Source organism: Lolium rigidum, chromosome 3 (assembly GCF_022539505.1).
Source record: "Lolium rigidum isolate FL_2022 chromosome 3, APGP_CSIRO_Lrig_0.1, whole genome shotgun sequence".
Lineage (NCBI taxonomy): Eukaryota > Viridiplantae > Streptophyta > Magnoliopsida > Poales > Poaceae > Lolium > Lolium rigidum.
Window position 1 is genome coordinate 285,312,826 of NC_061510.1, and position 70,387 is coordinate 285,383,212.

Consider the following 70,387-nt stretch of genomic DNA (forward strand, 5'->3'; position numbering starts at 1 on the left):
CGGCATCATAATGAACTTCCGCCATGCACAACCAAGGAGGAAGGTTGTAGATGCATGAGTCACGGAGCCGGGTACTATGGCTGGGCTACGCTCGCCAAGGATTCATGCCATCCGTACTTAGACCAAATCTTATGTTCCTTGCGTCATTTCACCAAAATCTTTCGTTCCATCTCGCGGGGTGTCTCAACTCCCCGTCCGACTTACGGTCCTCTTTGTGCCATCGCAACAACTTGGCATGCTCTTTGTTCCTGAACAGTACGTTTCAACCGTGGTATTATAGGAGCATACCACATCACCTTGGCGGGAACCCTCTTCCTGGGTTTCTCGCCCTCAACATCGTCACCAGGGTCATCGCCTCTGATCTTATAACGCAATGCAGTGCATACCGGACATTCATTCAAATTCTCGTATTCACCGCGGTAGAGGATGCAGTCGTTGATGCATGCATGTATCTTCAGAACCTCTAAACCTAGAGGGCAGACAACCTTGTTTGCTTCGTACGTACTGGCGGGCAACTCGTTATTCTTTGGAAACATATTTTTCAACATTTTCAGCAAGTTTTCAAATGCCGAGTCAGCTACACCTGCCTGTGCCTTCCATTTCGAAGCAAATCCGAGCAGTGCAGCCCAGCTTTTTCGGACCATTATCGCATCCGGGGTACAGCGACTTTCCGTGATCATCTAACATGCGATCCAAATTCTCCCTCTCATTTTCAGTTTCGCAGCCGTCTCCGTGCATCAGCAATGGTCCGACCAAGATCATCAACGGGCTCATCACGTGCCTCTTCTTCACCTTCCCCTTCACCTTCAAGCATCCTCCATGAAAGTATCACCGAAATGAGCAAGATAGTTTTCATCGATGAAATCATCCCCTTCTTCATCTTCTTCCATTATAACCCCTCTTTCTCCATGCTTGGTCCAACAATTATAGCTTGGCATGAAACCGTACCGAAGCAGGTGCAGTGAACTTCTCTTGAGGAAGAGTAACCCTTCCGATTCTTACAATCAACACATGGACAGATAACAAAACCCTTCTCGCTTGTTCGCATTAGCCACTACGAGGAAATCTTTCAAACCCGTAGTGAACTCGCCGGAGAGTCGGTTACCGTACATCCATTGCCGATTCATCCGCATTATTATAATATAAAATATATAATTAACCATCATGCATTTGTTAAACTAACTAGCTATAAACAATAGAAATTAAACAATGAACTACACACATGCATATTTTATCAATGACACACATGAAAGGTTCAAGTTGCTAACCGCGATCGAGGAGGAAAAAATAAATGAGGAAGCTCAAGTGTGGCTCCGACACTTCATATCATGTGAGCTTGTGACATGCTCGTGGGGCATTTTATCAAACACCTTGTGTGCATAAGAGGAACCAAAAGGAAACCTACACCCCCTTGTGAAGCTTGTGAAGAGAAGTGGCACCAAATGGCTAAGTGCTCGTGAGCCGAGGCCCTTTTATAGGATGGGCCTTTAGTCCCGGTTGGCCTCGGCCAACCGCGACTAAAGGCCTTCGGGCCAGGCTCGAGGACCTTTAGTCGCGGTAGGCCCGGCCAACCGCGACTAAAGCCCCTCCCGTCCACCGGCCGGCCACCGAGCGCGCCGGGCCCAGGTCTTTAGTCGCGGTTCGCCACCCGAACCGCGACTAAAGACCCCATTAGTCGCGGTTCCTATATTTTGGCGACTAATGGGGCTGGACGGAAGGCCATTTTTCTACCAGTGGTAGTTCCTTCCCAACCAACAAGATCTTATGTGAACTTCATGTCGAAGTCAGTACTAGCAAGCATATTCTGGCTTGTACGTGCAGTTCTTCCTGCCCTATACGCTGCAACATCTTCTCTCGAAACTCTGACAGTAATGTGAGTACCGTCAACAGCACCAATACAATCTTGCAAGATGAAAAAAATTGTAGTCATATTTTTGGACCATGTTTAGAGCTGTGAAACCATGAAAATAATTGTACAAGTGTTCACGTTAAAATATGGCATCCATCGAAAGTTGTTAAGTATCTTCGGAGGTGTTTGGCTTGATGGGGGTTGATCATCTCGTCTGTGAGCTCCCCAATTGCATATAACACTGGTGAGAGATAAAAAGATATTGTCTCCACAAATATTTTGAATGTGTTGTGGTTGACTCGAAACTTATGGTAATGACCTACCACATGAAGGAACATAGCAACTTGTTCTTCCACGGAGGTTTGGATGCTGTCCTCCAACAATCCACTTCCCCCTTAGCCTTTTAACTAGTGCAAAGAATGGTACTATTTTCATCTAGAGCATTTGGAGAGCCTCTACATCGTTGTAGTTGGAGATGTAATTCAAGTTTGCTACCCTCTCCTTATCTCAGGACAACATAGGGGATAATTAAGCAACGTGCCTAACAACTCTCTTGGTGCAGCATCAAGATCCAAGCATGGATGACAACTACTAGTGCCGCCGCCTAATGGATGCGTGTCATGCTATCGACCAGTTCTAGCATCAGTACCATCTAAAGCAAGACAACATGGAGAAGGGGATAACAAGGAGAATCGTTTACCTCTATCATAGCTGAAGAGGGAGTACAAGCCGAACCGATGGAGTGAGGGTGATCCGTGTATCAGCCGTCAGCCGCCGCCCAAGACCAATGACGGAGTAAGAGAAATCGTTGGGGCAAGAAGATCTGCCTCCAAGGCACCTACCCCTGCCCAAGTCCGTTGCCGGAGTTGGACAAGTCACTGGGGAACGTAGATCCACGATAAGCCGCCTACCACCACCACATGTGTCGAATTAGGAAAAATGGGATTTTTCGGTGAGGTTCCAAGCAGAGAGGTGAGTAACGGGATAAAGTTAGGATACACATGGCAGAACACATGTTGGAAAATGTCACGTTTTGCGTTTTCCGTCTACCCGGCCGCACCTGTCGCGCGCTCGCATGTGCCCAGTTTTGCATTGCCCCAGCATGGTTCGACAAAAACGATCGATTCAGCCGTTGTCAGTTGGGCCTACCTCAGCGCTGCTTTGAGCTTAGAGCTATGCGAGACGGAGGGAACAACCAATCACCTCGAGTTCGTACCGAAGTAGCATGTTTAAGGAATTCGTAGGCTACCAAACACGTTCCTAACAGGTCTTTATGTGCCAGGCCGTGCCAGACACGTCGTGTTGGGCATGTGACGTGCTGAGCCGACCCGTTGGCCAGGTATGCTCAACTATTTTAAAGTGCAATAAACCCTCTTTTATCGAAAAAAAAGTTGCATATCTTTTACTCTCTATTTGTATCCGCACGTAAGACCATCTCCACCGGCGCCCCCGATAGCAGTCCCAATAGCATTTTGGGGGCCGGCAGCGGAAATGGGCTTGCACCGGTGCGCCCTAAACGGCGTCGGCCAATTTTGGAGCCCAATAGAATCGCCGGAAACCCCGTGCCGGCCCCTTCACCAAGGGCGCGAATCAGGTGTGCCGGCACCTTGCGGCACATCTGAAAACGGGCGTGGGCTCCTCCTGGTAGCCAGACACACCGATTTTCCACCTCCTACACACACCCGAGACGACTCCCACCCCTCTAGATCGCCACCGTCGCCGCCGCTCTCCTTGCTTGCAATAGACACTGCCGACTGTCTAGGAACCGCCGTCCATCGACACGGCCGCCACCCCCTCGACCGGCGGCCGCTGTTTCGTTCGGAACAGAGCTCGCTGCCACCGAGATAGTATCGCCCCGCCCGCAAGGTGTTCGTCCGATTGCCGCGATGGACAGCGACGACGAGATGATGGTGCGGCTGTTCACGGAGGAGCAGAACGCTCAGGCTGTTCGGCGGCAACAGCAACAGCTGATTCTGACGAACATGTTGCGCGTTCGCCAGCCTTTCTTCGTCGTGCCTCGGCGCGATGGCTCAAAGCCAGGCAAGAGGAGGAACATCAACCGACATCGTGAAGCCGGCGCAATGCTGCTTGATGCCGACTACGTCAACGACGACGCGACTCATTCGTCAAAGGAATTTTGACGCCGATTTAGGATGAACAAGGAGCTGTTCTTGAAGATTGTCCACGACGTCAAGGAGTACGACAAGTACTTCATGGCCAAGAAAGATTGCACAGATTTGTGGGGCTTCACCTCAATTCAGAAGTGCACTGCTGCAATGCGCTGTCTTGCATACGGAGCTCCTCCAGATACAACCAATGACTACCTACGGATGGCAGAGTCGATATGTACAGAGACTCTCTACAGGTTCCGCCGAGCCGTCATAGCGGTGTTTGCTAAAGACTATTTGAGAGCACCAAGAGAAGATGATACAGCTCGGATCCTGCAAAAGAATGCAGCAAGATGGTTTCCTGGGATGATTGGAAGCATTGACTGTATGCATTGGGGCTGAAAGAATTGCCCTTTTGCTTGGCAGGGGATCTACAAGGGGAATACTGGTGAGTGCAATGTTATTCTTGAGGCTGTGGCAGACCATGAGCTTTGGATTTGGCATGCATTTTTTGGCATGGCAGGAACAAACAATGATATCAACGTGCTGCAGCGCTCTCCGGTGTTTGCCAGGCTAGCTGAGGGACAAGCTCCTGCCGTGAACTTTGAGGTAAACGGCCACGCATACAACAAGGGGTGCTATCTAGCTGATGGTATCTACCCGACGTATGCTACATGTGTGAAGACAATTCCCTCTCCATCAAACGAGATGGAAGCCTATTTTGCAACATGCCAGGAAGCAGCACGCAAGGATGTTAAGCGTGATTTTGGGGTGCTTCAACAGCGTTTCGCCATTGTCAGGTACCCTGCTCTCACTTGGTCCGAGGCACAGATATGAGAGGTGATGAACGCCTGTGTGATCATCCACAAGATGATCATTGAGAGTGAGCGCGACGCACCTGTGCAGGATGATCATCCATTTGATTATCAAGGGCCACTAGCTGAGGTAGAGCATGTATCCAAGAATTTGCTGCTTTTCTTCATATGCACAATGAAATTCGAGATGCAGGTGTCCATGCACAGCCGAAGACGGATCTAGTTGCGCATTTATGGGCGAGGAGAGGAGCAGTCAACAATGCATTATTTTATTTCTATTTATTTGCCTCTATGAATAATTTAAGTACTATTTGTTTGTTGGATTGTATGAATAATTGAAGTACTATTTATTTGATTGATTGTATGAATAATTTAATTATATTTATTTGATTGATTGTATGAATAATTTAAATCTATTTGTGTGACTGTATGAATATGGGATTGATATGCTGTTTCAAAATATTGTGAAAAAAAAATTTTGTGACCGCCGTTTGAAAGGCGTCGGTGTGAAAGCAGTCTTCCCAAATGGAGGATGCACTGCCGGCGTCCCCAAACGGAGGTACCAGCACCCTGCCGGCGTTTATCTGGGGGCTGCCGGTGAAAGATGGTCTAAATTTGCCTGCAGGTTGGCGGGTACCGTGGACTCTGCCGAGTCTTGCACTGCGAAGTTGCCTTTCTTCTTCGTCGGTGCACGACTTGACCTGACGGGCCAAACGAGAGACAGAGCCGGCATGGCATGCCGCTATCGCACACTGATTTCAATTAGCTGCATTTCCTCCCATCTTCTTCCTTCCTATCCTGTTCCCCCCTCCCCCGCTACTGAGTTGAATCATTCCAACTCATAGCTCAGATAAATCAGTTTCACAAGCCGATTTAGTCTGTTCTCGCCTACTACGGAGCAAATCGTTGCTGCCTTCTCGTTCTCGACTCCACCGCAGATCTCATACTTTGCTCCCGCGCGAGAATCCGTCGGGTACGTTTTATCAACTTCAGGGCTTCCTCTGGCAGCACTTTTGTGTAGATTTCTTCCATCTCACCTCACATATACGACTCAACACTGCTGGTCTGAACTAGAGTTTCCGCACACGCAGTGTCCCTGGTAACTGGGAACTGGCAGGCACACCCGGTAGACTATGTCGAGATCTAGGGAACCTCGTGGCTGAGCAGTTTCATGTGGAACTCATTTGCTCCAAACAAGGGCTTTGATAGCTGTTTGCAGGTCTACTAGCTAAAAAGCTGTCGCCTGCTATGTGTTCGACAGAATGTCCCACCGCAACCTAGAGGCTGATGCCTGCAGCCGCAGGTAGTGCCGAGAGAGCAGAGTTGCCTCCACTGTCACCTTGATTCGTGGTGGCAGCGCCGAGATAGACGTTGGGTCTTCCTTAGTCGGGTGTCCTCGGTGTGTTGTGGAGGGTGCGATCTCTCCCCTTTTTTTTTTCTTTATCTTTGTTCCTCTTTTGTAAGAGGGTTTTCTCATCACCTTGTAGCAGTTCGGCCGTGAGATTGTTTTATTTATAAAGTGGGGCAAAAACCTGTTTCGAGGAGATAGACGATCTTATTTATTGTAATAGTGTGTAAACTGCTCGCATCCAGTTCTTTCTTCCCAGTAGTAATTTTTTAAAAAGTTTTAACTCTTAATCGCACCTGCATCTGTGTCCTTGTCTACATAGTCTGATGTTCAGCTTCTCTCTTCTTATGCTGCAGAACTGATCATACTCATCGTTCGATCGGCAGTTCGGCACATACTTGTTGTCCTGCTCCGTAGGCCACCTAGTACAGGTCTCCAGAAGGTGAGCGTTATCGGTTTTTGAACCACCATTATCAAACGTTGCAGTTTCAGAAGAGCTCTATGCCCTGTAGTTCACCAAATGCGATAAGTTCGCTAGACAATTGCAACCATGTTAGATGCATTCCACCAATTCATTTGCTAGAGTACATATTGGTTGTGTTCTATGCACATGCTGCTTCGAAGAGTTATATGCTTAAGTAGTACATGAATCAATTGGTTGCTGGTCCTTATATTGTATCCTGGCCCGTCGAGCCCCCTGCAGTCAAAATCACAGAGTTCCAGTTCTCTAGTGCTCATACATTCAAAAGGGGTGTGACAATCGGATATTCTATCTAGCCTAGTAGGTTTATCCTGTTCTGATCTTTGTGCCACCTGTCATTCTGGTTATTTGTTTATCCATTAATTCATTTTTGTGTTGTCGTTGGTGCTTCCACGTTAGTTTAGAAAAAAATGGATAATGACTTGGACTGAACCTTTGTTTCTGATGCAATTTATTGGGCATTACTGTTCTAGAATATATGAACCAAATTCCTAGTATCTTTTCCATATTCTACTGGGTCAAGATCATTTAGGAATTCCTTCCACTATTACTGTCGTTAACTCTGATCCATTGGAAGATCTCGGTGGACAAAGAGGGATTATCTATGTAGTGATACCTGATATCTTCATGCATGATAAATTTAACTGTAGTCTTATATATTCTATAAGTTGATAAATATGTTGGGGCATAATGAAATGAAATGGGCCAATGCAAAAAAGCTACTCTTTATGTATGAGTGCATGCGTTAATTTGTTACTTATAGTTGTAGATGGACTTATTTATTATATCATGTAATATGCACTATCTTTGATGTTCAGCTCAAATGGCCGAGGCCATACTCATTGCGGTGACGAAGATTGCTTCCACTGTAACAGATGAAGCCGTCAAGGGCATCATAGCTAAGCTGTCCGAAAAAGTTACTAACCTGAAGGAACTTCCGCTAAAGATTGAGCAAATAAGAAAGCAGCTGACTATTATGAGCAACGTAATAGCTAAGATAGGAACGGTATACCTCACGGACGAAGTTGTCAGGAGTTGGATTGGGGAGGTCCGCAATGTGGCCTACCATGTTGAAGATGTAATGGATAAATACTCATACCATGTTCTTCAACTTAAGGAAGAAGGGTTCCTCAAGAAATTCTTCGTCAAAGGAACACATTATGCCAAAGTTTTCTGTGAAATTACGGATGAGGTAGTTCGGGTAGAGAAGGAAATTCAGCTAGTTATACAGATGAAAGATCAGTGGTTGCAGCCATCCCAGCTTGTTGCTAACCCACTTACTGAGATGGAAAGACAGCGGTCCAAAGACAACTTCCCTGGACTTGTCAAAGATGAAGACTTAGTAGGGATTGAGGAAAACAGAGCATTGCTGACTGATTGGTTGTACTCCGAAGAGCTGGATAACACTGTCATAACAGTATCGGGCATGGGTGGGTTGGGAAAATCCACCCTAGTTTCAAATGTTTATGAACGTGAAAAGATCAACTTTTCTGCGCATGCATGGATTGTTGTGTCACAAGTTTACACTCTTGATGCCCTGTTGAGGAAGCTACTGTGGAAGATTGGATATACTGAACAACCGCTGTCAGCGGGTATTGACAAAATGGATGTGCATGACTTGAAAAAGGAAATACAGCAAAGACTTGGAAATAGAAAATATCTGATTGTACTGGATGATGTCTGGGAGCAAGAGGTATACTTCCAAATGCATGATGCTTTCCAGAATCTCCAAGGAAGTCGCATCATCATTACGACCCGGAAGGACCATGTAGCAGGAATTTCTTCTCCAACCCGTCATCTTGAGCTCCTGCCACTGGGTAATCCTGATGCATTTGACCTCTTCTGCAGAAGGGCTTTTTATAACAGGAAGGGTCATATTTGCCCCAAAGATCTTGAGGCAATTGCCATTTCTATCGTTGACAGGTGCCATGGCCTGCCTCTAGCAATTATTACAATTGGCAGCCTGTTGTCATCGAGACAAGGATTAGACTTTTGGAAAAATATGTACAACCAGCTTCGAAGCGAGTTGTCAAACAATGATCATGTCCGAGCTATTTTAAATCTGAGCTACCATGACCTTTCAGGCGACCTCAGAAACTGCTTCTTGTACTGCAGTCTCTTTCCTGAAGATCACCCCATGTCACGTGACAGCCTTGTGCGTCTGTGGGTTGCAGAAGGATTTGTGCTGGGTAAAGACAAGAACACACCAGAGATGGTAGCTGAGGGAAATCTCATGGAATTGATCCACCGCAATATGCTTGAGGTGGTGGAGAATGATGAGCTTGGTAGGGTCAGCACCTGTAAGATGCATGATATTGTGCGTGAACTGGCTATTTCTGTTGCTAAGGAAGAGAGATTTGCTTCAGCAAATGACTACGGCACAATGATACAGATGGGTAAGGATGTTCGTCGGCTCTCATCTTGTGGATGGAAGGACAACACCGCGCTGAAACTTAATCTTCCACATCTTCGAACTGTGGTGGCACTTGGAGTAATTTCACCCTCTCCGAGCATGCTGTCGTCAATTTTGGCTCAATCCAACTACCTTACAGTTCTTGAGTTGGAAGACTCTGCAGTCACTGAAGTTCCAACATCCATAGGGTCTCTATTCAATCTACGTTACATCGGGTTACGACGCACCAGGGTCAAGTCACTTCCAGACTCTATTGAGAATCTGTCTCACCTCCACACCCTGGACATTAAGCAAACCAAAATAGAGAAGCTACCGCGAGGACTTTTCAAGATCAAGAAGCTGCGGCACCTTTTTGCTGATAGATATGCTGATGAGAAGCAGACGGAGTTTCGGTACTTTATTGGAGTGCAAGCACCTAAAGATCTGTCCAGCTTGGAAGAACTTCAAACTCTCGAGACTGTGGAGTCCAGCAATGACTTGGCGGAGCAGCTGAGGAAACTGATGCAACTTAGAAGCGTGTGGATTGATAACATTAGTGCTGCTGACTGTGGAAACCTATTTGCTACCCTGTCAACTATGCCACTTCTTTCGAGCCTGCTTCTTTCTGCAAGGGATGAGAATGAGGTACTTTGCTTCCAGGCTCTCCAGCCAACGTCTACAGATCTACACAGGTTGATTATCAGAGGGCAATGGGCCAAGGGGACACTAAATTGTCCGATCTTTCTCAGCCATGGGAAAAACCTGAAGTATCTAGCTCTAAGCTGGTGTCACCTTGGGGAAGACCCACTGGGGATGCTCGCGCCCCACATGCCGAACCTCACATATCTGAAACTGAACAACATACGTAGCGCAAATACTTTGGTTCTTGCTGAAGATTCCTTTCCCAACCTGAAGACGCTCGCCTTGAAGCTCATGCCTGATGTCAAGGTGATAAACATCAATAATGGCGCTCTTCCATGCATTGAAGGTCTGTTTATTGTGTCGCTGCCGAAACTTGATAAGGTCCCCCAAGGCATTGAATCTCTTCACTCCCTGAAGAAGCTCTGGCTGCTGGCTTTGCACAAGGATTTCAGAAGTAAGTGGCTCAATAACAGAATGCACCAAAATATGCAGCATGTTCCAGAGGTTCGTGTCTAGATGTGGCAAGTCGGTTCTTTCAGCAGTGCCATTCCTGTATGCTAAATCAAGTGCAACTGCTTCCTACTTTTGATCATTCCAATGAGTTCGCAATTATCAACATCACCAGTAGCATTTGGTCAGTACTTGTATGCTGTAACACATTTATTCCTCAAAGACTGGCGTACATTGCCTTCCAGAGGCCTCTGTACCGTTTTTTGGTTTGTAAGTTATGTGTTCTTAGTATGATTTCACACAATGGTATGTATTGTTTCTGCCAAACATCTTCTGTGATGAATCATGGCGAACATTTCATTTTATATCTTGATCTATGTCACTGTATAATCCCATGATCTGTTAATTCCGATTCGCCAAGAGATATGATTCATACATGTTGGGTACACTGTCTTTTCAGTAGCTTCTTTGTGTGTTTTCCTGGTGTCTAGGTACTCAAATTTCAGCCAAGGACGATCCTTAAAGCTTTTTTTGTTTTTCTTGCCTTTGCGGTTGCACTTAGGTTCTCCAATTTCAGTAAAGCTAGATTAGTTATGTTCATTCTGGTCTGTCTGGTATGGTGTACGAGGCACTAGGAAGGACCCAAGTTATATGAATTTTATGAGCATGTGCTTTCTGTTTTGAGTACGGAGTAGAAAACACTTTCCACGGATTTCGATATATTTTGTCGTGTTTTAAGATTGATACTCTTAGGGAATGCAGCCTAGCATGGCAGGAATGTCTCTGCCGTAGTAGGATGTTGTTTCTTGCCCGAGTCCCTGGCTCAACTACAGCCAAGGAGAAAATTATAAAAAACCACAACATTAGAGGCAATGATATAAAAAATCACCGCTTTGCGTTAGGATTTTAAAAAAACAACCACCTAGAGGTAACATGTAACAGGTAGCACTGATTCGTCTGAGACACTCGTTTAATTACAAAATGGAACCGTGGGTCCCAATATTAGGCTGACGTGGCACAACGAAAACGGTTAAAGGACGACATATGTTAGCCCATTCTAAAATTTAGACTTCTTTGTAAAGTTTGAGGACCAGGGCTGTTCCTTTATTTTTATTTTAATCTACTCCACCCTTCCAGCATCTCATGCCACCGCCGCCCAGCCTCGCCGCCGATCAAGGCCCCTCCCTGAGCCACCCCAACTGCTCACGGCTGAGCCAAGCTCGTGGTCAATCTCCTCTCCCCGTGTTGCCCCTGCTCGCGGCCGAACCTGGCCAGCCGCAGCTCACGATGGTAGTAATGCTGAGCTGGCGTCGAAGACGGCGGCTGCGCGCGCGGCTCTGACACCGCACCCACCCCTCTTCCGGTCGAGCCCCGTTACCGCCTCCACCCCCGCCCCATTTCCCTCTGGCTCCCCTGCACTCGCCGCCGCCCCGAAATCTCGCAGTTGGAACAAGGGGATGCGCCGGCGATGTGCGTAGGCCACAAGGACCCGACGCTCAGAGCCTCGGAGCGGAGGAAAAGATCAAAGCGCTAACGAGTAGGAAAGCGGAGGCTACGCCGTATCCATCACGGGCAACCCAGGCAACTGCTTTATGCGGGCATTTCATCTAACCGATCGCGGGCGCTTGAGGCGACGTGGAGATGGAGGAGCAAGCACGGGGAGCGGAGCGCTTAGGCAGAGCAGCCACGGAGCTGCGCGTTAGCGGCATGCAGACGACGAGCGGATGACCGGCGACGAAAGTCTCAAGTCTAATCTTCATTTTTTTAGTGGGAACGCGACCGGCATTCGGAGCGCGGCGTCGTGCTCCTGTGCCGAACTCGCCTGGAACGCCGTCATGCTCCTTACGTGATGCTTCTGCTTCGTCTGCTCACCCCAACGGGCGGACGCGCACTTTCGCCGCTCGCTAATAGCGGGCGATGCAAAAAAATTGGGCTGCATTTTGCAAAATCGCGTGCATCAAACATGGCGCCTCCATTCCAGCGAGGCAAAAGGCACAGCCGACGCCTGCACCCAACGATCTCTGAAATTTCACCGCGCGCACCCATCTCCATTTCCGCTTCCACTCCGGTGCCGCCGCCGCCCTATTCCGCGCCGCTTCCGCCGCCGCTTGCTCCCCGTGGTGATCAGCGTGCGACGGTACTTCACAATTTTTTTTGGCGTGCCGGTGCTGCTCAAATCGACGGGCGAGCAACCGCGCCGCCGCCGCACAGAGTCGATTTCGCGGTCGGCGAGCACCTCCGCCGCGGATTTAGCGCCTCGGCGAGCACCTCTACCCCTCCGCCCGCACGCAGGACGAACCGCTTCCGCCAACCCGCGCGGAGGTATGTGGCGCCCCAAATCGATTTTCCATTGTAGACGTGATTTGGAGGTCAATTAAAATTAGGATTTTAATTTGTAGATGATCTCCTTGTATGATTCGTCCAATGAGAAGATGAATTTAGAAGAGAAGGAGAATATGTTGATGATTTTGGCTATGCGCGCGAAGCAGCCGAAGCATGGTGGTTGATGTTATTTGTGTTGTAATAATAATTGAACAATTTATTGATGATTTTTGTGTGTGTGTTTGATTTTCTATTTTTGAGATGGATGTGAGACTTCTGTTTGTGCGGCCACACGCGCGGTGTAAAATGCAGCGTTCGATGGAGCGTTGCGTTGCCGCGCCATAAAATAGAGCATCCGAGGAGCGTAGAATTTTAGCTCGCGCTGCCAATGGTAAAATGGCAACTTTTTGTGCACACTAAAATAGCGTTTTTGTTGAAGATGCTCTTACTGTTACCTCTAGAGTGGTGGGTTTTTAAATCCCTAATGTGATGCCTTTTTATTTTAATGTAAAGTGATGGCTTTTTGATACCATTAGCTGTATCATGGTGGGTTTTATCTTTTTATTTTCTCGAGCCCAAGCGTCAGAGCTTTGTAGGAATTTAACAAGGGCGTTTTGCTACCATCAGATACAAGGATCGGTCATCTTCCCATGTTAGTTGTGTTACTAAACTATGCAATAAAAAATTATGTGCATCTATTGATGTAGAGGTTGGAGTCATCCCTATATCGAAAAAAAAACTATTTACAGTGTCACAATTACATAAAGGCGTATCTTTAGCTGCTCTATCCTTTATGCTGCAGCAGAAGCAATGCATTTTTTTCCTTTATCTAAAAAACAATTGCGAGAGGCACTTGAGTTTTGTTGTGTTCAGGTGCGAAATACTGCCTGGATAACTAGCATGTACGAACAACGTGAGACAAGACAAGAGATACAAAGGTGGCGATCGCCACAACCCGTCTAGGGTTCTCTACTCCTCGGCGCCGATGTTGCCAATTTGCCCCGCCTCCGGTGGCCTTGTGGTCTTGGAGGTGTGGCGGACCACGACTCCTCGCCGGCGGGAAGTTTCCGTTCTTAATTTAGTTTTCCTTTCAGACTCTGGGCATCCTCAATGATGCAGAAGTAGCCTAGGGAAGACTCCGCTCGTCACCTCCGAAGAAGCAGCTGGACAGGCAACAGGTTCGCTGCCTGCCTAGGCCCAAACATGCCTAGCTCTGGGACGACGTCCGCGTAAAGCCCCCGCCGCTGCCACCAGCCGATGCAGACTCGCCCTGGTCTCCGCCACCCCGCCTCACCGCCGCTTGGAGAGGAGGAGCAGTCGTCGCCACACCTCCCCAAGATCAGTGCTAGAGGAAAACCGCCGCTGCCGCGCCACACGAGATTTGCCCAGTGATGCCCTGGGCGTAGGGATGGCAATGGATACCCATGACCCGCGTACCCACCGGGTAAAAACCCAATAAGACTACGGGTATGGAATAAAATATTACCCATGGGTTTGTAAATGGGAAAAAATATCATACCCATCGGATAGAGCGGGTACGGGTATGGGATGGTAGAACCCATATCCACATACCTATTTACCCATCTAAATTTAACAAGTGAGTCATTTGAATATTCTAAACTACTTAATATTTCCCCTAATCACGTCTTCACGTTGCTAGCCTGAACCTCACGCTTTTCGGTCTGACAATCTCTGGTAGGTTTGTGAGGATTATACCCCTATTTAGGATCGGTTCACCTTCTGTCATATTTTTTAATCAATTTGATGTGTTGTAAGCACGGGTATTTTTTACCCGCGGGTATCCATTTACCCTATCGGATGACGGGTATGAGAAAAACTGGTACCCATTGTGGGTATGGGTACGGGTGACGGGTAAGATTTAAGGCGACGGGTACGTGTATGGGATGACTTTACCCGTCCCATACCCTGCGGTGACATCCAGCAGGAGAGGAGTCATGCAGGGAGTCGAGGGAAGGGACGCCGTGGGCACCCCAATGTGGCGCGGCGCCGCCGCGCGAAGGCGGGGGTTGGAGGGGTCAAGAGTTCTCCAATTCGTCTGATTCCTTCCCCTTTCACGAAACTAACTAGGCAGAGGCATGTCCATACGTGTCACTGTGTTAGGTGCAACAACGTATATAGCGCATGCTTGTATGATTGTACGTTCACAAGGAGGTGTACCCGGATCAATCTTTGAAGGCGGTCCTCGAGGCCGAGCTGGGCACATCAACTCGTCCTCGAGGCCACCAATACTCATCTAGATGGTGTACTGCAACCCTGCTTGTTGCCCAAATTCTGGATCATCTTCGCCGGTGGTCTTCATGGACAAGCGTAGGGTGCTCCTAGATCCCTGGTTCATAGGGGTCCAGTCTTCCGCCAAAGTCGTCTTTCTACCAAATGACGACTTCTTCGACCTAGCCATCGACGAGTTCCAGTCTTTCCCGTCGGATATATACACGAATTGACGTAGTTCTCCCCTAGATATCTAGATCGTAAAGGGTTCGGTCGTGCGCGCGGTGCAGCCATATTATCAGCCAACACTGCTTCAAAGGGCGCGGTGCGAAGCTTCATCGTTCTTCTCCTTTTCGATTTTCATGAAGAAGACAATGGCGGAGAATGTTATGGCAGATGAGGTCTAAGGTATAGTAATGGCGAACCGACTCTTCGTGGCGAAGATGACTTTGCTTGGTGTTTCTTGTCTTGTAGCAGCGACATCGACAAGCGAGGGTGGCATCACATGAGGAGTATAAAGTCTTATCTTTCAGGGTAAAAATCCAAGGTCTAACTTTAATTGGTTGCGTCTGACAATGAACTTGTTAATACATTATTTTGAGAGGACGAACTTGCTCTAGGGTGAAAATTCAAGGTCTAGCCTCAATTGGTTGTGCCTGACAATTTTTTTATGCAATGTTTGGCACTAGAGGGTTTTTGCAATTACTGGGGATAATACTCTAGAGTATTGGATGAATGATAAATCCCTACCGTCGCCCAATCCCCTCAAAACTCCATCCCCAATCCACACTCGGTAGGGGTAGAGTACTGGGGATTGAGAAAAATACACTGAGATTTGGAAAAAGTGGGGATAAGCGGTGATTAAACTCGCGCAATACTCTAGCACCAAACATGCATTTAAAATAAGTGGAGCTTTAAAATTTCGTGTGAATTATCTCCACTAGTCCCCATTAAAACTCTAGAGTCAAACAAGGCCTTAGTAGGGTTATGTGCATCTGAAATACCTTTAGGATACTTTGTTGTTGTAGAGACTTAATGTAATTGGTACCTTCAGTGATATTAATATACTTTTTTATCAAAATAATAATACATGAACACCTGGGCTAGGTCACGGGCACATCTGATAGGTATCAATATGATGCATGCATGATACCTGTTATGAAAATACATGGACTGTGCAACCAACAACCAACAGAGTTGGATAAAATTCTAGACCGATTGACAAAGATACACGCTCCACCCTGGTAAAGCCGAGGAAAGGATAGAGTCTATATTTTGACAAGTAATATTGTTGTGGGTATACTTCATGGGTATACCAACGATGTGCCCTAGATCCGGCAAGCCCTGGTGGCCCATAGATGGTGGTGGTGGCTTATGGCCCACCGGACGACCCAGTTGCTGTTGATAAAAGATGGAGGAAGTCTAGCCCAGGAACAGGAGTCGGATCCCTACCGACCTATGCTAGTAGTCGGATCCATGGAGGCCCATGAAGTATCTGGATCCATGACGGCAATTTAGATCTAGGTGGATTTTTAACGTGCACAACAAGGTATATTCTGTAGTTAGGCATCTTGAATTCCAGCGAGGACTCTCCGTAGAAACCCTAGATCAGCGCGCATTTATAAGCCGGATATTGGAAGCCCTAGAGGCACAACCGCAACTCATTGTAACAACGCGGAAGCGCCCAGATAATTCCAAACAAGCAGCAGTAGGCCATGTTCTGGAGCAGGTGTTCCGAAGCTGGGTAAATCGCGTACCACCGTCCCGAAAGCTCTCCGCCCTATGGCCCCTACTTCTTCCCCCCTCCGTGAGGATCCCTCCTCCGGGGTACCGTCGAATAGGCAACGATAATTGGCGCCCACCGTGGGGCCAGCGGCGTCTGGAGGCCGGAACCGGGAGGGTTCCACCGTGGGACTTCGACGACTCCATCGCGGTGGGGCGTGTCCTGTACGCCGGTAACTTTCCGACCGTCCCTCAGGACGAGTGCTGGATTCCGGCTAGGACCGACCCCGTCAAGCTCTCCATTGTCCCGATCGGCGGGATACACATCTTCATCGGCGGGACCGTCGATTCCGACGGGAACGCACTAGTAAGTAACGCAGACGTGACCGGCGAGCAGCACACAGTCGCAAATATCTGAGCTGAGATGCAGGAACTTCCTAAGGAAGATTCCGCCTTAGATCTGGAAAATTCAAATCCCACGCAATCCGCCCCTGAGCAGGAAACTATGGTGGAAAACCAATGCAGATCCGCCTGGGTTTCCCAGGTGTTAGAGAAGTAAAGGTGTCACTTTGTGCACTTCCTCGCGCACAAACCCGGATCCGCCCCTCCAGAGGAAGGCGCTGGACCCATGCAAGCAGAGGATGCCGGCGACAACAATAACAATAACAACTCCGATCGCCAGGAGGGTGCAGGAGACAATGACGAGTCAATTCTCGGCAGCCTCGGCCTGCTCTCCGATGACGTTTCAACTGCAGCTTCGTACGAAGCGTTTTGCACAGCATTGGAGGATGCAGAAGATGCTGGCGGCGAGTCATCTCCGCCAAAGCAGGTCTTTGTGACCATAACCGGAGCGGAAAACGACTAGGATGGCAAAACTTACAAACCCCCTCCGGTGTAGCCATCCCAGCCACAGCTCAGCCGAAGGCACCGCCGCGGGCTCGTACTCGTGAGACGCCGGAGCCATCGCAGGGTCCAAGCTTAAGGTTTTACGAAGGGATGCCTATTGAAGAGCTCATGCAGATAGCCGGAGAAAAAAGGGAGCATGTTCAGCAACCAGAGGTTCTGACAACCCCCATCACACCCGATTCGGCGGATCTGGTAGCTCTGGAAGCGGCGTGAGTAAAACTCCTAGAAGAAGCCGACGACATAGTCAAGATTTTAGCCTCAGTTCTTCAGGACAAGGTGGACACTCAAAGACTAGTCAAAAGGGCGTGGAAAAACTTGGTGGGATACGCCTTGGGCGTGTCATATATGTCAGAGGGATCTCCAAAATTTTCCTGAAACACAGTGGCATCATTAGCCGGAGCTTCAGCCTTATCTGCAGAGGTCACCTCCGCCTCTTCTTTATCCTTGGCCTCCTCAGCGGCAGCCCGCTTGGTTCCGGAGCAACTTCCGTCCTTTTGCCCACTGCTGACAAGAATTACTTCCTCTTGAGCTTGTTTTCCGGCGGCAGGGCTGGTGGATGGCCGAGGTTTAGCCGGAGATTTCTGAGGATCTGCGGTAGAGGTGTTGGGCGGAATTACGAGGGTGTTGGGGCCGATGGCCGGAGAAGTCTACATGAAAGTGGTGATCGTCTTCTGGGTTGTAGCCCGTGAAGTGACGACCTTCTAGCTCCTGATACAAGTAACGAAGAAATAAATAACAAGTTCAGCCTTACAATATAAAGAAGTTTACATTTCGGAAACTTACGTGGCTCCGAGAAGTATTGGACGGGTTCTTTTTTCGGCGTCCGCGAGCATCTTGATGCGGTCGCGTTCCGCCCTCTTGGAATCAAAGCACCACGCGCCGGAGGATGAAGCGGTCTTGGCCTTCTTGGCTGAGCCTTCACCGCTGGTTCCGACGTCGGGCTCGGAGGATTTGCCGCGGGGACGTTTGGACGGACGAGGAGCATTTGTCTTCTTTGGTTCTTCTTCTTCTTCTTCTTCTTCTTCTTCTTCTTCTTCCTCCTCCTCTCCCCCCTCCTCCTCCGGAGCTTCTTCCGTCTTCCCAGAGTCGACGGGGGTGCGGAATATCACTTTGAAATCTTCCTCCGCCAAAGTATTGAGCTAGAAAAGAAGTGTTGAAAGGTTAGATACATGCAACGCCGAATAGGAAAATGGATAAGTGTAAAACGTACCGAAGGATAGGTGTTGTTGATGTAGATGTCCTTGACGATGTCCGGAACTACCTGGCCGCGAGTGATCTTCACTAATGCCCGGATTCTCTTATTCATAGAATCCGTTGGAAAATTGTCCTTGGTCACCCGTAGCAGATCGTGTGCTCCGGAGTACTCGCGGATGAGCCGCTTGCTGTACTTGAGCAGCTGGATCCGGCGCGTAAACCAGCTCAAAGTAAGGTCCATTCCGGTCAGACCGTCATGAACCAACTTGGAGATCCTCCGGGCCATCTTGTCCAGCTCCGGATGCTGGGCAAGGTTCGGAATGTAGCTCCAACTGGCGAGCTCTTCTGAGGGGTTGTTGGAGAATGCGGGAAGCCCGTCGTGGTGACCCGGAACGGACTCGTTCTTGATATAAAACCATCCGGCATACCGAGTACCGGGCGGACTCATGCGAGGAAAGGGGTGGAAACACCCTCTTTGGGCGGAGCACAAAGGTCATGCTTCCGCAGTTAACCATCACCTTCTCATTCGTCTCCTTCTTCACGCGGTAGAAGAATTGAAGGAGCTGGACATTTGGCCGGACTCCGAGATGGCCTTCGCACAGTGTGACGAAGTTGGAGAGGAGTAGATAGGCGTTGGGGCAGATGTTATGGGGCTGCAGCCTATAAGTGTTGAGCACCTCTAAGCGAAATTCCGAGGGCGGGAGCGAGAGGCCTCGCTCCACCCATGCTTTTGTGAGGACCCGCTCGTCACTTGACGGAGCTGGAGTTGTGGAGTCCTTGGTGAATTTCCAAGAACCCGGCCGAGGCACGAGCCCTTCCTTCTCGAAGGCCTTGAGCTCGGATTCGGTGATGTAAGGGTATATTGACCCTATGTGTGGTTTCGGTAATTAGTGACAACCCCTACGGACTAATGTTTTCATTGAGTTTATATGAAGGAATATTCCATAGGTACTACTTTTAGTTCATGTGTTGGATTCAAGTATGGATGCCATGAAGATAAAGATATACCTTGAGTATTGGCATCAAGATCATCGATTTGAAGACATATACGTGATATGATCAAGAAGAAGAAATGAAGATGGAGTTCCTATGTGGAACTCAATATTAGCCATGCTCTAGCTTATGCGATAAGCAATGGATGATCAAGATCTTGAGTGCTTGATTCCAAGTGAAGAATTCAAGTTATGGCTCTAAGTCGGTGTCAATGATAGAACCATAAGTTGAGCTATGGTTGATTAAGATTTAGAGCATGCAAAAAAATGAAGAATTATTTGTACACCTCAAGATAGTATGATAGAGCATGAGAAGATACAAGGTTGACCAATACAAAGAGTGAAGAATAGATTCAAGTTTGGTCAACACATGAAGCATGAAGAATGTGCCACGTGAAGTCATGTGGTATGGTAAGCTTTGTCAATTATGCCTTATGAACTAATCCATCATATATGTGCCCTTGTGTTGTCTATGTGGGTTAGGTATCTTTCCATGGGCATGCATCAAAAGGGAGATCTCATATAGCCCATGAGAGGATGACATCAAGTGGTGATCGTCATCAAGGTTGAGTTGGGCAAGTTCAAGTTGAGCATCTCAAGAGGATCATATGCTTGAAGCTTCCCGTCCATTTGGTGATAATGGACATGTGAAGATGTGCATCAATGGAGCTTTCCTATCATGGTGTATGGGGGAGCATTTGTGAGTCTTCACGAAGCAACAATGATCAAGTAATGCATTCCGGCTTGAGTGGAGCTTGAAGAGTTATCATAAAGATCAAGCGGGATGCGTAAGGCAAAGGTATGGCCTTGCTAGGTTTTCCTTTTACCGGTCTCAAGGTGGATGTTGGGAGACCGGATTATAGGATAGATAGCCACACTATCAAGAGGGGCTTTCGGTTGGGTAACTGATGTCTACGCACGCTTCTATTCCTGTAGACAGTGTTGGGCCTCCAAGAGCAGAGGTTTGTAGAACAGCAGCAAGTTTCCCTTAAGTGGATCACCCAAGGTTTATCGAACTCAGGGAGGAAGAGGTCAAAGATATCCCTCTCAAGCAACCCTGCAATCATGATACAAGAAGTCTCTTGTGTCCCCAACACACCTAATACACTTGTCAGATGTATAGGTGCACTAGTTCGGCGAAGAGATAGTGAAATACAAGTAGTATGGATGTATATGAGTAGTAGTGACGGCGCCAGAAAAGTGCTTGCTGGCGTGCAGTTGATGGTAGTAATATTGCAGGAAGTAAAGATGCAGTAAAACAGTAAATAAGCGATGATTGCAGTATTTGGAAACAAGGCCTAGGGATCATACTTTCACTAGTGGACACTCTCAACATTGCAATCATAATGGGATATAAATAAGCACTTCACTATGCTATTCCGAATTACTCTCGGCAAGATAACGAACTCTAATTCATCATGTAGGCAAACCTTAAAGATGTATTCCCAAGTACTAATGAACACCCCATGCTCGTCACTTTGAGCATTCATAGGAGGTACTAACACACCACAATTTCATAGAGACATCCAACTCAAATCATAACTCGGTGAATAAGTATTCTCGTGAAATATAGCCTAAGAGACCCACACGGTGCACACACTCGTCACCTTTACACACGTGGGACAAGGAGTCTCCGGAGATCACATAAGTAAAATCCACTTGAATAGCATAACGACATCTAGATTACAAAGCTCATCATATGGATCTCAATCATGCAAAGCAACTCATGAGATCATTGTATTGAAGTACATGGGAGAGAGATTAACCACATAGCTACCGGTACAGCCCTTAGCCTCGATGGAGAACTACTCCCTCCTCATGGGAGACAAGCAGCGGTGATGAAGATGGCGGTGGTGTCGATGGAGATGCCTTCCGGGGGCACTTCCCCGTCCCGGCGGCGTGCCGGAACAGAGACTCCTGTCCCCCAGATCTTGGCTTCGCGATGGCGGTGGCTCTGGAAGGTTTCTCGTACCGTGGTTTTTTCCGTATCGAAGTTTTAGGTCAGGGACCTTTAAATAGGCGAAGAGGCGGAGTCGGAAGGCTGACGGGGCCACCACACAATAGGGCGGCGCGCCTGGCTCCTTGGCCGCGCCGCCCACACGTGTGGGCCCCCTGTGGCCCTCCTCTGGTGGCTCTCGGGTGTTCTGGAAGCTTCGTGGAATTCTAAGATGCTGGGCGTTGATTTCGTCCGATTCCGAGAATATTTCCTTACTAGGATTTCTGAAACCAAAAATAGCGAAAACAAGAATCGGCCCTTCGGCATCTCGTCAATAGGTTAGTTCCGGAAAACACATAAATATGACATATAATGTGTATAAAACATGTGAGTATCATCATAAAAGTAGCATGGAACATAAGAAATTATAGATACGTTTGAGACGTATCAAGCATCCCCAAGCTTAGTTCCTACTCGCCCTCGAGTAGGTAAACGATAACAAGGATAATTTCTAAAGTGACATGCTATCATAATCTTGATCAATACTATTGTAAAGCATATGAGATGAATGCAGCGATTCGAAGCAATGATGAAGATAATGAGTAAACAAATGAATCATATAGCAAAGACTTTTCATGAATAATACTTTCAAGACAAGCATCAATAAGAGTTGCATAAGAGTTACTCATAAAGCAATAAATTCAAAGTAAAGGCATTGAAGCAACACAAAGGAAGATATAAGTTTCAGCGGTTGCTTTCAACTTCAACATATATATCTCATGGATAATTGTCAACACAAAGTAATATAACAAGTGCAATAGGTAAACATGTAAGAATCAATGCACAGTTGACACAAGTGTTTGCTTCTAAGATAGAAGGAATAGGTAAACTGACTCAACAATAAAGTAAAAGAAAGGCCCTTCGCAGAGGGAAGCAGGGATTAAATCATGTGCTAGAGCTTTTTAAGTTTTGAAATCATATAGAGAGCATAAAAGTAAAGTTTTGAGAGGTGTTTGTTGTTGTCAACGAATGGTAATGGGTACTCTAACTACCTTATCAACCAGACTTTCAAGAGCGGCTCCCATGAAGGACGTTATCTCTACCAACAAGGTAGATCATCCCTCTTCTCTTTTGTTTACACATGTATTTTAGTTTCATTATTTATGGATGACACTCCTCCCAACCTTTTGCTTTCACAAGCCATGGCTAACCGAATCCTCGGGTGCCTTCCAACATTCACATACCATGAAGGAGTGTCTATTTGCAAAATTAAGTTGCTTACCGATGAATCGAGGGCAAAACATGTGAAGAGAATTATTAGTGAAGGTTAATTAATTGGGTCGGGAACCCCATTGCCAGCTCTTTTTGCAAAATTATTGGATATAAGCGGATGAAGCCACTAGTCCATTGTGAAAGTCTGTCAAAAGTAAATGACAAGATCGAAAGATAAAACACCACATACTTCCTCATGAGCTATAAAACATTGACACAAATAAGAGATAATAGCTTTTGAATTGTTTAAAGGTAGCACATGAAGTATTTGCTTGGAATGGCAGAGAAATACCATGTAGTAGGTAGGTATGGTGGACACAAATGGCATAGTTTTTGGCTCAAGGATTTGGATGCACGAGAAGAATTCCTCTCAATACAAGGCTAGGCTAGCAAGGTTGTTTGAAGCAAACTCAAGTATAAAACGGTGCAGCAAGACTCACATATGAACATATTGTAAGCATTATAAGACTTTACATCGTCTTCCTTGTTGTTCAAACACCTTAACCGGAAAATATCTAGACTCTAGAGAACAATCATGCAAACAAATTTTAACAAGCTCTATGTAGTTCTTCATTAATAGGTGCAAAGTACATGATGCAAGAGCTTAAACATGATCTATATGAGCACAACAATTGCCAAGTATCAAATTATTCAAGACATTATACCAATTACCACATGAAGCATTTTCTGTTTCCAACCATATAGCAATTAACGAAGCAGTTTCAACCTTCGCCATGAACATTAAGAGTAAAGCTAAGAACACATGTGTTCATACGCAACAGCGGAGCGTGTCTCTCTCCCACATAAGCATGAATTTATTCAAACAAAACAAAACAAACAGACGCTCCAAGTAAAGTACATAAGATGTGACCGAATAAAAATATAGTTTCAAGAGAAGAAACCTGATAAATTGTTGATGAAGAAGGGGATGCCTTGGACATCCCCAAGCTTAGACGCTTGGGTCTTCTTGAAATATGCAGGGATGAACCACGGGGGCATCCCCAAGCTTAGACTTTTCACTCTTCTTGATCATAGTATATCATCCTCCTCTCTTGACCCTTGAAAACTTCCTCCACACCAAACTCGAAACAAACTCATTAGAGGGTTAGTGCATAATCAAAATTTCACATGTTAAGAGGTGACACAATCATTCTTAACACTTCTGGACATTGCCCAAAGCTACTGGAAGTCAATGGAACAAAGAAATCCATCCAACACAGCGAAAGAGGCAATGCGAAATAAAAGGCAGAATCTGTCAAAACAGAACAGTCCGTAAAGACGAATTTTTTAGAGGCACTGGACTTGCTCAGATGAAAATGCTCAAATTGAATGAAAGTTGCGTACATATCTGAGGATCACGCACGTAAATTGGCAGATTTTTCCGAGTTACCTACAGAGAACCCTGCCCAAATTCGTGACAGACAGAAATCTGTTTCTGCGCAGTAATCCAAATCTAGTATCAACCCTACTATCAAAGACTTTACTTGGCACAACAATGCAATAAAATAATATAAGCAGAGAGGTGAGCAACGGGGTAAGGTTAGGGTACACATGGAAAATGTCGCATTTCCCGCCTACCCGGTCATAGCTGTGGCGTGACCGCGCTTGCCCACTTTTAGCATGGCTCGACAAAAAAGGTTGATTCAGCCATTATCGTTGGGCATGCTCAGCGCTGCTTTGAGCTTAGCACTATGCGATACGGAGACGTCGTGTGATCAACCAATCACCAATCGCTACGATTTTGTACCAACGTAGCCTGTTTAAGGAGTCTGCAGGCTACCAAGCACGTTCCTAACAGGTCTTTGTGTGCCAGGCACATAAAGCACCGTGCCGGGCCAGCCCGTTGGCCAGGTAGTCATCTATCAGTAATGCTACATGTACAAATAGATTCTACAAAAGTTACTTACGGACTCACAGCAGAGAACAGCACACAGAAACGTGGCCCGAATTTTCAGCAAACCAACCAACGATCAGCCAACCAATTAACCACACGTATGTCCGTAGAGTTTTCCGTAACCCATCAGTCCGTAGCTATAGGATTATTGGTCATCTATTTTAGGAGCAATAAACACTCTTTTATCGAAAAAAAAGGTTCAGATTTTTTACCCTCTATTTGTATCCGCACGTAAATTTGCCTGCAGTTTGGCGGGTACCGTAGACTTTGCCAAGTCTTGCACTGCGAAGTTGCCTTTCTTCTTCGCCGATGCACAACTTGACCTGACGAGCCAAACGAGGGACAGAGCCGGCATGGCATGCCACTATCGCACACTGACTGCAATTTGCTGCATTTCCTCCCATCTTCTTCCTTCCTTCCTATCCTGTTCCCCCCTCCCCCGCTACTGAGTTGAATCATTCCAACTCATAGCTCCGCCCCGCACATAAATCAGCTTCACAAGCCGATTTAGTCTGTTCTCGCCTACTACGGAGCAAATCGCCGCTGCCTTCTCGACTCCACCGCAGATCTCATACTTTGCTCCCGCGCGAGAATCCGTCGGGTACGTTTTACCAACTTCGCGGCTTCCTCTGGCAGCACTTTTGTGTAGATTTCTTCCATCTCGCCTCACATATACGACTCAACACTGCTGGTTTGAGCTAGAGTTTCCACACACGCAGTGTCCCTGGTAACTGGGAAGTGGCAGGCACACCCGCTAGACTATGTCGAGATCTAGGGAACCTCGTGGCTGAGCAGTTTCATGTGGAACTCATTTGCTCCAAACAAAGCCTTTGATAGCTGTTTGCAGTTTTACTAGCTAAAAAGCTGTCGCCTGCTATGTGTTCGATAGAATGTCCCGCGACAACCTAGAGCAGAGTTGCCTCCACTGTCACCTTGATGCGTGGTGGCAGCGCCGAGATAGACGTTGGGTCTTCCTTAGTCGGGTGTCCTGGGTGTGTTGTGGATGGCGCGATCTCTCCCCTTTTTTTTTCTTTATCTTTGTTCCTCTTTTGTAAGAGGGTTTCCTCATCACCTTGTAGTAGTTCGGCCGTGAGGTTGCTTTATTTATAAAGCGTGGCGAAAGCCTGTATCGAGGAGATAGACGATCTTTTTTATTGTAATAGTGTGTAAACTGCTCGCATCCAGTTCTTCCCAGCAGTAACTTTTTGAAAAGTTTTAACTCTTAATCGCACCTGCATCTGTGTCCTTGGCTACATAGTCTGATGTTCAGCTTCTCTTTTCTTATGCTGCAGAACTGATCATACTCATCGTTCGGTCGGCAGTTCGGCACATAGTTGTTGTCCTGCTCCGTAGGCCACCTAGTACAGGTCTCCAGAAGGTGAGCATTATCGGTTTGTGAACCACCAGAATCAAACCTTGCAGTTTCAGAAGAGCTCTATGCCCTGTAGTTTACCAAATGCGATAAGTTCGCTAGACAATTGCAACCACGTAGAAGCATTCAACCAATTCATTTGCTAGAGTACATATCAGTTGTGTTCTATGCACATGCTGCTTCGAAGAGTTATATGCTGGTCCTTATATGGTATCCTGGCTGCAGTTAAAATCACAAAGTTCCAGTTCTCTAGTGCTCATACATTCAAAAGGGGTGTGACGATCGGATATTCTATCTAGCCAAGTAGGTTTATCCTGTTCTGATATTTGCGCCACCTGTCATTCTTGTTATTTGTTCATCCATTAATTCATTTTTGTGTTGTCGTTGGTGCTTCCACGTTAGTTTAGAAAAAAATGGATAATGACTTGGACTGAACCTTTGTTTCTGATGCAATTTATTGGGCATTACTGTTCTAGAATTTATGAGCCAAATTCCTAGTATCTTTTCCATTTTCTACTGGGTGAAGATCATTTAGGAATTCCTTCCACTATTAATGTCGTTAACTCTGATCCATTGGAAGATCTTGGTGGACAAAGAGGGATTATCTAATGTAGTGATACCTGATATCTTCATGCATGATAAATTTAACTGTAGTCTTAAATATTCTATAAGTTGATAAATATGTTGGGGCATAATGAAATGAAATGGGCCAATGCAAAAAAGCTACTCTTTATGTATGAGCGCATGCGTTAATTTGTTACTTATAGTTGTAGAGGACTTATTTATTATATCATGTAATATGCACTATCTTTGATGTTCAGCTCAAATGGCCGAGGCCATACTCATTGCGGTGACGAAGATTGCTTCCATTGTAACAGATGAAGCCGTCAAGGGCATCATAGCTAAGCTATCCGAAAAAGTTACTAACCTGAAGGAACTTCCGCTAAAGATTGAGCAAATAAGAAAGCAGCTGACTATTATGAGCAACGTAATAGCTAAGATAGGAACGGTATACCTCACGGACGAAGTTGTCAGGAGTTGGATTGGGGAGGTCCGCAATGTGGCCTACCATGTTGAAGATGTAATGGACAAATACTCATACCATGTTCTTCAACTTAAGGAAGAAGGGTTCCTCAAGAAATTCTTCGTCAAAGGAACACATTATGCCAAAGTTTTCTATGAAATTACGGATGAGGTAGTTCGGGTAGAGAAGGAAATTCAGCTAGTTATACAGATGAAAGATCAGTGGTTGCAGCCATCCCAGCTTGTTGCTAACCCACTTACTGAGATAGAAAGACAGCGGTCCAAAGACAACTTCCCTGGACTTGTCAAAGATGAAGATTTAGTAGGGATTGAGGAAAACCGAGCATTGCTGACTGATTGGTTGTACTCCGAAGAGCTGGATAACACTGTCATAACAGTATCGGGCATGGGTGGGTTGGGAAAATCCACCCTAGTTTCAAATGTTTATGAACGTGAAAAGATCAACTTTTCTGCGCACGCTTGGATTGTTGTGTCACAAGTTTACACTCTTGATGCCCTGTTGAGGAAGCTACTGTGGAAGATTGGATATACCGAACAACCGCTGTCAGCGGGTATTGACAAAATGGATGTGCATGACTTGAAAAAGGAAATACAGCAGAGACTTGGAAATAGAAAATATCTCATTGTACTGGATGATGTCTGGGAGCAAGAGGTATACTTCCAAATGCATGATGCTTTCCAGAATCTCCAAGGAAGTCGCATCATCATTACGACCCGGAAGGACCATGTAGCAGGAATTTCTTCTCCAACCCGTCATCTTGAGCTCCTGCCACTGGGTAATCCTGATGCATTTGACCTCTTCTGCAGAAGGGCTTTTTATAACAGGAAGGGTCATATTTGCCCCAAAGATCTTGAGGCAATTGCTATTTCTATCGTTGACAGGTGCCATGGCCTGCCTCTAGCAATTATTACAATTGGCACCCTGTTGTCATCGAGACAAGGATTAGACTTTTGGAAAAAGATGTACAACCAGCTTCGAAGCGAGTTGTCAAACAATGATCATGTCCGAGCTATTTTAAATCTGAGCTACCATGACCTTTCAGGCGACCTCAGAAACTGCTTTTTGTACTGCAGTCTCTTTCCTGAAGATCACCTCATGTCACGTGACAGCCTTGTGCGTCTGTGGGTTGCAGAAGGTTTTGTGCTGAGTAAAGACAAGAACACACCAGAGATGGTAGCTGAGGGAAATCTCATGGAATTGATCCACCGCAATATGCTTGAGGTGGTGGAGAATGATGAACTTGGTAGGGTCACCACCTGTAAGATGCATGATATTGTGCGCGAACTGGCTATTTCTGTTGCTAAGGAAGAGAGATTTGCTTCAGCAAATGACTACGGCACAATGATACAGATGGGTAAGGATGTTCGCCGGCTCTCATCATGTGGATGGAAGGACAACACCGCACTGAAACTTAATCTTCCGCATCTTCGAACTGTAGTGGCACTTGGAGTAATTTCACCCTCTCCGGGCATGCTGTCGTCAATTTTGGCTGGATCCAACTACCTTACCGTTCTTGAGTTGGAAGACTCTGAAGTCACTGAAGTTCCAACATCCATTTACATCGGGTTACGGCGCACCAGGGTCAAGTCACTTCCAGACTCTATTGAGAATCTGTCTCACCTCCACACCCTGGACATCAAGCAAACAAAAATAGAGAAGCTACCGCGAGGACTTTTCAAGATCAAGAAGCTGCGGCACCTTTTAGCTGATAGATATGCTGATGAGAAGCAGACGAAGTTTCGGTACTTTATTGGAGTGCAAGCACCTAAAGAGCTGTCCAACTTGGAAGAACTTCAAACTCTCGAGACTGTGGAGTCCAGCAATGACTTGGCGGAGCAGCTGAGGAAACTGATGCAACTTAGAAGCGTGTGGATTGATAACATTAGTGCTGCTGACTGTGGAAATCTGTTTGCTACCCTGTCAACTATGCCACTTCTTTCGAGCCTGCTTCTTTCTGCAAGGGATGAGAATGAGGCACTTTGCTTCCAGGCTCTCCAGCCAACGTCTACAGATCTACACAGGTTGATTATCAGAGGGCAATGGGCCAAGGGGACACTAAATTGTCCGATCTTTCTCAGCCATGGGAAAAACCTCAAGTATCTAGCTCTAAGCTGGTGTCACCTTGGGGAAGACCCACTGGGGATGCTCGCGCCCCACATGCCGAACCTCACATATCTGAAACTGAACAACATACGTAGCGCAAATACTTTGGTTCTTGCTAAAGATTCCTTTCCAAACCTGAAGACGCTCGCCTTGAAGCTCATGCCTGATGTCAAGGTGATAAACATCAATAGTGGCGCTCTTCCATGCATTGAAGGTCTGTTTATTGTGTCGCTTCCGAAACTTGATAAGGTCCCCCAAGGCATTGAATCTCTTCACTCCCTGAAGAAGCTCTGGCTGCTGGCTTTGCACAAGGATTTCAGAAGTAAGTGGCTCAATGACAGAATGCACCAAAATATGCAGCATGTTCCAGAGGTTCGTGTCTAGATGTGGCAAGTCGGTTCTTTCAGCAGTGCCATTCTTGTATGCCGCATCCAGTGCAACTGCTTCGTACTTTTGATCATTCCAATGAGTTCGCAATTATCGACATCTCTCATCATCACCAGTAGCATTTGGTCAGTACTTGTATGCTGTAACACATCTATTCCTCAAAGATTGGCGTTCCAGAGGCCTCTGTACCGTTTTGTGGTTTGTAAGTTATGTGTTCTTAGTATGATTTCGCACAATGGTATGTATTGTTTCTGCCAAACATCTTCTATGATGAATCATGGCGAACATATCATTTTATATCTTGATCTATGTCACTGTATAATACTATAATCCCATGATCTGGTAATTCTGATTCGCCAAGAGGTATGATTCATACATGTTGGGTACACTGTCTTTTCATTAGCTTATTTGTGTGTTTTCCTGGTGTCTAGGTACTCAAATTTCAGACAAGGGCGATCCTTAAAACTTGTTTTGTTTTTCCTGCCTTTGCCGTTGCACTTAGAGCATCTCCAGTCGCGTCCCCCAAAGCGCGCCGGATTGAGCGTTTGGGGGACGTGTTTTGCTCGTGCCGCGTTTGGGGGACGTCGCTCCCCAGCCGCGTCCCCCAAACGCCGCCCCCAAATGAATATTTGTGCAGGAAAATAAAGGTTTTCATTCAATTTTGATTATATATTACAAAGTTTGAATGAAAACGGCTAGATTTCATCTAAACCTAGGCTACCGACCGCCCGGCGGCGCGTTCGACGGCCCCGCCCCGTCGTCGCCTCCCCTACGCCGCAGCTCCTCCCTGCGCGCGCCTCCTCTCCTTGCGTTCGGCGGTGGCCGGACGGTGCCGCTCCCGCCGATAGTCCTCCTCCGCCCTCCCTCGCTGTGCCGCCTGGAGGGAGAGCTCGACGGCGCGACGAATCCGCGCCTCGCGGGCACGGGCGTCGTCCTGGAGCTTCTTCTCCGACTCGAAGGATTCGACGAGGGCGCGTTGCTGATCGGCCGTCTCGTCCGGGTGCGGGGCGTCGTCGTCGGACCAGTCGAACTCGTCTTCGTCGTCGTCCTCCACCTCGGTCTCCTCCGCCTCGGCCTCCTCCTCCATTGGCGCCTCCTCCTCCACATCTCGTTGGCGCCTCCATCATCGCCGCCGCAAACGCGTCGGCCGCCGCCAACTGCTTCCGCCCGCCTTCCCCATAGCGCCGTAAGCGCCGACTCCCGCTGCCGACGCTCCTCCGTCGTCGCTCGTCTGCTGGAGCTCAATCGACTCACGCCGCCGGCGTCGATCGAGTCACGCCGTTCACGGAACAGCGCCTGCCGCTCATCGCGCCGGCGCCGGCGCTCGTCAGCCCATCGCCGCTCCATGTCCTCCCGGAACCGGCGCCGTCGCGCCTCTTGTCCCGTCGAGGCGTCGAACGCCGCAACGGTGTCGCACTGCTGCTCCTGCCACGCTGCTGCCGCCGCGGCCTCCTCGGCCGCGGAGGCAGGGGCGGAGAACGCCGCAAGATCCGCCGCCTGCTCGCGCTCACGCCGCTGGCGGGCCTCCTCTCGAGTGCCTCCTCGAGTGCCGCACGCCGCCGCCGGCTCGCCAATGGAGGAGACGGCGGTGGAGGGAAGTGGCCATCGCCGGGCGGTTCGCCATTGCCACCTGGTGATGGAGGAGACGGGCCGTGGAGCGACGAGGGCTGTGTTTGTTGCCGGCGGGGTGTGGTGGCTACCATTGATGAGCCGGGAGACCTTTTATAGACGCCGGCGTCGGAAGAAAGCGCGGGAACGTACGAGAAGAGGCGGGAAGATCGCGCGGGAACGGGCGGTGGCGTGCGAACGCCGGTGACGCGCGGAGGCCGCGCAGCGACCGACGAGACGCCTCGCCCGCCCCTCCGTCGCCATTAAGGCAAAGATGCCGCCGTGTGTCACTGCGCGCGACAACTTCCGTCGCGAGGTAGGCGACGGTTAGGTTAAAATTAACCGTGCCGGCCGACGCGTCGGCCCCGCTCACTCCCCGCCTCGCTGCTGTGTCCGGCGTCCCCGAGCGTCCCCGTGGGACGGGACGGGCTCGGGCGCCGGACACCGTGATCGGGCCGCGCCGGACAAAAATGGGCTTTGGGGGACGCGGCTGGAACGCTTTTTTTGTCCGGCGCGCCCCAAATCGCTTTGGGGGACGGTTTGGGGGACGCGACCGGAGATGCTCTTAGGTTCTCCAATTTCAGTAAAGCTAGATTAGTTATGATCATTCTGGTCTGTCTGATATGGTGTACGAGGCACTAGGAAGGACCCAAGTTATATGAATTTTATGAGCATGTGCTTTCTGTTTTGAGTACGGAGTAGAAAACACTTTCCACGGATTTCGATATATTTTGTCGTGTTTTAAGATTGATACTCTTAGGGAATGCAGCCTAGCATGGCAGGAATGTCTCTGCCGTAGTAGGATGTTGTTTCTTGCCCGAGTCCCTGGCTCAACTACAGCCAAGGAGAAAATTATAAAAAACCACAACATTAGAGGCAATGATATAAAAAATCACCGCTTTGCGTTAGGATTTTAAAAAAACAACCACCTAGAGGTAACATGTAACAGGTACTCCCTCCGTCCCAGTTCGCAAGGCAAAATTTTCAAATATCTTGGTCCAAGGTGAATTCTCATTGGCTCTAAATTTGCACGTTAAAACATGCAAAAACTTTGCCTTTCACATGCATGGAGTACTAGTGCGTGGTGGTTTTACGTACGTGAAGTATTAGTAGCATGTGGGAGATAAAAAGAGGAGTGTTTCAGATGCAAAAAATGAATTAGTTTACTCCCACATTAGATGCAAAATGTGCCTAGGAGGTGAGGGATTTTGGGACAAATATTTTTTGGGAATTTGCCTTGCGAACTGGGACGGAGGGAGTAGCACTGATTCGTCTGAGACACTCGTTTAATTACAAAATGGAACCGTGGGTCCCAATATTAGGCTGACGTGGCACAACGAAAACGGTTAAAGGACGACATATGTTAGCCCATTCTAAAATTTAGACTTCTTTGTAAAGTTTGAGGACCAGGGCTGTTCCTTTATTTTTATTTTAATCTACTCCACCCTTCCAGCATCTCATGCCACCGCCGCCCAGCCTCGCCGCCGATCAAGGCCCCTCCCTGAGCCACCCCAACTGCTCACGGCTGAGCCAAGCTCGTGGTCAATCTCCTCTCCCCGTGTTGCCCCTGCTCGCGGCCGAACCTGGCCAGCCGCAGCTCACGATGGTAGTAATGCTGAGCTGGCGTCGAAGACGGCGGCTGCGCGCGCGGCTCTGACACCGCACCCACCCCTCTTCCGGTCGAGCCCCGTTACCGCCTCCACCCCCGCCCCATTTCCCCTCTGGCTCCCCTGCACTCGCCGCCGCCCCGAAATCTCGCAGTTGGAACAAGGGGATGCGCCGGCGATGTGCGTAGGCCACAAGGACCCGACGCTCAGAGCCTCGGAGCGGAGGAAAAGATCAAAGCGCTAACGAGTAGGAAAGCGGAGGCTACGCCGTATCCATCACGGGCAACCCAGGCAACTGCTTTATGCGGGCATTTCATCTAACCGATCGCGGGCGCTTGAGGCGACGTGGAGATGGAGGAGCAAGCACGGGGAGCGGAGCGCTTAGGCAGAGCAGCCACGGAGCTGCGCGTTAGCGGCATGCAGACGACGAGCGGATGACCGGCGACGAAAGTCTCAAGTCTAATCTTCATTTTTTTAGTGGGAACGCGACCGGCATTCGGAGCGCGGCGTCGTGCTCCTGTGCCGAACTCGCCTGGAACGCCGTCATGCTCCTTACGTGATGCTTCTGCTTCGTCTGCTCACCCCAACGGGCGGACGCGCACTTTCGCCGCTCGCTAATAGCGGGCGATGCAAAAAATTGGGCTGCATTTTGCAAAATCGCGTGCATCAAACATGGCGCCTCCATTCCAGCGAGGCAAAAGGCACAGCCGACGCCTGCACCCAACGATCTCTGAAATTTCACCGCGCGCACCCATCTCCATTTCCGCTTCCACTCCGGTGCCGCCGCCGCCCTATTCCGCGCCGCTTCCGCCGCCGCTTGCTCCCCGTGGTGATCAGCGTGCGACGGTACTTCACAATTTTTTTTGGCGTGCCGGTGCTGCTCAAATCGACGGGCGAGCAACCGCGCCGCCGCCGCACAGAGTCGATTTCGCGGTCGGCGAGCACCTCCGCCGCGGATTTAGCGCCTCGGCGAGCACCTCTACCCCTCCGCCCGCACGCAGGACGAACCGCTTCCGCCAACCCGCGCGGAGGTATGTGGCGCCCCAAATCGATTTTCCATTGTAGACGTGATTTGGAGGTCAATTAAAATTAGGATTTTAATTTGTAGATGATCTCCTTGTATGATTCGTCCAATGAGAAGATGAATTTAGAAGAGAAGGAGAATATGTTGATGATTTTGGCTATGCGCGCGAAGCAGCCGAAGCATGGTGGTTGATGTTATTTGTGTTGTAATAATAATTGAACAATTTATTGATGATTTTTGTGTGTGTGTTTGATTTTCTATTTTTGAGATGGATGTGAGACTTCTGTTTGTGCGGCCACACGCGGTGTAAATGCAGCGTTCGATGGAGCGTTGCGTTGTCAGCGCCATAAAATAGAGCATCCGAAGGAGCGTAGAATTTTAGCTCGCGCTGCCAATGGTAAAATGGCAACTTTTTGTGCACACTAAAATAGCGTTTTTGTTGAAGATGCTCTTACTGTTACCTCTAGAGTGGTGGGTTTTTAAATCCCTAATGTGATGGCTTTTTATTTTAATGTAAAGTGATGGCTTTTTGATACCATTAGCTGTATCATGGTGGGTTTTATCTTTTATTTTCTCGAGCCCAAGCGTCAGAGCTTTGTAGGAATTTAACAAGGGCGTTTTGCTACCATCAGATACAAGGATCGGTCATCTTCCCATGTTAGTTGTGTTACTAAACTATGCAATAAAAATTATGTGCATCTATTGATGTAGAGGTTGGAGTCATCCCTATATCGAAAAAAACTATTTACAGTGTCACAATTACATAAAGGCGTATCTTTAGCTGCTCTATCCTTTATGCTGCAGCAGAAGCAATGCATTTTTTTCCTTTATCAAAAAACAATTGCGAGAGGCACTTGAGTTTTGTTGTGTTCAGGTGCGAAATACTGCCTGGATAACTAGCATGTACGAACAACGTGAGACAAGACAAGAGATACAAAGGTGGCGATCGCCACAACCCGTCTAGGGTTCTCTACTCCTCGGCGCCGATGTTGCCAATTTGCCCCGCTCCGGTGGCCTTGTGGTCTTGGAGGTGTGGCGGACCACGACTCTCGCCGGCGGGAAGTTTCCGTTCTTAATTTAGTTTTCCTTTCGGACTCGGGCATCCTCAATGATGCGAAGTAGCCTAGGGAAGACTCCGCTCGTCACCTCCGAAGAAGCAGCTGGACAGGCAACAGGTTCGCTGCCTGCCTAGGCCCAAACATGCCTAGCTCTGGGACGACGTCCGCGTAAAGCCCCCGCCGCTGCCACCAGCCGATGCAGACTCGCCCTGGTCTCCGCCACCCCGCCTCACCGCCGCTTGGAGAGGAGGAGCAGTCGTCGCCACACCTCCCCAAGATCAGTGCTAGAGGAAAACCGCGCTGCCGCGCCACACGAGATTTGCCCGGGATGCCCTGGGCGTAGGGATGGCAATGGATACCCATGACCCGCGTACCCACCGGGTAAAAACCCAATAAGACTACGGGTATGGGATAAAATATTACCCATGGGTTTGTAAATGGGAAAAAAATATCATACCCATCGGATAGAGCGGGTACGGGTATGGGATGGTAGAACCCATATCCACATACCTATTTACCCATCTAAATTTAACAAGTGAGTCATTTGAATATTCTAAACTACTTAATATTTCCCCTAATCACGTCTTCACGTTGCTAGCCTGAACCTCACGCTTTTCGGTCTGACAATCTCTGGTAGGTTTGTGAGGATTATACCCCTATTTAGGATCGGTTCACCTTCTGTCATATTTTTTAATCAATTTGATGTGTTGTAAGCACGGGTATTTTTTACCCGCGGTATCCATTTACCCTATCGGATGACGGGTATGAGAAAAACTGGTACCCATTGTGGGTATGGGTACGGGTGACGGGTAAGATTTAAGGCGACGGGTACGTGTATGGGATGACTTTACCCGTCCCATACCCTGCGGTGACATCCAGCAGGAGAGGAGTCATGCAGGGAGTCGAGGGAAGGGACGCCGTGGGCACCCCAATGTGGCGCGGCGCCGCCGCGCGAAGGCGGGGGTTGGAGGGGTCAAGAGTTCTCCAATTCGTCTGATTCCTTCCCCTTTCACGAAACTAACTAGGCAGAGGCATGTCCATACGTGTCACTGTGTTAGGTGCAACAACGTATATAGCGCATGCTTGTATGATTGTACGTTCACAAGGAGGTGTACCCGGATCAATCTTTGAAGGCGGAGCAAGGCCGAGCTGGGCACATCAACTCGTCCTCGAGGCCACCAATACTCATCTAGATGGTGTACTGCAACCCTGCTTGTTGCCCAAATTCTGGATCATCTTCGCCGGTGGTCTTCATGGACAAGCGTAGGGTGCTCCTAGATCCCCGGTTCATAGGGGTCCAGCTCTTCCGCCAAAGTCGTCTTTCTACCAAATGACGACTTCTTCGACCTAGCCATCGACGAGTTCCAGCTCTTTCCCGTCGGATATATACACGAATTGACGTAGTTCTCCCTAGATATCTAGATCGTAAAGGGTTCGGTCGTGCGCGCGGTGCAGCCATATTATCAGCCAACACCGCTTCAAAGGGCGCGGTGCGTAAGCTTCATCGTTCTTCTCCTTTTCGATTTTCATGAAGAAGACAATGGCGGAGAATGTTATGGCAGTATGAGGTCTAAGGTATAGTAATGGCGAACCGACTCTTCGTGGCGAAGATGACTTTGCTTGGTGTTTCTTGTCTTGTAGCAGCCGACATCGACAAGCGAGGGTGGCATCACATGAGGAGTATAAAGTCTTATCTTTCAGTGGTAAAAATCCAAGGTCTAACTTTAATTGGTTGCGTCTCGACAATGAACTTGTTAATACATTATTTTGAGAGGACGAACTTGCTCTAGGGTGAAAATTCAAGGTCTAGCCTCAATTGGTTGTGCCTGACAATTTTTTTATGCAATGTTTGGCACTAGAGGGTTTTTGCAATTACTGGGAATAATACTCTAGAGTATTGGATGAATGATAAATCCCTACCGTCGCCCAATCCCCTCAAAACTCCATCCCCAATCCACACTCGGTAGGGGTAGAGTACCGGGGATTGAGAAAAATACACTGAGATTTGGAAAAAGTGGGGATAAGCGGTGATTAAACTCGCGCAATACTCTAGCACCAAACATGCATTTAAAATAAGTGGAGCTTTAAAATTTCGTGTGAATTATCTCCACTAGTCCCCATTAAAACTCTAGAGTCAAACAAGGCCTTAGTAGGGTTATGTGCATCCGAAATACCTTTAGGATACTTTGTTGTTGTAGAGACTTAATGTAATTGGTACCTTCAAAGGATATTAATATACTTTTTTATCAAAATAATAATACATGAACACCTGGGCTAGGTCACAGGCACATCCGATAGGTATCAATATGATGCATGCATGATACCCGTTATGAAAATACATGGATCTGTGCCAACAACCAACAGCAGTTGGATAAAATTCTAGACCGATTGACAAAGATACACGCTCCACCCCGGTAAAGCCGAGGAAAGGATAGAGTCTATATTTTGACAAGTAATATTGTTGTGGGTATACTTCATGGGTATACCAACGATGTGCCCTAGATCCGGCAAGCCCCGGTGGCCCATAGATGGTGGTGGTGGCTTATGGCCCACCGGACGACCCAGGCTTGCCGTTGATAAAAGATGGAGGAAGTCTAGCCCAGAACAGAGAGTCGGATCCCTACCGACCTATGCTAGTAGTCGGATCCATGGAGGCCCATGAAGTATCCGGATCCATGACGGCAATTTAGATCTAGGTGGATTTTTAACGTGCACAACAAGGTATATTCTCGTAGTTAGGCATCTTGAATTCCAGCCGAGGACTCTCCGTAGAAACCCTAGATCAGCGCGCATTTATAAGCCGGATATTGGAAGCCCTAGAGGCACAACCGCAACTCATTGTAACAACGCGGAAGCGCCCGGATAATTCCAAACAAGCAAGCAGAGGGCCATGTTCGGGAGCAGTGTTCCGAGCTGGGTAAATCGCGTACCACCGTCCCGAAAGCTCTCCGCCCTATGGCCCCTACTTCTTCCCCTCCGTGAGGATCCCTCCTCCGGGGTACCGTCGAATAGGCAACGATAATTGGCGCCCACCGTGGGGCCGGGCGTCTCGGAGGCCGGAACCGGGAGGGTTCCACCGTGGGACTTCGACGACTCCATCGCGGTGGGGCGTGTCCCGTACGCCGGTAACTTTCCGACCGTCCCTCAGGACGAGTGCTGGATTCCGGCTAGGACCGACCCCGTCAAGCTCTCCATTGTCCCGATCGGCGGGATACACATCTTCATCGGCGGGACCGTCGATTCCGACGGGAACGCACTAGTAAGTAACGCAGACGTGACCGGCGAGCAGCACATACGCCGCAAATATCCGAGCCGAGATGCAGTGAACTTCCTAAGGAAGATTCCGCCTTAGATCCGGAAAATTCAAATCCCACGCAATCCGCCCTCGAGCGAGAAACTATGGTGGAAAACCATGTGCATCCGCCCGGGTTTCCCAGTGTTAGAGAAGTAAAGGTGTCACTTTGTGCACTTCCTCGCGCACAAACCCGGATCCGCCCTCCAGAGGAAGGCGCCGGACCCATGCAAGCGGAGGATGCCGGCGACAACAATAACAATAACAACTCCGATCGCCAGAGGGTGCAGGAGACAATGACGAGTCAATTCTCGGCAGCCTCGGCCTGCTCTCCGATGACGTTTCAACCGCAGCGCTTCGTACGAAGCGCTTTGCACAGCATTGGAGGATGCGTAAGATGCCGGCGGCGAGTCATCTCCGCCAAAGCGTGTCTTTGTGACCATAACCGGAGCGGAAAACGACTAGGATGGCAAAACTTACAAACCCCCTCCGGTGTAGCCATCCCAGCCACAGCTCAGCCGAAGGCACCGCCGCGGGCTCGTACTCGTGAGACGCCGGAGCCATCGCAGGGTCCAAGCTTAAGGTTTTACGAAGGGATGCCTATTGAAGAGCTCATGCAGATAGCCGGAGAAAAAAGGGAGCATGTTCAGCAACCAGAGGTTCTGACAACCCCCATCACACCCGATTCGGCGGATCTGGTAGCTCTGGAAGCGGCGTGAGTAAAACTCCTAGAAGAAGCCGACGACATAGTCAAGATTTTAGCCTCAGTTCTTCAGGACAAGGTGGACACTCAAAGACTAGTCAAAAGGGCGTGGAAAAACTTGGTGGGATACGCCTTGGGCGTGTCATATATGTCGAGGGATCTCCAAAATTTTCCTCGAAACACAATGGCATCATTAGCCGGAGCTTCAGCCTTATCTCGTGCAGGTCACCTCCGCCTCTTCTTTATCCTTGGCCTCCTCAGCGGCAGCCCGCTTGGTTCCGGAGCAACTTCCGTCCTTTTTCCCACTGCTGACAAGAATTACTTCCTCTTGAGCTTGTTTTCCGGCGGCAGGGCTGGTGGATGGCCGAGGTTTAGCCGGAGATTTCTGAGGATCTGCGGTAGAGGTGTTGGGCGGAATTACGAGGGTGTTGGGGCCGATGGCCGGAGAAGTCTACATGAAAGTGGTGATCGTCTTCTGGGTTGTAGCCCGTGAAGTGACGACCTTCTAGCTCCTGATACAAGTAACGAAGAAATAAATAACAAGTTCAGCCTTACAATATAAAGAGATTCACATTCCGGAAACTTACGTAGCTCCGGGAAGCGTCAGACGGGTTCCCTTTCCGGCGGTCGCGAGCATCTTGATGCGGTCGCGTTCCGCCCTCTTGGAATCGAAGCGCCGCACGTCGGAGGATGGAGCGGTCTTGGCCTTCTTGGCTGAGCCTTCACCGCTGGTTCCGACGTCGGGTCCGGAGTATTTCCCGCGGGGACGTTTGGAGGGACGAGGAGCATTTGTCTTCTTTGGTTCTTCTTCTTCTTCTTCTTCTTCTTCTTCTTCTTCTTCTTCTTCCTCCTCCTCTCCCCCCTCCTCCTCCGGAGCTTCTTCCGTCTTCCCAGAGTCGACGGGGGTGCGGAATATCACTTTGAAATCTTCCTCCGCCAAAGTATTGAGCTAGAAAAGAAGTGTTGAAAGGTTAGATACATGCAACGCCGAATAGGAAAATGGATAAGTGTAAAACGTACCGAAGGATAGGTGTTGTTGATGTAGATGTCCTTGACGATGTCCGGAACTACCTGGCCGCGAGTGATCTTCACTAATGCCCGGATTCTCTTATTCATAGAATCCGTTGGAAAATTGTCCTTGGTCACCCGTAGCAGATCGTGTGCTCCGGAGTACTCGCGGATGAGCCGCTTGCTGTACTTGAGCAGCTGGATCCGGCGCGTAAACCAGCTCAAAGTAAGGTCCATTCCGGTCAGACCGTCATGAACCAACTTGGAGATCCTCCGGGCCATCTTGTCCAGCTCCGGATGCTGGGCAAGGTTCGGAATGTAGCTCCAACTGGCGAGCTCTTCTGAGGGGTTGTTGGAGAATGCGGGAAGCCCGTCGTGGTGACCCGGAACGGACTCGTTCTTGATATAAAACCATCCGGCATACCAGTACCGGGCGGACTCATGCGAGGAAAGGGGTGGAAACACCCTCTTTGGGCGGAGCACAAAGGTCATGCTTCCGCAGTTAACCATCACCTTCTCATTCGTCTCCTTCTTCACGCGGTAGAAGAATTGAAGGAGCTGGACATTTGGCCGGACTCCGAGATGGCCTTCGCACAGTGTGACGAAGTTGGAGAGGAGTAGATAGGCGTTGGGGCAGATGTTATGGGGCTGCAGCCTATAAGTGTTGAGCACCTCTAAGCGAAATTCCGAGGGCGGGAGCGAGAGGCCTCGCTCCACCCATGCTTTTGTGAGGACCCGCTCGTCACTTGACGGAGCTGGAGTTGTGGAGTCCTTGGTGAATTTCCAAGAACCCGGCCGAGGCACGAGCCCTTCCTTCTCGAAGGCCTTGAGCTCGGATTCGGTGATGTAAGGGTATATTGACCCTATGTGTGGTTTCGGTAATTAGTGACAACCCCTACGGACTAATGTTTTCATTGAGTTTATATGAAGGAATATTCCATAGGTACTACTTTTAGTTCATGTGTTGGATTCAAGTATGGATGCCATGAAGATAAAGATATACCTTGAGTATTGGCATCAAGATCATCGATTTGAAGACATATACGTGATATGATCAAGAAGAAGAAATGAAGATGGAGTTCCTATGTGGAACTCAATATTAGCCATGCTCTAGCTTATGCGATAAGCAATGGATGATCAAGATCTTGAGTGCTTGATTCCAAGTGAAGAATTCAAGTTATGGCTCTAAGTCGGTGTCATGATAGAACCATAAGTTGAGCTATGGTTGATTAAGATTTAGAGCATGCAAAAAAATGAAGAATTATTTGTACACCTCAAGATAGTATGATAGAGCATGAGAAGATACAAGGTTGACCAATACAAAGAGTGAAGAATAGATTCAAGTTTGGTCAACACATGAAGCATGAAGAATGTGCCACGTGAAGTCATGTGGTATGGTAAGCTTTGTCAATTATGCCTTATGAACTAATCCATCATATATGTGCCCTTGTGTTGTCTATGTGGGTTAGGTATCTTTCCATGGGCATGCATCAAAAGGGAGATCTCATATAGCCCATGAGAGGATGACATCAAGTGGTGATCGTCATCAAGGTTGAGTTGGGCAAGTTCAAGTTGAGCATCTCAAGAGGATCATATGCTTGAAGCTTCCCGTCCATTTGGTGATAATGGACATGTGAAGATGTGCATCAATGGAGCTTTCCCATCATGGTGTATGGGGGAGCATTTGTGAGTCTTCACGAAGCAACAATGATCAAGTAATGCATTCCGGCTTGAGTGGAGCTTGAAGAGTTATCATAAAGATCAAGCGGGATGCGTAAGGCAAAGGTATGGCCTTGCTAGGTTTTCCTTTTACCGGTCTCAAGGTGGATGTTGGGAGACCGGATTATAGGATAGATAGCCGCACTATCAAGAGGGGCTTTCGGTTGGGTAACTGATGTCTACGCACGCTTCTATTCCTGTAGACAGTGTTGGGCCTCCAAGAGCAGAGGTTTGTAGAACAGACAACAAGTTTCCCTTAAGTGGATCACCCAAGGTTTATCGAACTCGGGGAGGAAGAGGTCAAAGATATCCCTCTCAAGCAACCCCGCAATCATGATACAAGAAGTCTCTTGTGTCCCCAACACACCTAATACACTTGTCGTATGTATAGGTGCACTAGTTCGGCGAAGAGATAGTGAAATACAAGTAGTATGGATGTATATGAGTAGTAGTGACGGCGCCAGAAAAGTGCTTGCTGGCGTGCAGTTGATGGTAGTAATATTGCAGGAAGTAAAGATGCAGTAAAACAGTAAATAAGCGATGATTGCAGTATTTGGAAACAAGGCCTAGGGATCATACTTTCACTAGTGGACACTCTCAACATTGCAATCATAATGGGATATAAATAAGCACTTCACTATGCTATTCCGAATTACTCTCTGGCAAGATAACGAACTCTAATTCATCATGTAGGCAAACCTTAAAGATGTATTCCCAAGTACTAATGAACACCCCATGCTGTCACTTTGAGCATTCATAGGAGGTACTAACACACCACAATTTCATAGAGACATCCAACTCAAATCATAACTCGGTGAATAAGTATTCGTGAAATATAGCCTAAGAGACCCACACGGTGCACACACTCGTCACCTTTACACACGTGGGACAAGGAGTCTCCGGAGATCACATAAGTAAAATCCACTTGAATAGCATAACGACATCTAGATTACAAAGCTCATCATATGGATCTCAATCATGCAAAGCAACTCATGAGATCATTGTATTGAAGTACATGGGAGAGAGATTAACCACATAGCTACCGGCATAGCCCTTAGCCTCGATGGAGAACTACTCCCTCCTCATGGGAGACAAGCAGCGGTGATGAAGATGGCGGTGGTGTCGATGGAGATGCCTTCCGGGGCACTTCCCCGTCCCGGCGGCGTGCCGGAACGCAGACTCCTGTCCCCAGATCTTGGCTTCGCGATGGCGGTGGCTCTGGAAGGTTTCTCGTACCGTGGTTTTTTCCGTATCGAAGTTTTAGGTCAGGGACCTTTAAATAGGCGAAGAGGCGGAGTCGGAAGGCTGACGGGGCCACCACACAATAGGGCGGCGCGCCTGGCTCCTTGGCCGCGCCGCCCACACGTGTGGGCCCCCGTGGCCCTCCTCCGGTGGCTCTCGGGTGTTCGGGAAGCTTCGTGGAATTCTAAGATGCTGGGCGTTGATTTCGTCCGATTCCGAGAATATTTCCTTACTAGGATTTCTGAAACCAAAAATAGCAGAAAACAGCAACTGGCCCTTCGGCATCTCGTCAATAGGTTAGTTCCGGAAAACACATAAATATGACATATAATGTGTATAAAACATGTGAGTATCATCATAAAAGTAGCATGGAACATAAGAAATTATAGATACGTTTGAGACGTATCAAGCATCCCCAAGCTTAGTTCCTACTCGCCCTCGAGTAGGTAAACGATAACAAGGATAATTTCTAAAGTGACATGCTATCATAATCTTGATCAATACTATTGTAAAGCATATGAGATGAATGCAGCGATTCGAAGCAATGATGAAGATAATGAGTAAACAAATGAATCATATAGCAAAGACTTTTCATGAATAATACTTTCAAGACAAGCATCAATAAGAGTTGCATAAGAGTTACTCATAAAGCAATAAATTCAAAGTAAAGGCATTGAAGCAACACAAAGGAAGATATAAGTTTCAGCGGTTGCTTTCAACTTCAACATATATATCTCATGGATAATTGTCAACACAAAGTAATATAACAAGTGCAATAGGTAAACATGTAAGAATCAATGCACACAGTTGACACAAGTGTTTGCTTCTAAGATAGAAGGAATAGGTAAACTGACTCAACAATAAAGTAAAAGAAAGGCCCTTCGCAGAGGGAAGCAGGGATTAAATCATGTGCTAGAGCTTTTTAAGTTTTGAAATCATATAGAGAGCATAAAAGTAAAGTTTTGAGAGGTGTTTGTTGTTGTCAACGAATGGTAATGGGTACTCTAACTACCTTATCAACCAGACTTTCAAGAGCGGCTCCCATGAAGGACGTTATCTCTACCAGCCAGGTAGATCATCCTCTTCTCTTTTGTTTACACATGTATTTTAGTTTCATTATTTATGGATGACACTCCTCCCAACCTTTTGCTTTCACAAGCCATGGCTAACCGAATCCTCTGGTGCCTTCCAACATTCACATACCATGAAGGAGTGTCTATTTGCAAAATTAAGTTGCTTACTGATGAATCAGGGCAAAACATGTGAAGAGAATTATTAGTGAAGGTTAATTAATTGGGGCTGGGAACCCCATTGCCAGCTCTTTTTGCAAAATTATTGGATATAAGCGGATGAAGCCACTAGTCCATTGTGAAAGTCTGTCAAAAGTAAATGACAAGATCGAAAGATAAAACACCACATACTTCCTCATGAGCTATAAAACATTGACACAAATAAGAGATAATAGCTTTTGAATTGTTTAAAGGTAGCACATGAAGTATTTGCTTGGAATGGCAGAGAAATACCATGTAGTAGGTAGGTATGGTGGACACAAATGGCATAGTTTTTGGCTCAAGGATTTGGATGCACGAGAAGAATTCCTCTCAATACAAGGCTAGGCTAGCAAGGTTGTTTGAAGCAAACTCAAGTATAAAACGGTGCAGAAAGACTCACATATGAACATATTGTAAGCATTATAAGACTTTACATCGTCTTCCTTGTTGTTCAAACACCTTAACCAGAAAATATCTAGACTCTAGAGAACAATCATGCAAACAAATTTTAACAAGCTCTATGTAGTTCTTCATTAATAGGTGCAAAGTACATGATGCAAGAGCTTAAACATGATCTATATGAGCACAACAATTGCCAAGTATCAAATTATTCAAGACATTATACCAATTACCACATGAAGCATTTTCTCGTTTCCAACCATATAGCAATTAACGAAGCAGCTTCAACCTTCGCCATGAACATTAAGAGTAAAGCTAAGAACACATGTGTTCATACGCAACAAGTGGAGCGTGTCTCTCTCCCACATAAGCATGAATTTATTCAAACAAAACAAAACAAACAAGACGCTCCAAGTAAAGTACATAAGATGTGACCGAATAAAAATATAGTTTCAAGAGAAGAAACCTGATAAATTGTTGATGAAGAAGGGGATGCCTTGGACATCCCCAAGCTTAGACGCTTGGGTCTTCTTGAAATATGCAGGGATGAACCACGGGGGCATCCCCAAGCTTAGACTTTTCACTCTTCTTGATCATAGTATATCATCCTCCTCTCTTGACCCTTGAAAACTTCCTCCACACCAAACTCGAAACAAACTCATTAGAGGGTTAGTGCATAATCAAAATTTCACATGTTAAGAGGTGACACAATCATTCTTAACACTTCGGACATTGCCCAAAGCTACTGGAAGTCAATGGAACAAAGAAATCCATCCAACACAAAGCAAAAGAGGCAATGCGAAATAAAAGGCAGAATCTGTCAAAACAGTACATGTCCGTAAAGACGAATTTTTTAGAGGCACTCGGACTTGCTCGGATGAAAATGCTCAAATTGAATGAAAGTTGCGTACATATTCGAGGATCACGCACGTAAATTGGCAGATTTTTCTGAGTTACCTACAGAGAACCCTGCCCAAATTCGTGATGACGAGAAATCTGTTTCTCGCGCAAGAATCCAAATCTAGTATCAACCCTACTATCAAAGACTTTACTTGGCACAACAATGCAATAAAATAATATAAGGAGAGTTTGCTACAGTAGTAACAACTTCCAAGACTCAAATATAAAACAAAAGTACTGTAGCAAAATAAAAACATGGGTTATCTCCCAAGAAGTGCTTTATTTATAGCCATTAAGATGGGCTCAAGTAGCTTTAATGATGCACTCCCAAGAAATAAGAGTTGAAGCAAAAGAGAGCATCAAGAAGCAAATTCAAAACACATTTAAGTCTAACATGCTTCCTATGCATAGGAATCTTGTAAATAAACAAGTTCATGAAGAGCAAAGTAACAAGCATAGGAAGATAAAACCAAGTGTAACTTCAAAAATTTCAAGCATATAGAGAGGTGTTTTAGTAACATGAAAATTTCTACAACCATATTTTCCTCTCTCATAATGATTTTCAGTAGCATCATGAACAAACTCAACAATATAACTATCAAATGAAACATTCTTATCATAAGTCTCATGCATAAAATTATTACTCTCCACATAAGCATAATCAATTTTATTAGTTGTAGTGGGAGCAAATTCAACAAAGTAGCTATCATTATTATTCTCATCAAGTGTAGGAGGCATAGTATAATCATAATAAAATTTACTCTCCATAGTAGGCGGCACCAAAAGACCACTATCATTATAATCATCATAAATAGGAGGCATATCATAATCAACATAAACTTTCTCCTCAATACCCGGAGGGCTAAAGAGATCATTTTCATCAAAACCGACCTCCCCAAGCTTAGAATTTTCTATATCATTATCAACAATGGTGTTCAAAGAGTTCATACTAATATTACTACTAGCATGCAAATAAGGTTCCATAGGTTTTTTAATTTTTGCATTAAACCATTCATGTCTTGACTCAGGAAATAGTTTAAAAAGCTCACAGATGTTTTCCATTATGCCTTACTAGTGTTTAACAAGAAACAAAAAGATGCAATTGCAGGATCTAAAGGAAATAGCTTCGAGCACACACACAACGGCAACGTAAAAGTACTTTTACCCGGGACCGGAGTATGAGTGCCTTTTACATTTCCTCCCCGGCAACGGCGCCGGTAAAAGTGCTTGATGTCTACGCACGCTTCTATTCCCGTAGACAGTGTTGGGCCTCCAAGAGCAGAGGTTTGTTGAACAAGCAAGCAAGTTTCCCTTAAGTGGATCACCCAAGGTTTATCGAACTCGTGGAGGAAGAGGTCAAAGATATCCCTCTCAAGCAACCCTGCAATCATGATACAAGAAGTCTCTTGTGTCCCCAACACACCTAATACACTTGTCAGATGTATAGGTGCACTAGTTCGGCGAAGAGATAGTGAAATACAAGTAGTATGGATGTATATGAGCAGTAGTAACGGCACCAGAAAAGTGCTTGCTGGTGTGAAGTTGATGGTAGTAATATTGCAGGAAGTAAAGATGCAGTAAATCAGTAAATAAGTGATGATTGCAGTATTTGGAAACAAGGCCTAGGGATCATACTTTCACTAGTGGACACTCTCAACATTGCAATCATAATGGGATATAAATAAGCACTTCACTATGCTATTCCGAATTACTCTCTGGCAAGATAACAAACTCTAATTCATCATGTAGGCAAACCTTAAAGATGTATTCCCAAGTACTAATGAACACCCCACGCTGTCACTTTGAGCATTCATAGGAGGTACTAACACACCACAATTTCATAGAGACATCCAACTCAAATCATAACTCAGTGAATAAGTATTATGTGAAATATAGCCTAAGATACCCACACGGTGCACACACTGTCACCTTTACACACGTGGGACAAGGAGTCTCCGGAGATCACATAAGTAAAATACACTTGAATAGCATAACGACATCTAGATTACAAAGCTCATCATATGGATCTCAATCATGCAAAGCAACTCATGAGATCATTGTATTGAAGTACATGGGAGAGAGATTAACCACATAGCTACCGGTACAGCCCTTAGCCTCGATGGAGAACTACTCCCTCCTCATGGGAGACAACAGCGGTGATGAAGATGGCGGTGGTGTCGATGGAGATGCCTTCCGGGCACTTCCCCGTCCCGGCGGCGTGCCGGAACGGAGACTCCTGTCCCCCGGATCTTGGCTTCGCGATGGCGGCGGCTCCGGGAAGGTTTCTCGTACCGTGGTTTTTTCCGTATCGAAGTTTTAGGTCGTGGACCTTTAAATAGGCGAAGAGGCGGAGTCGGAAGGCTGACGGGGCCACCACACAACAGGGCGGCGCGCCCGGCTCCTTGGCCGCGCCGCCCACACGTGTGGGCCCCCCGTGGCCCTCCTCCGGTGGCTCTCGGGTGTTCCGGAAGCTTCGTGGAATTCTAAGATGTTGGGCGTTGATTTCGTCCGATTCCGAGAATATTTCCTTACTAGGATTTCGAAACCAAAAACAGCGTAAAACAACGAACCGGCCCTTCGGCATCTCGTCAATAGGTTAGTTCCGGAAAACGCATAAATATGACATATAATGTGTATAAAACATGTGAGTATCATCATAAAAGTAGCATGGAACATAAGAAATTATAGATACGATTGAGACGTATCAGTAACTTGATCGCATCGTCTTAGGGAGCTCAATCCTTTGCATACTTTGCATATCCCTATTACTTCTTGGTATTTCTCTGTGTGTGGTTCTTGAGCTTGTTGCTAGCTTTACAACAAGCCCAAGTTCATCGAAAACGGAATCCGCATGCATCTTCTATTGCGTTTTCGATTTTGGACGTCTTCACCGTTTCTTGATGGTGGGAGACTCTCTCTCTAGAGTCATCAAAAAATATCTTGTGAGGAGTCTCCATATTTCCAAAAAAAATTGGTTTCATGTCAATCGGAGTCCGGACACAAAAGTTATCACAGTTTTTGTGTAACATGTTTTCCTGCTGGCCCGGTGCCTCGCCCGGTTGATCGGCCATCCCACCGGATGTCCTGGTTCCAACCGGCCCCTGGACCGGTGCACACCGGGCACCATCCAGGGGAGTTTTCCCCTTCGCCCGGCGCTAGCCCCGCGTACGGCCCGGTCTGGACCGGCCTGGTCCGGCCTCACTCCCGGTTGGGCCAGCCTGTGGACCGGCTACCCCAGCGAGGACCGGCCCTTGCTCCGGTGACAACCGGGGGCAGATACTGCAAGTGCTGGACCCGTCCCGGTCAAGGCCTGGCGCACGTTCCGGTGCCAACTGGATGGTCCGGCATGTGGCCCGATCGGACCGGCCCCTGCGCCGGATGGTCCGGTCCTAGGCCCGGTTGACCGGCTCCCTCGACCGATGCTGAGCTGGTCACTTCCCCAACGGTTAGATTTTGGCTTGGGCTAAATAGCCCTTCTTCCACCTTGGGCTGGAGAAGTTCTTCCACTCTCTCTCCTCCATTGTTGCCTTTGAAGAACTTGCCCTATCTCTTGATTCCCCCCATGATTCTTGCTTATTCTTGAGGGACCTAAGAGAGGAGATCTAGATCTACAATCCCCACCAATCTATTTCTCCTCTAAGTGAGGGGAACCCCTTGGATCTAGATCTTGGAGTCATTTGTTGATTTCCTCTTTGTTCTTCCTCTCTAATCTCATCCTAGCATTTGTTGCTTTGGTGGGATTTGAGTGTGAAGGATTTGAACACCTCTAGTGTTCTTGCTTTGCATCATTGCACAGTGTTGAGCTCTCCACCATGATTAGTTCGAGTGACAGACCGTGAGCTTGTTACTCTTGGAGGGAGACCTCCTAGTTGGCTTGGCGGTTGGTGCCCCGGTGATCTCTTCAAGGAAGATTGTGAAGAGGCCCGGGCTTCTCCTTCGTGGAGCTTGTGAAGTGGTTTTGGAGCTTGCCATCTCCGGAGTGGAGGAAAAGCTAACCATAAGGAAAGGGCCATTATCCTTCGTGGGTTTGGCTCGAAGAATAGGGTGAGCCTTCGTGGCGTTGGGGAATCCTTCGTGGGACCTCCACCCCTCCAAACGTGACGTACCTTCTTGCAAAGGAAGGGAACACGGAAATACATCCTCGTCTCCGCGTGCCTCGGTTATTTCTATAGCCGAGCTTACTTTCCTTGTGATAGCCACCGTGCTTGAAGTACATATATCTTGCTATCACTTGTGCTACATATATCTTGTGCCTATCTTGCTTAGCTCTAGTTGTTATTGTTGCACTTAGTTGAGGCTAGCATATTGAGGTTTTGTGCTTGTAAAATAAACGTTATTTTAATTCCGCATTCTTACAAGCCAAATCCGTAAGAGTTTTGAAAACGCCAATTCACCCCCCTCTCTAGGCGACATCTCGTCCTTTCAAGTGACGTCATAGCCTCACAGGGCCACCATTGACCCTTCTCCCCTTCTCGGTTCCGGGCTTTTGAAGCCTTCTTCATTTCCGCCTCTTGAATTTTAGCTGCCATCCGAGCTTGCCCTTCTAACTCTTTGTGTAGTTCAGCTACAGTAGGAACTCTTCCGAGAAGGTTGCTAGAAGAGGTGGAGTAAGGTTGAGCTAATCGAGTGTTGGAAATATTTGGTGGCAGAAATGCTAAAGGATCGATGAAAACGGGCTCCGATGGATTGGGTGGAGGGCTACTCGGAGAGCTATCAATATATTTTGAGGAGCTATCCGACATATTTCCGGCTGCAAGTATAATAGTAAAGATTTAAGTAACCGGATCCTACTGCGCTCTTTCTCTCTCAAGTTCGGTGAACTTACCGACAATGGCGTGGCGGTTCCCCGTGTTGACGGCGAAGGTCGAAGGTTTAGACTTGAGGCGTTGGCGTCCGGCGTGACCACGAATCGGCGGCGGAGAGCGAATCTCAAACAACCGTGCGAAGCACAGGTGGAGACTGACCTTGCAGGGGCGACGCTCGAAGCTTTTCCGGGAAGGAGCTCGTCGGCACGAGATCTGTCGGGCGGCGCTGCCATGAGGAAGAAGATGAAGTGGTGAGGAAGGTGAAAGAATGGAAATGACCGCCTGATCGGGGTATTTATAGACCTCGCACGGAGATGCGTGTGCCGGATCCTACGGTGGGAACTGGGCGGTCGCACCATTGGATTTCCGCAACGTGTCCTAGGTCAAAAGCGGTGAAACTGAAGCGGCGGTGACCTAGCTGTATGGATCCGATTTATCCGGCGAAGATTCTTTTTTTCGAAATTTTGCAGGAAGTTATGTGTGGCATGGGGCAAAGATTCCGCTAAGTTACCGTTACAGAAGAATGAATGATTTTCCGGTTGAATGAAGTCGGAAACGGTGAAGTTTTGGAAGCTCTTCAAGATTCTCTCCGGATTTGAACAAAGCTAGGCGGAGGATTGGTGAATCTTGAAGAACTTCGGGGGCTACTGTTGTGGATATACTTCATGGGTATGCCAATGACATGACCTAGATCTGGCAAGCCCTGGTGACGAGGGATCTGTTGGAGATATGCCCAAGAGGCAATAATAAAATGGTTATTATAATATATCTTTGTGTTTATGATAATGTTTGCATACCATGCTATAATTGTATTAACTGAAACATTGATACATGTGTGTTATGTAAACAACAAGGAGTCCCTAGTAAGCCTCTTGTATAACTAGCTTGTTGATTAATAGATGATCATAGTTTCATGATCATGAACATTGGATGTTATTAATAACAAGGTTATGTCATTATGTGAATGATGTAATGGACACACCCAAATAAACGTAGCATAAGATCACGTCATTAAGTTCATTTGCTATAAGATTTCGATACATAGTTACCTAGTCCTTTCGACCATGAGATCATATAAATCACTTATGCCGGAAGGGTACTTTGATTACATCAAATGCCACTGCGTAAATGGGTGGTTATAAAGGTGGGATTAGGTATCCGGAAAGTATGAGTTGAGGCATATGGATCAACAGTGCAATTTGTCCATCCCGATGATGGATAGATATACTCTGGGCCCTCTCGGTGGAATGTCGTCTAAATAGCTTGCAAGCATATGAATGGTTCATAAGAGACCACATACCACGGTACGAGTAAAGAGTACTTGTCAGGAGATGAGGTTGAACGAGGTATAGAGATACCGATGATCAAACCTCGGACAAGTAAAATATCGTGTGACAAAGGGAATCGGTATCGTATGTAAATGGTTCATTCGATCACTAAGTCATCGTTGAATGTGTGGGAGCCATTATGGATCTCCAGATCCCGCTATTGGTTATTGGTCGGAGAGAAGTCTCAACCATTGACATAGGCATCCCCAATGGGCCCGCCGAAGAAGATACCCAGGGTTTACTGAAGGCCCACGACCCGAAGTTTTACGTAGTATGGAAAGATAGAGTTGTATTAGGAATATTAAAATTGTATATATCGCGGGTTGGTTCACGAAACCCTCCCGGACTCTGTAACTTGTACATCACAAAACCCTCGGCTCCGCCTCCTATATAAGGGGGAGTCGAGGGACGAAGAAAGGATCGATTCATTGTTTTCCAGCAACCCTAGTTTCATAGCAGTCGAGTATTTTTCCGGCTGAAACCTTCGAGATCTACTTGCCCTCTACTTCCAACTAAACCCTAGTCTACAACACGTAGACATTGATAAGTTAATACCTTATCAATTGGCGCCATCTGTGGGAACTAGAGGCGACAAGGTTCTGATCTCGATGGCACGTTCGACATCATCAACATCTTCGGTAGCAAGCAACGCGATTGATCGAGGTAAACAGATCGAAACCGCTCTAGTCGATTTTGTTCCTCACCCACCCCCCCGTATGGATGAATATGCGTATCTGGAGGAGCCCATGGACATGGTGTTCGGAAAGTTCCACTTCCGCGTCGGGAAGGAAGGATCTCATCGTGTCGCAAGATCGGATTCGGCGAGATCGGACGCAGCTGGTTCCAGTTCTTCGGGATCGATTTCATCGTTCGAGTCTGCTGATGAAGAGATTTCGTCGGCAATCTCCACCAATCTTGCATCAAGCGGTGAACTCATGAAGATCTTCAGCAACATATCTGTCGGGTCGTTTGCGGACTCAAATATAAGCAGCGATTCCGACAACGTCAACGCTTTCGATTTCATCGACAGATCCACTATTGTTGGAGAGGTCTTCACCGATCTATATGATGGTGTCACCAATCCCGACAAAGATCACAGTTCAAAATATCATCAAATATATGCAATAGGGGATACAAGTCGCACACAGGAGGAGTCGTCAGAAAAAATTGACGACGCAGGGAATCCATATGTCGACCCCGCGGATCTTACGCGAGGTTTGGGAACCAAATATATTGGACCTGAAACACGGGAGATGGTGCAATTCCTGCAAGCAGTGTGGGACAGAGTCGCAAGGGCCATTGATGGCACAGAGCCAATGACTGTAACGGCGACAGCGCAAGAGTTACAGGCATATCAATATAAACTCGCTCGTACTAGGCGGGAGCTTGAAAAACAGAAAATTGAGTTGGATAAGAGGCAAGCCGCGGCTTCCGCGTCAAGTAGGCGAAGGGCGGAGTTGAGCCAGCAATCAGGGACTTCTGGAGATAATCACAGAGCAGCTCGAAACAGAGCAAGATCTCGGCTGCAGAATATACCTGAGGCTGAGAGAGAAAACTGGATCCAGAACCTCGACATGTCTTTCATGTCGATCGACACGAGAGGGAACATTATCCCAAAAACCCCGGAAGCAGGATATATGGCGACACAGGCCTTCATACTGGCGAACAGGCCACCTGCAGGAGATCCAAGAGAGGCATTGTATAACATGGCTTTGGCAGGAGTAGGAGTCATGGGAACTGCGTTTGCAAGTACGAGCACACCTCCCGAAGGTGCCGCAAGACAAAATAGTCCACGACCTACAGGGGCAGTCCAGCAAGCCCCAAGAACGTCGGCTAGAGATACAGTGGTGCAAACACGGGTTGACAGGGCACGGCAAGAAAGGAGAGAACGTCGGCAGTCACCTGAAGTATATGACGAGGATCTATGCGGGCTCCCCTATTTCACTCGACGAGTCCGAAAAACGTGAGTACCGTCAGATTTCAAGTTGCCTGATAGCTACAAGAAATTCGACGGATTGCAAGATCCCGAAGATTGGCTAGTTGATTACCTGGAGACAGTAAAATTGACGGGTGGAACTAAGGCGACAGCTATGCAAAGTATTCAGGTGCACCTAAGTGGCGCAGCTCGATCATGGATCAAGAAGTTATCACCTGGGTCTATCGACAGTTGGGAAACCTTCGAGGACCTGTTCGTAAAGAATTTCTTGCCCACATGCAAGAAACCCGCGTCAATAGAGGAGTTGAGAGCCTGTCGACAGAAGTATGATGAGTCGATGAGAGCGTACATACAGAGGTGGAACATTATCAAAAACTTGGCAGAAAATGTATCTGACGAGAGAGCGATAGATGCTTTTGTCGCTGGGATCTGAAGAAAGGACTTCATCGAGGACCTTGGAAGGACTAATCCAAAGACAATAGCGGCACTCATGGAGATAGCTAATCGGTGGGCAGATGGAGAGGATGCTGTCAACAATAAGCGACATAGGTCGCCAGAGGAGGATCGCAACAGGAACTTCCAAAATAGACGACGTTTTCCTCGTCAGTATTCAGATCACAACGGTCCCGGCCAAATATCGGCCGGCTTCCGCGGAAATAGTGAAGGAAACAGTCGAGATGACTATCAAAAGAGCGGCGAGCAGCGGGATGGTCCCCGCCAAAATAGGCAAAATAATGGCCCAAGGTTCCAGAGGCAGTACATATCTCCCGAAGATATGATGAACGGGCCATGCCAAATGCACTTTTATCTCGAGAACAATGGAAAGAGGCAGTCAGGACACTTGCAGAAAGAATGCCGAACTTTTCAGGCGTTGAACAGAATTGCAGGGCATGCCAACGCACATACAGCAAACAGATATCCTCAGGGACCAAGGAGCGAGGTTCACCTTCCGCCTCCTCCCGCAATCACGGACGAAAATCGACATCAGCTTAGAATAGCGGCAGCACCACACCCACCGCCATACATCAACACCCACGCCAACGGCGCGGTCTCGATGATTCAGAAGGCTAGGCCATCAAACAGTGCTCAAAAAGTAATTTCGCGACAAGTTTTCATGGCAGAGAAGATGCCTCCACCAACAATAGAGTATTTAAATTGGTCGGGATAGGACATCGGCTTCACCATAGCAGATCACCCGCAGCAAGTTCCTCGACCAGGGCAGTCAACTTTAATCTTACCTGCAGTTATTGCGGGATTCGACGTGTCGAGAGTATTTATAGATGGCGGCAGCAGCCTAAACCTGATGTACGCAGATACACTGAGGAAAATGAATATATCCTTGGCGAATTTAAAACCAACGGATACGCGTTTCCATGGTATCACACCAGACAAGCCAAGTTATCCATTGGGAAGGATCCATCTCGACGTCTAGTTCGGAACCCGAGAGAATTATAAGATCGAGAGGCTGGAGTTTGAGGTCGTGGATTTTCCATCACAGTACCACGCTTTATTGGGGCAACCCGCGTATGCGAGATTCATGGCAGTACCCCACTACACGTACTTGCTGTGGAGGTACCTGGACCCAAGGGACCAATCACGGTGAAGGGAAGTTTTGCGCTAGCAGATAAGTGTGACAAAGATTTCCATCGACTGTCGGAAACCTTCGGGATGCAAGCGGAGTATATGGCATCAAAGCTGACAACAGATTATGACGTTTTGCCAGACGTCGGTAGGCCGCTCAAGGAACCAACCTTCGACACTACCAAGAACTCGAAGGAAGTGCAGATACACCCGACAGATCCCAAAAAGACGACAGCTATCGCCACCAACATGGACCTCGCATAGGAAAGCGCGCTCATCGAGTTCCTCCGTGAGCGCTGGGAAATCTTCGCATGGTGTCCAGCTGACATGCCAAGAGTACCCAGGGAACTTGCTGAGCACCCCTTAAACTTGGATCCATTGGCTAGGCCAATCAGACAACCCTTACGGCGTTTTTCGGAACCAAACCGCAAAGCTACGCTGTCAGAAATCAATCGACTTAGAGAAGCTGGGTTCATTAAAGAGATACATACAGAAGCCACCTGGGTAGGAAACCCAGTGTTGGTCCCGAAGAAAAACACAGAGGTCCTTCGCATGTGCGTCGACTTCACGTGTCTAAATAAACATTGTCCAAAGGATCACTTTCCCCTCCCAAGGATCGATCAAATTATCGATTCCACGGCAGGTTGTGAACGTCTTTCCTTCCTGGACGCATATTCTGGTTACAACCAAATTCGGCGGAAGGAAGAGGATGAAGTCAAAACAGCTTTCATCACCCCTTATGGCGTGTTTTGCTACAAAACAATGCCTTTCAGGTTGAAAAATGCGGGAGCAACATATCAGCGGATGATGCAGAAGTGCTTAGCCACGCAGATTGGCAAAAATGTCCAAGTATATATTGACGATGTCGTCATAACAACAAAGGAGGGATCAACATTGATCGATGATCTCAGAGAAACTTTCGACAACCTCGACAAGTTTTGTCTCAAGTTAAACCCGACAAAGTGCTCTTTCGGCGTCCCGGCAGGAGAACTTCTCGGTTTCCTTGTGTCAGCAAGAGGGATCGAGGCTAAGCCGGAGAAAATACAGGCTATTGTAACAATATGGAAACCAACAAAGTTAAAGGAGATACAACAGCTAACTGGTCGAGTCGCAGCTTTGAGCAGATTCGTCGCCAGGCTGGGAGAAAAGGCCTTGCCATTTTACGCCTTGATCAAGCAAGGAGAAAAGTTCGAGTGGAACGAGGAAGCGGACAGAGCCTTCGAGGATCTCAAGCGCACAATATCGACACCCCCGATACTAGTGGCACCCAAAGAGAAGGAGCCTCTCCTGTTATACATTGCGGCCACACCTCAGGTGGTCAGCACGGCACTGGTGGTTGAGCGAGAGGAAGAAGGGAAACTACATGGAGTACAAAGGCCGGTATACTTCATCAGCGAAGTTTTATCGCCTTCAAAACAGAGGTACCCGCATTATCAGAAGCTAGCATACGGAGTACTTACAACAGCAAGAAAGTTACGACATTATTTCTCGGCACATCCAATAGTGGTGGTCAACGAGGCACCATTATCAAATATATTGAATAACCCAGAAGCTACGGGTCGTGTCTCCCTTTGGGGAATAGAACTTTCCCCTCGGGACATCACGTATGAAAAAAGAAAAGCGATAAAGTCGCAGATCTTACCAGACTTCGTCGCAGAGTGGACGGAGTTACAAAACACGGGACCTCCTGATTTATCGAGAACTTGGACCATGAACTTCGACGGGTCCAAGAGGCTAGAAGGAGCAGGAGCAGGCGTGATATTGGTTTCACCTCAAGGAGACAAGTTAAAGTATGTGCTACGGATGACGTTTCCCAACGCATCTAACAATGAGGCAGAGTATGAAGCGCTGGTACATGGGATGAAGATGACGAATGCCTGTGGTGCGACCCGATTAAAAATATACGGCGACTCCCAGCTGGTAGCTCAACAAGTAATGAATCAATGCGATGCAGTCAATGATAGCATGGTGGCATACAAAGAGTTATACAATGAACTAGAGAAGCTTTTCGACGGATGCGAGGTGAATCATGTCAGCAGGCTCAGCAATGATGAAGCCGACGTTCTGGCAAATATCGGGTCGCAGTGTCTAGCAATACCACCCGGAGTATTTTGGGAAGAAATAAGTGAAAGATCGACCAGGGCAAGAAAACAGCCAAAAAAGAAAGAAAAGGTCGAGAAAGGCTCGGGGGCTTCAGCAGTGCACGAGGCAGGTGCAGCCGAAGATGAGGAAGAATCGCACGAGGTGACGGTTGTAGAAGTACCATGGATGCAAGCTTACATTGCATATATTTCAAGGCAGCAAATACCTGACGATCCAGTGGAAGCAAGGCGAGTTATTCGACGATCGAAAGCATTCACTGTGGTTAAGGGCGAGCTGTACAAGAAAAGTATATCGGGAGTTTTGCAGCGATGCGTCACGCCTGAAGAAGGTCGGGTGCTTTTAAAAGATGTGCACGAGGGAGTATGCGGACACCACGCAAGCAGTCGAGTTATTGCGGCCAAGGTTTTCAGAGCAGGGTTTTATTGGCTTACAGCCATTGAGGATGCAAAAAACATAGTGCGCACCTGTGATGCGTGTCAAAGGTTCGCCGCAAAACCTCATTCTCCGGCAGCAGAACTGATGCCAATACCTTTGTCGTGGCCCTTCGCCCAGTGGGGTCTAGATATGGTGGGCAAGTTGCACACGGCCTGGCCAGGAGGGTACGAGTATATGCTCGTGGTTGTCGACAAATTCACCAAGTGGGTCGAAGCAAAACCAATAAACTCGCCTGATGCAGCATCAGCGCTCAAGTTCATCAAGAGCATCGTTTTCCGGTTTGGAGTTCCGCATAGCATCGTCACAGACAACGGTAGCAATTTCACGTCAAAGGAATTCAAGGCTTATTGCGCAGAAGTAGGTATCAAACTACACTTTGCGTCGGTCGCGCACCCGCAAACCAATGGTCAAGTCGAGAAAGCAAACGGTGTTATCTGCAGTGGAATCAAGAAGCGCTTGTTAGGACCATTGGAGAAGGCTCGGCACACTTGGCCAGAGGAGCTACCCAGTGTGCTATGGAGCATACGGACAACACCCAACACAGCAACACAAGAAACCCCGTTTTTTCTTGTTCATGGAGCTGAGGCAGTGCTGCCGATAGAAATAGAACACAATTCTCCGAGAGTGGCGGAGTTCGATGAAGAAACCTCAAAAAAAGCATTAGAAGATGATATGGACGCACTCGACGAAGCTCGAGACGAAGTATTGTCCAGAGTCGCCAAATATCATCAAGATATGAAAATTACCACAGTCGACGATTGCGTCCAAGATCCTTCCAGGTGGGCGACCTAGTTCTTCGACTCACGCAAAATAGTCATGAAAAGCTCGAGTCGCCGTGGCTGGGCCCTTACATCGTCACCGAGGTCATCGAAGGGGGAGCATACAGGATAAAGGACAAGAAGACAGGGATTGCCGAGCCAAATCCTTGGAATGTGGCGCAACTTAGGCGTTTTTACACCTAAGTCAAGATATATATGTAAACATACAATGTACTGAAATGCCCACGAGTTTTCAGACGCACTCTTTTCCTTTAAGGGCACCGAGTGGGGCTGGAAGGTTTTTAATGAGGCGGACTCGCGGTGCTGCAATATAATAAAGATATTCGAGATATACATCTTTTTATTCGACAGGCTCGAGGGCTCATACCCACAAATACAATATACTCAATTTATTTGCCTTGGTTCAACCTCGCAAACACAATAAAGAAATTAGCCACTGAAACACTCGGGGGCTAGGGAAAAGAACAATATATATCTGTTTTACAACATACATACAACAAGTTATAGTTTCCTTCGACAAAATAGGTTGTCTACCGAAAAAATAAATTCAGTCGTGACCTAACAGATCGTCAATATTTACTCTATCTTCTTCAGCAGAGGCAACTAGAAAATCAGCATAATGGCCATCTGCAAAAAAGTCGGCATCCATTCGGAGAAGGTCGCCAATTATCTCTTCGGCCACTGGTGTAACTACTGCATCAATTTTATCGACACCTCTTCGTTGTCGCCTCAGCTTGGTATGAACAGTTTCAACCACCTTGGTCATATCAAGTTTCGAGTGGCAGATCTGAAGCATAATAAAAGCAAACCTGGCACCGGCTACTAGTTGAGCTCTTACAAAACCATGGATTTTGTGCGAGTCTTTAAACTTCTCCATCAGCTCAGAAAGGGTCTTAGGGTGAACGTTTCGAGGAAACATGGAGTTGTAAACCATGGACAGAGTTTTAGTGCAAAATTCAAGGAACTCACGAACTTGGCACGCGCGGTCTTGAAATCCGACGATTTGTCGGGTGCGATCAGGGGTAGCCCAAAAATGCGAGCCATGGTCCAGTGCCAGGTTATTAAGGAAATTTGACCTTGTGTCAACTCGTTGATCTTCGGCATCAGCATCCAGAAAGGGACCTATTTGGCGACAGTACACCAGTTAGACCTAGAAAACAGACAAAGAAAAGAGGAAGGTTCAGCTTGAGGAGTATACCTGCCATTTCTAGGCTAGCTTCAGTCATCAACTCAAGCATAAAGTTCTCTCGGGAGGTAGCCTGCGTAGCTTCGGCGACTGCAACTTCTTTTGAAGCTATAGCTTCCTGAGCCTGCTGTAGCGCAACCTTTTCCTTTTCCGACGACTTTCGAGATTGTTCCATTATCAAGAGTGCTTGTTTCTTCATTGATTGAAGCTGTTGGCGGAGTTCTTTCAAGTCATGTGCTGGATCCACACCCAAAGAATCTTCAGTGAACTCGACATCAGCCGATATTTTCTTTGAACAAGAGGAAGTAGGCAAAGCGTCGGAAGGAGGAGGAGTCGGAGTATAGTTGTCAAACAACAACTGGAAAAGAGAATTTCGACATCAATCATCACATAAAATAGACTTCCATTGATTTTCAGTATATTTACATGGATCTTGCAAAAGTTTGGATCCTAGTGAACCAACAATACGCTGTCGCAAACTACATCTATGGCGACAGTTGTCAAAAGAGAAAAAGAAGAAAAAAGATAGGCAGGGCGATCTACTTGACCTCCGGCTTGGCAGAACTAGAGGAAGGTGTTGGTTTATATCCGAGGAAGGCAAGGATTTTCTTCGAGCTAGGCTTGGCAGCCTTGATCAAAGATTGCCATTTCTTCGTCTCCATACTCCTCGCATCACCAACTTTGGCCCAATCAACATGCTGTTGGCTCTCGGCAACCAAAGCAATGGTACCTTCGACGCCAATCTTCAGGTTCTCTTGTCGAAGAGCTAGCCCAAGATCTTCCTTCGGAATGAAGCGCTTGGCAAGCGCAGCAAAAGTGTTGGGCTCGTCAGTCTTCGGGAAGAAGTAGGGGAAGAGCCGAGAAAACGCCGCCCTGGCATCAGAAATGCTTTGGCGCACTTCATCTCCATAAATTTTGAGGAGAGAAAGAGCGTCAAGGAGACGGTCATCTTCTGGTTTTTCAAGCCCATATTCTTGGCTGGTTTTCCCTGCTGGAAAAAAGTTTCGGGTTATCAAAAAATATACATAAAAGTACTGCTGAAGGTAATTCGAAGAAAGTGGGCAATACTTACTAACAAAACGTCGGTTTTGCGACTCCAGGCGTGCGGCGACGGCAGCTTCACGAGCAAGCTGTTGAGCTGTGCGTTCACTTAAAGCATTTTCAGCGGCATGGAGCCTCTTTCGAAGACCCTCAACTGAGGCAGATTCAAGCTCCGCTTTTTCTCGAGCTTTTTCGCTCTTAGCCAGCTCGAGAGCAAGATCATCGGCGCGCTTATTGGCTTTGGCGAGATCCTCTGGTACAACACACCAATAAAGTTACAAAAATTGTGAGGAAAGAATTATTCGACAAGAAAGAGCGAAGAGAAGTACCTTTCAAACTATTCGCATGATCGCGGTACCCAATAAATTGAGTACCAAGACGAATAAATTGTTGCATCAGAGGCTGTGAAAACAAAAAAGGGAGAAGAAGTCAGTGGGAGAGAAGTTCGGCAGCAGTAAAAGTAGGTGGTAAAGAAGCTTACATCATCCAGAGCGGCAGTCGACGAACTCCCGGGCAGAAGGTTTGATCCTTCGACAGGTTCAGTCCTTGCCCTCTTTGGTGAAGAGGCACGGGGGCTGCCGGGAGGAGTCAAGTCTCCTATATCTCGCTGGGGAGGCGAGGTTTCTTCGGTAGCATGACGAGTATCGGACAACACCAGAGTATGTGACGTGCTCGTATGAGCAATTACATTGACAATGGGGTCTTCTTCCTCATCGCCACTATTGCATCAGAAGATAGTATGAGAAGACACAGGAAAAGTAATACAGTATAAAAAAATACAAGGCGAAGTAACACTTACGAGATAACAAGAGCATCCTCGTAGGGGTTGAAAGATCTTTTTTCTTTTTCGGGAGAAGTCTCCTGGATAGGAGATCCCCCTGCTTTGGAGGTGCCGGAATCTTCGAGCTCATCCCTTTTCCTCTTATTCTTCGGGGAAGCAGCCGAAGGGAGTGAACGAGAAGACTCGGTAGCCTCAGTGTCAACTTCTTTTTCAGAGGAAGCCGCAGCTTTGTGAGAAGCCGCGACTTCGCTCGCAGGTTGAGAAGGAACCTGGGTATCCTCGGAGATGACTGCGCGCTCTTCGACATCTCCATTTTCGGGAAGGGGAGGAAGAGGTGACGCAGTCTTATGGTTCTGGACAAAATAGTAATGTGTCGACAGGAAACTGTATTAATTAGTAGCAGTCGAACAAATAGCAGCTAGAAAAATTGAAGAACGAACAAGCAAACGATAAAGATAGATTACCTGGGGGAGCGCATTGGTGGCGCTATATGGTTTCACGCGGCAAGACGACGTGACAAGGTCTTTCTTGCTGAGCGAAGAGATTTTTCGGACAAGTTTTTCTAAGTCCTTGACCGATAAATCTACCGACAAGCGATCCACATCCTTGTCGCCAGTATACATCCAGAGGGGGTTTTTGCGAGCCTGCAGAGGCTGCACCCTAATCCTAAGGAAATATGCCGTGATTTGGATACCCGACAATTCTTGTCCGCGGGTATTCTGCAGCTCGTGGATGTGTGTCATCAGCGCCTCTGTCACTGCTTTTTCTTCGTCGCTAGCCTCTGCATCCCAGGAGCGGCGGCAAAAGATTTTTTCGTTGTCGTTGAAAGGAGGAATGTTGTGTTCCAGCGAGTCGACGCATTCCTCGTGGACATACAACCATTTTTTGCGCCACCCTTGAACTGAGTCAGGGAATTTGACGTCGAAATACTCGACATCAGAGCGGACACAGATAACAACACCGCCTATGTTATAGGCGACGTTGGGAGAACCATTACGGCGGAGAAGAAAGATGCGTTCCCGTAGAGCCCAATTAGGTTGGACTCCAAGGAATGACTCGCAAAGAGTGATGAAAATAGAGATGTGGAGGATGGAATTGGGAGTGAGATGATGAAGTTGCAACCCATACACAAAGAGCAAACCACGCAGAAAATCGTGGATGGGTGCAGAGAGACCATGGATAAGGTGATCAACAAAACTAACCCGATACTCAATGGGAGGCGTCGGGTAGCTCTCTTCGCTGGGGAAGCGCATCGCGTCCTGCTTCTTGCTTATCCCAAGCTTCTTCAGCAGGTTAATGTCCTGCGCCGAGATCTTGGATCTCACCCACTCCGTGTTCCCCAGATCTGGCGTCGCCATTGTTGATTCAGGAACGCTGTGCCTCGTGAGTCTTGGGCGCGGTGGCATCAACAATGGCGTGGAGGAAGTAGTTGATTGCTTGGGCGCTGGAGCTCCTGTGGTTGCTAGGAAGATTTGGGCAGAGAGGATTTTTGGTGCGGCAAAGCGAAGGGGATTGACGGAGGAAGACGAAGCCTATTTATAGCTAGTTCAGTCAAAACGTCGTACCGTTGGATGATCTACGAATGGACTTGATGCTGTACACGTGGATCAAGGGGTAAAACGGTATTTTCGCCACGATGGAACTGGACAGGCGCTACAGCGCGCGTGCTAGAAAAAGCGGAGGACGTGTGTCCCCCACTTGCGGAACGTGTCAACAGGGCGCAGATTTTGAGCCCACGGGTCAATGAAGGAACAGCTCTCGCATCTTTCCAATACAGTGATCATGGCTATCGTCAGCACTATGTCACTCTACCAATGAAAAACTTCGGCTGAAAATTTTATTAACAAGGGCGACAGTAAAAGACGATTGGTAATCTCGAGAGCCTTTGACCAAATACAAGTTTTTGTTCAAATGCTCGGGGGCTACTTTATAAAAAGGTTTCGAGAAATTTGATGGAGATTTTTCGGAAGGGGACATTTCAAAATATAGCGATAGATATAAATTGGAGCCTACAGCCAAGTATAAATCCTCGACTATAGCCTCAGGGGCTACTCCCATCGGGAGCGCTGTTCGCGCACCCGATAGATATGAATAGAAGCATGACAATATAGTGACAAAGGTGTTAAAAAGGTGAGCTTACAACCAAGTACAAGCACTTGGCTGTAGCCTCGAGGGCTACTCCCATCGGGAACGCTGTTCGCGTGCCCGATGGAATTTAAACAAGTACTGGCGAGCATATTCTGAGTTATCAAAATAACTCTTCATATACTCCCATCGGGAGGTTATGTTAAAAACAATATAAGTCATCCGTTGACTCGAACAAATGTGCTACTCCAGCAGCCGGAAAAAGTACCCGACAATATATTCTCAGAGTGCCTCAGTCGCGAAATAATCTCCGAATGCCACAAAACTCTGTGAAGGTAAGTCCCCGGGATCCGTCCTGTGCGGCGTGGCACCGCCTCTGACGGCGCTTTGCTACTTTTTTCCGTGTCAACGGATACGAAGAAAAATCCTAACGGACACATTAGGTACCCGATAAAACATGACTGGAATTCGGCATCTGGTAAGACCTTAAGCGGCACATGTCGAATTACGCCAGTATCCGGAGATCATGTCCAGGGACATGATCTTGAAGTAGGTTTTGGTGGATTGCTACAAGAGCAGTTAACTGGTACTTGATCCGTCAGATGAACCAGCCTCAAATACCGTTATCCCTGTACAATATACGATTCTTTTATAAAAAGTTGTCGACTTGCAGAAATCATATGCAGATTGTAAAGATGGAGATTTTCCTTGATTCTGCGATTCAAGCAAAATCTCGGGGGCTACTGACATAGGCATCCCCAATGGACCTGCTGAAGAAGATACCCAGGGTTTACTAAAGGCCCACGACCCGAAATTTTACGTAGTATGGAAAGATAGAGTTGTATTAGGAATATTAAAATTGTATATATCGCTGGTTGGTTCACGAAACCCTCCCGGACTCTGTAACTTGTACATCACAAAACCCTCGGCTCCGCCTCCTGTATAAGGGGGAGTCGAGGGACGAAGAAAGGATCGATTCATTGTTTTCCAGCAACCCTAGTTTCATAGCAGTCGAGTATTTTTCCAGCTGAAACCTTCGAGATCTACTTGCCCTCTACTTCCAACTAAACCCTAGTCTACAACACATAGGCATTGATAAGTTAATACCTTATCAACCATGTCTGCAGAGTTCGCGAACCGTATGGTGACACACTTAAGGTTTGATGTCGTTTATGTAGATATGGAATATGGAATGGAGTTCGAAGTTTTGTTCGGAGTCTCGGATGGAATCCAGGACATCACGAGGAGTTCCTGAATGGTCCGGATAATAAGATTCATATATAGGAAGTCATTTTACAAGTTTGAAAATGATCCAGTGCATTTATGGAAGGTTCTAGAAAAGTCCGGAAGAAATCACTATGGAAGGCGGAGTCCCGGAGGGACTCCACTAGCATGGCCGGCCAACCCTAAGGGGAGGAGTCCCAGGTGGACACCACCTAAAGGTGGCCGGCCACCCCCCCTCAAGGAAAGGTGGGAGTCCCACCTTGAGTACGACTTCCCCCTTGAGTAGGTTTCCCACCTATGGCAAGTTTTGTTGTTGGGGTCTTATTCGAAGACTTGGACTACAACTCTTGGGGGCTTCCACCTATATAATGAGGAGCAAAGGGGAGGGGCCGGCCACACCAAGCCTCCTAGGCCGCAGCCCCCAAGTGGCCGGCGCCCTAGACCCCCTCTCCCCAAACCCTAGCGCCCCTCCTCCACATATCTCTCCCGCAGCGCATAGGCGAAGCCCTGCCGGAGATCTCCACCACCACCGCCACCACGCCGTCGTGCTGCCGGGATATCGAGGAGGATCTACTACTTCTGCTGCCCGCTGGAACGGGGAGGAGGAAGTCATCTTCATCAACACCGTACGTGTGACCGAGTACGGAGGTGCTGCCCGATTGTGGCACCGTCAAGATCTTCTACGCGCTTTTGAAAGCGGCAAGTGATCATCTTCTGCAACAACGAGATCTAATCTCGTAGGCTTTGGAAATCTTCAAGGGTTAGTCTCGTGATCCCCTCGTTGCTACCGTCTTCTAGATTAGATCTTGGCTTGTGTTTCGTTCTTGCGGTAGGAATTTTTTTGTTTTTTATGTTACGAATCCCATCAGTGGTATCAGAGCCGTGTCTATGCATAGATTGGTTGCACGAGTAGAACACAATTGTTTTGTGGGCGTTGATGCTTTGTTGTCTTTAGTTCGTGTACTTTGCATCTTGCGGCATGGTGGGATGAAGCGGCCCGGGCTAACTTTACATGACCGCGTTCATGAGATTTGCCCCACGCTCGACATGCAACTTGTATTGCATAAGTGGCTTTGCGGGTGTCTCGTCTCTCCCACCATAGTGAAGATTCAATTTACTCTTTCTATTGACAACACTAGTATCACCGTTGTGGTTCATGTTCGTAGGTAGATTGGATCTTACTCGAAAACCCTAAACCACGTAAAATATGCAAACCAAATTAGTGGCGTCTAACTTGTTTTTGCGTGGTTTGGTGCCACGGTGCCGGTTCACTGTTTTCTGTTGTTTTTGGTTCCCGGAAGGGCTGTTCGGGCAATATTCTCGGAATTGGACTGAAATCAACGCCAAACCTCCTATTTTTCCCGGAAGGCTCCGAGACACGAGAAGAGTCGGAGAGGGGCCGGAGGGCCACCACACCATAAGGCGGCGCGGCGCTGGCACGGGCCCGCGCCGGCCTATGGTGGGGAGCCCCCAGGTGCCCCCCTGCGCCGCCTCTTCGCCTATAAAATCCCTTTCGACCTAAAAACGCAAGACGACTTGACGAAACTCCAGAAAGACTCCAGGGGCGCCGCCACCGTCGCGAAACTCCAATTCGGGGGACGAGGAGCTCTGCGTTCCGGCACCTGCCGGGACGGGGAAGTGCCCAGGAAGCCATCTCCATCAACGCCACCGCCTCCATCATGCTCGCGTGAGTAGTTCCCCCATGGACTACGGGTTCTAGACTGTAGCTAGTTGGTATTCTCCCCCATGTACTTCAATACAATGATCTCATGAGCTGCCTTACATGATTGAGATTCATCAGATGTAATCGGTGTTGTGTTTGTCGGGATCCGATGGATTGTTACGTTATGATTGTCTATCTACAAAGTTTATGAAGTTATTGTTGCTGCAATCTTGTTATGCTTAATGCTTGTCACTAGGGCCCGAGTGGCATGATCTTAGATTTAAGCTCTATACTTGTTGCTTAGATTGTATCTACAAGTTGTATGCACATGTCACTCGTCCAGAACCAATGGCCCCGAAGTGACGGAAATCGGGACAACCGGAGGGATGGCGGTGATGTGAGGATCACATGTTTTCACCAAGTGTTAATGCTTTGCTCCGGTGCTCTATTAAAAGGAGTACCTTAATATCCGGTAGATTCCCTTGAGGCCGGCTGCCATGGCTGGTAGGACAAAAGATGTTGTGCAAGTTTCTCATTGCGAGCACGTACGACTATAATTGGAAAACATGCCTACATGATTAATGATCTTGATATTACTGTCTTAATGCTATTTCAATCCTATCAATTGCCCCATTGTAATTTGTTCACCCAACACTTGTTATTGGAGAGTTACCACTAGTGTAGATAGTTTGGGAACCCGGTCCATCTTTCATCATCATATACTTGTTCTACATGTCATTGGAAGTAGTATCAACTATCTTACGGTGCCATTGCTCTCATATTATTATCTGCTATTGCTTTGTATTCTTGTTACTATTGCTCTCATATCATACGCTACTTTCACATCACCCCCGTTACTAGTGCTTTTCCGAGTGCGGCTGAATTGACAACTCGGTTGTTAAGGCTTATAAGTATTCTTTGTCTCCCCTTGTGTCGAATCAATAAATTGGGTTTTACTTCCCTCGAAAGTTACGTTGCGATCCCCTATACTTGTGGGTCATCAAGGCTATTTTACGGCGCCGTTGCTTAGGGAGGCATAGCTCTACTCATAAGTTCACTGAGGGAGTACACTCTACCTCTCACTCGTTTTTATTTTGTTTTGCTTAGTTTTACTTTTGTCTAGTTTATTTGTTGCTTAGTTTACTTTTGTCTAGTTTATTTTTGTCTTGTTTTATTTGTCTCATATACCCAAAAATCCATAAAAATTTGAAAAACCAAAAAAATTAAAAACTGCTGCTATGGGAGAACCAACAACCTACTTGGAGCTTATAGAATGTTATAATAATTATAGAGAATCAAGAACTGGTAGAATAATGAGTGCTATGATAGAAAAACTGAATACAATTGCTAAAATCTTGCTTAAACGCCATGATATAAATTTGTTGCTCTCAACGGGACACTAAACATCTTAAATTTCAATGTGGCTTTAGTGAGGAATTTTTTAATTAAGAGCTATAATCGGAATTGCTATATTCATTATGGGTTCGAAGAGGTAGAACAATTTGTCTTATTTATGGGAGCCTCAGAGATAGAATCCTTCATGGTTGAGAATTATGAAACTTGTGTTGTTTGTAAGGACCTTAAAGATTATGTCTCTACTATCCTTAATTCTTGCATAGAATGCTACGATGAGGAATCCTTATATCCTTGATTATAAAGAGAGACACATTAATGCACAAGAATGCACTCACAATTTGCGAGGAATCGGTGGAAGAAGAAATTGATGAACTCTGAAAGCTCATTGGATGAAAAAGAAAGAGGAGAGCGACGAACAAAAGGAGGAAGAATGGATTAGCTACCCATGTCAACCTTCTAATGAGAGTAACTCTTTATCTCTTACACTATTTGATTGTCCTCCATGCTTACCGGAAGAGGTTGAATGTTATGTTCCTGTGGATTCTCTTGAAATAGTACCTATGAGTAATACTTGTGAGAATGATTATGCTACTGTTATTTATGATAATCCATGCTACTTTGATAAATCTTATGATAATACTTTGTTTGTGCCTGATGTCGAAATGCATGGTACTAAAGAATTTTGCTTGGTAAATGTTTATGATAAAGCTCTAGATGATGGTCCTATGTTACTTGATAATATTAATTGCACTACTAATGAAAATGGGATTGGAGAGTTCTTGACTTATTCTATGAGTCCCATATCTATTGAGATTGATCAACTACCTTGTTATATTATTAATAAAAGTAAGTTTGAAAGTTTTAATTCCACTATTCTTGAACTTGATAAAAATTATGTGTTTGGAAATCATGAAAAGTATGCTGCATGTGATAGTTATATTGTTGAGTTTGTTCATGAAGCTACTGAAAATTATTATGAGAGAGGAAAATATGGTGGTAGAAATTTTCATGGTACTAATACACCTCTCTATGTGCTTAAAATTTTGAAGTTACACTTGTTCTGTCTTCCTATGCTTGTTACTTTGCTTTTCATGAACTTGTTTATTTACAAGACTCCTATGCATAGGAAGCATGTGAGACTTAAATGTGTTTTGAATTTGCCTCTTGATGCTCTCTTTTGCTTCAAATACTATTTCTTGCGAGTGCATCATTAAAACTGCTGAGCCCATCTTAATGGCTATAAAGAAAGCAACTTCTTGGGAGATAACCCATGTGTTATTTTGCTACAGTACTTTGTTTTATATTTGTGTCTTGGAAGTTGTTTACTACTGTAGCAACCTCTCCTTATCTTAGTTTTGTATATTGTTGTGCCAAGTGAAGCCTCTAATCGAAGGTTGATACTAGATTTGGATTTCTGCGCAGAAACAGATTTCTATCTGTCACGAATCTGGGCTGTTTTCTCTGTAGGTAACTCAGAAAAATATGCCAATTTACGTGCGTGTTCCTCAGATATGTACGCAACTTTCATTAGTTTTGAGTTTTCTGATTTGAGCAACGCAAGTATTTTATTAAAATTCGTCTTTACTGGCTGTTCTGTTTTGGCAGATTCTGTCTCTGTTTTTTGCATTGTCTCTTGTGGACTTTAAGCGAGGTTTTCTAGACGTAGAGGGCTGTAGCTAATGTTTTATTGAGTTCTTGCAATGTGCCACTACAGGACCAAGGTGGATTCAAATTTTTTGAGTACTAACCCCTCTAATGAAGTTTATGAGAAGTTTGGTGTGAAGGAAGTTTTCAAGGGTCAAGAGAGGAGGATGATATATGATCGAGAAGAGTGAAAAGTCTAAGCTTGGGGATGCCCCGTGGTTCATCCCTGCATATTTCAAGAAGACTCAAGTGTCTAAGCTTGGGGATGCCCAAGGCATCCCCTCTTCATCAACTTATCAGGTTCCTCCCCTGAAACTATATTTTTATTCGGTCACATCATATGTGCTTTACTTGGAGCGTCTGTGTGTTTATTTTCGTTTTGTTTATGTTTGAATAAATTCGGATCCTAGCAATCCTTGTGTGGGAGAGATACACGCTCCGCTTTTTCATATGAACACTCGTGTTCTTCGTTTTACTTTTAATGTTCAATGATAAAAGTTGGAAGCTATTGCACTTATTTATATTTGGTTGGAAAAGGAGAATGCCTCATATGTCTTGGATAATTTGACACTTGGTAATTGTTTTGAGCTCTCAAGTAGATCATTATTAAGTTTTTTTTTCATGTAGTTTAAACCTATTAGTGGAGAACTACTGTAGAGCTTGTTGAAATTGGATTGCATAATTGATCTCTCTTAAGGTCTAGATATTTTCTGGTAAAAGTGTTTGAGCAACAAGGAAGACAGTGTAGAGTATTATAATGCTTGCAATATGTTCTTATGTAAGTTTTGCTGTACCAGTTCATACTTGTGTTTGCTTCAAACAACCTTGCTAGCCTAAACCTTGTATCGAGAGGGAATACTTCTCATGCATCCAAAATACTTGAGCCAACCACTATGCCATTTGTGTCCACCATACCTACCTACTATGTGGTATTTCCTGCCATTCCAAAGTAAATTGCTTGAGTGCTACCTTTAAACAATTCAAAATGCTTCTCAATTTGTGTTAATGTTTTATAGCTCATGAGGAAGTATGTGGTGTTTATCTTTCAATCTTGTTGGGCAACTTTCACCAATGGACTAGTGGCTTCATCCGCTTATCCAATAATTTTGCAAAAAGAGTTGGCAATGGGATTCTCGGTCCCAAATTAATT

The 70,387-nt window shown here is 46.9% G+C and overlaps 2 protein-coding genes across 2 annotated transcripts; both read left to right on the forward strand.

Moving 5' to 3' along the window:
- The first annotated feature begins 5,486 nt into the window (after positions 1-5,486).
- Positions 5,487-10,480, forward strand: LOC124703508 (disease resistance protein RPM1-like). The gene is made up of 3 exons (XM_047235715.1): positions 5,487-5,745; positions 6,477-6,562; positions 7,420-10,480. Exon 3 carries the CDS (start codon positions 7,425-7,427, stop codon positions 10,149-10,151), a length of 2,727 nt encoding a protein of 908 aa, XP_047091671.1. The 5' UTR covers positions 5,487-5,745; positions 6,477-6,562; positions 7,420-7,424; the 3' UTR covers positions 10,152-10,480.
- A 15,363-nt stretch (positions 10,481-25,843) lies between these two features.
- On the forward strand, positions 25,844-29,556 carry LOC124703509 (disease resistance protein RPM1-like). The gene is made up of 2 exons (XM_047235716.1): positions 25,844-25,930; positions 26,746-29,556. The coding sequence occupies exon 2, from the start codon at positions 26,751-26,753 to the stop codon at positions 29,454-29,456; it is 2,706 nt and encodes a 901-aa protein (XP_047091672.1). The 5' UTR covers positions 25,844-25,930; positions 26,746-26,750; the 3' UTR covers positions 29,457-29,556.
- The last annotated feature ends 40,831 nt before the right edge of the window (positions 29,557-70,387 follow it).

What these genes read in the sequence shown, in the direction of transcription:
- LOC124703508 (XM_047235715.1), top strand. Translation starts at nt 7,425, where the DNA reads ATGGCCGAGGCCATACTCATTGCGGTGACGAAGATTGCTTCCACTGTA.
- LOC124703509 (XM_047235716.1), top strand. Translation starts at nt 26,751, where the DNA reads ATGGCCGAGGCCATACTCATTGCGGTGACGAAGATTGCTTCCATTGTA.